Source organism: Nicotiana tabacum, chromosome 15 (genome assembly GCF_000715075.1).
Source record: "Nicotiana tabacum cultivar K326 chromosome 15, ASM71507v2, whole genome shotgun sequence".
Lineage (NCBI taxonomy): Eukaryota > Viridiplantae > Streptophyta > Magnoliopsida > Solanales > Solanaceae > Nicotiana > Nicotiana tabacum.
In genome coordinates this window covers 120,984,099-121,056,187 of record NC_134094.1, presented here as the reverse complement: position 1 = coordinate 121,056,187, position 72,089 = coordinate 120,984,099, and the positions used below count along the sequence as shown (strand labels likewise).

General features: G+C 37.1%; 3 protein-coding genes and 1 non-coding gene across 4 annotated transcripts; 2 read left to right on the top strand and 2 right to left on the bottom strand.

Annotated features, from left to right (window-relative positions):
* Positions 1 to 23,725: 23,725 nt before the first annotated feature.
* On the bottom strand, positions 23,726 to 23,830 carry LOC142170043 (small nucleolar RNA R71). Its single transcript, XR_012699659.1, has one exon. It is a non-coding gene; the product is annotated as a small nucleolar RNA R71 (small nucleolar RNA).
* A 7,247-nt stretch (positions 23,831 to 31,077) lies between these two features.
* Positions 31,078 to 31,455, top strand: LOC107765677 (uncharacterized). Its single transcript, XM_016584347.1, has one exon. The coding sequence runs from the start codon at positions 31,078 to 31,080 to the stop codon at positions 31,453 to 31,455; it is 378 nt and encodes a 125-aa protein (XP_016439833.1).
* Positions 31,456 to 40,098: 8,643 nt separating this feature from the next.
* On the top strand, positions 40,099 to 50,736 carry LOC107765674 (MACPF domain-containing protein At4g24290). The gene is made up of 7 exons (XM_016584344.2): positions 40,099 to 41,745; positions 42,566 to 42,804; positions 43,964 to 44,141; positions 45,737 to 45,805; positions 47,668 to 47,854; positions 48,316 to 48,482; positions 49,828 to 50,736. The coding sequence occupies exons 1-7, from the start codon at positions 41,485 to 41,487 to the stop codon at positions 50,494 to 50,496; spliced, it is 1,770 nt and encodes a 589-aa protein (XP_016439830.2). The 5' UTR covers positions 40,099 to 41,484; the 3' UTR covers positions 50,497 to 50,736.
* A 17,150-nt stretch (positions 50,737 to 67,886) lies between these two features.
* LOC107765675 (glyoxylase I 4-like) lies at positions 67,887 to 70,130 on the bottom strand. Its single transcript, XM_016584345.2, has 3 exons — positions 69,750 to 70,130; positions 69,472 to 69,577; positions 67,887 to 68,358 (listed from the first exon to the last, which is right to left on the bottom strand). The coding sequence occupies exons 1-3, from the start codon at positions 69,902 to 69,904 to the stop codon at positions 68,080 to 68,082; spliced, it is 540 nt and encodes a 179-aa protein (XP_016439831.1). The 5' UTR covers positions 69,905 to 70,130; the 3' UTR covers positions 67,887 to 68,079.
* Between the last annotated feature and the right edge of the window lie 1,959 nt (positions 70,131 to 72,089).

The following is a 72,089-nucleotide window of genomic DNA, read 5'->3' as shown; positions in this document are numbered from 1 at the left end:
ATTATACGGTCATGAATTATGGAATTACTTGTGGAAGAAGTGTATGATTTTAGATATTTGAATAAATAAACCATTATATACCAACACCCTACAATCCAACAATTGAAGCCCAAACTTATTAGGGTCCAAATCTTTCCAACTTTAAAGCAAATTTGAATATCATATTTTCAGAAGCATGATTAAGTATATCACAATTAAGGACTAATTTACATTATAATTTATAAAATTTAAAGGCAAATAAATAATATCACATTAAATAAGATTAAAATAATAGAGGAAAGAATAAAATTTTAATGCAAAATTTCCAATTAAATGAGTTTCCAAGAACAGGTACAGTAACTAAGACGAACGTCGAACAAGCATAAGCGAAGAATAACATCAAAGCTAGTGAACGGAGCTCCAACGGAATCCTCGACCTCGACTATTGACTTCACTTTTTGGCATGTAAAAGGGGATGTTAAGAATTCCCAATTCCCTCACATTCTCTCAATTCCCCCCTCTCTCTTTTTTTCTTCTCCTTCTTCCTCTTTTCTCCTCACATTTCTCTTCTATTTATAGAAAAAAATATTCGAAATATTTTCAGATTTTTATTTTTTATTATTTTATTATATTTTAATTAAAAAGAATTCTCACTTCCCATTTTTCTTCTTTTTAAAAAAACAAAAAAAATTCCCCACTTTCCTTTACTTTTAGTTTTTAATTTCCCATTTTTTTAATTTTATTATATTTAAAATCCCACTTTTTTTTACTTTTCTTATTTTTATTCTCCACTTATTTTACTTTTTTAAAAATAAAATTTCCACTTACTTTTACTTTTTTTTTAAAAACATTCAGCTACCTTTACTTTTATTTTTTAATTCTAACTTTCTTTTACTTTTCATTTTTAAAAATTTTCACATTCTTTTACTTTTATTTTTTAAAATTTTCCACTTTCTTTCACCTTTTATTAAAATATTTTTACCTACTTTTACTTTTACTTTTTAATTCCATAATTTTAATTTTTCTACATTTTTTATTCCCGTCTGAAAAATAAAAATAATATTAATAGTAATAATTGATCCTTTTAAATTATTTTTAATTTTTACCCTAAAAAATGTAACAAAGCTAAAAAAAATATTTTATGTTTTTAAAAATATTTACATAGTAAAAGATGATAAAAATTCAAATATAGTCAAAAATTAGGTGATCACAACTGCTCCTCTTTGCTTGAAAACATGAAAAATTTTCAGGCAAAGACTAGGTGAGCCATGTGACTAATTTTTGACCAAGCCGTTATTCAAAAGGAAAAGAAATACAAGATAAGGTGCAACCGAGTCCTGGTTTTGGAAAGCCTACATATCCCGGGTTATAGGGGAATCAGGTCACGTGTAGTTCAAGGAGAATGGTGGAATGATGAGTCGAGTGAGGTTCCGTCGAGGCTCCGGTCCGCGATCCTGCTATTATAAAAAAGAAACTAAACAAGCCTATCATCTATGAGTTACAAAATTCCTATCTATGAGTCTTCTGAACCTTAATTTTGAGTCTTGACTGGTTCTTCATGCAGACTCTGACCTAAACCTTGATGTGCGCTAGCTTTAGGTGCTAGTTCATTGTTCTATAGCTTCTTCTAACTAAAATGGGACTCCAATGCTCGTGGCTTTAGTCATGTCTTGAGCATTCCATATCTTTTCAACTACTTTTGCATTTTGAATTCACCTATTTTTTTTCTTTTATTCTGAATTGAGACTTCTTCTTTTTGTCATCTCGAATATTGTGCCTCGAGGTAAAACCTACTTAGACACCAAAACAAACAAACGAACGAAATTTTTCTGCCCCAGTTTGCACTAGAAAAATTTCGTGAGTTATTGTAACAAAATTCTAAACTACTTATTTATTGAAAGCAATAAAAGGTCGGGAATGGTGTACCCCGAACATAAATAGAGACTAGGGAATAGAGACCCTATGTCTAAAATAAAAGAAATTAGGGAGTGGAGACCCTATATTGAAAAAACGACTAGGGATTGGTGTACCCTGATACTAGTAAGGAAATGTAACTCGGGGTTGGTACCCTATATTACGGAAAAAGAATGTAATCAGGGGTTGGTACCCTGTATTACTGAAAACAATATAGTCATGGGATGACGTCCTGTATTACTGAAAGGAAATGTAACCAGGGGATGACATCCTGTATTACGGAAAAGAAATGTAACTAGGGGTTGGTGCCCTGTATTACTGAAATAAAAATGGATCCCCTGGGCAAAACGGTTCTACTTGGGTTAAACTGCGAAAAACAAGCCTGGGCAAAGAATACTTCTACCCGAAATATGAGCTAGATCCCGCTAGGCCAAAAGTTTTTACCTGGGTTAAGCTACATAAAATAACATGAGCGAAGAGTACTTCTACTCGGAACTATGAGCTGGATCCCCCTAGGTGAAAAGGTTCTACCTGGGTTAAGCTACGTAAAACAACTTGAGCGAAGAGTACTTCTACTCGGAACTATGATCTGGACCCCCTAGGCGAAAAGGTTTTACCTGGGTTAAGCTACGAAAAATAACCTGAGTGAAGAGTACTTCTACCCGGAAGTATGAGCTGGATCCCCCTTGGCAAAAATATTCTACTTGGGTTAAACTACGTAAAACAACGTGAGCGAAGAGTACTTCTACGCGAAAACTATGAGATAGATCCCCCAGGTGAAAAGGTTCTACCTGGGTTAAGCTACATAAAATAGCATGCGCGAAGAGTACTTCTACCCAGAAATATGAGCTAAATACCCCTAGGCGAAAAAGGTTCTACCTGGGTTAAGCTACGTAAAACAACCTGAGCGAAGAGTACTTCTACTCAGAAATATGAGCTAGATCCCCCTAGGCAAAAAGATTCTACATGGGTTAAGCTACGAAAAATAAGCCTGGGCGAAGACTACTTCTACTCGAAAATATGAGCTAGATTCCCCTAGGTAAAAAATATTCTACCTGGGTTAAGCTACGTAAAACAACCTAAGCGAAGAGTACTTCTACTCATAACTATGAGTTGGATCCCCCTAGGCGAAAAAATTCTACCTGGATTAAGCTACGTAAAACAACATGAGCGAAGAGTACTTCTACTTGAAACTATGAGTTGGATCCCCCAGACGAAAAAGTTATACCTGGGTTAAGCTACGAAAAATAAACCTGGGCTAATAGTACTTCTACCCGAAAATATGAGCTAGATCCCCCTAGGCAAAAAAATGTTACTTCTACCCGGAACTATGAGTTGGATCCCCCTAGGAGAAAAGGCTCTACCTGGGTTATGCTAAGAAAAATAAACCTGGGCGAAGAGTACTTCTACCTGGAAATATGAGCTAGATCCCCCTAGGTGAAAAAGGTTCTTCCTGGGTTAAGCTACGTAAAACAACCTGAGCGAAGAGTACTTCTACTCGTAACTATGAGTTGGATACCCCTAGGCGAAAAGGTTCTACCTGGGTTAAGCTATGAAAAAAAAACTTGTATGAACAATAGTGATGCACGCTTAAAATAAAAGAAAATGGAGATTTTGTGGAAACCTACCTTTGGTGACATTCGTCCTTTAAGAATTTCCATTCTGCAATGCTTTATTCTTGCTTCAAAATAAAGAAATATTGTGAGTTTTATAAGTGGTGGTCGGTGTGTGGCCTTGATGTCTTTGGCAGCATGGCTTGGTGCCTATCTTCTTTTGATGATGATTTCAACTTGCCACTAGATGTTTCATGAATACCACTTGCATCTCTGCCCCCAAAGAGCCTTTGACTTTTCAAATTTTACATGACGGTTGGTCACGTGTGACTTAACCTTTTCAACTTTATTTTGCTTTTGTGGCATTTCACTTTCGATTCTTTCCTCCAAAACTTTCAATTTCAGAGAATTGGGGAACCTTTGTCTTTTCAAACATTGCCAAAACGGTTAGCCACTTGGGACTTAACATATTTAACTTCATTTTACCTTGTAGGCACTTTCAATTTGATTTCCTCCTTTCGAGAGTTTTTTTATTTCAAAGCATCTGCCACCATGGCCAATCGGGGTTGACTTGATGCCCCTGCCAAGGCTGGGTGCCTCTTGAATATTAGCTTGTATCAAACGAAAGCCCTGTAAATCAGTCTTGCTATCCCTTCTTTGCCTTAGTTTTGGAACATAGTTAGACCGAAAGGGACTCAAAGAACAACAAACAATGGAATGGACAATGAATTTAGACAAGAGGTATCCATTTTGGGGAAAGGAAAGAAGGACTTATCTGGAGTATATGCGAACTTCAATGAACATGACATGCCTTTTGGACTGGATGCCTGATCTGTGTAAACCGTCCGACTCCAAAAATGCATCACAATTTTTGCCTCGAAATTGAGAAACCTTGCCCAGGACTGTGTCGATGACAATGGTTGTGAGGATCCTCTTTTTTCGATCAGTGGCGCCCTTTGTGAGTTTTCACCAGTCGACCTCTCTCTTCTCACGATTGCCTAATAGTGCTCCTTGCGAGTTTTCACTAAAAGACTCTCATTTTAGTTTCTTTACTCACCATTGCCCTACGTGCCTATGAGGGTTTTCACCAATAAGACTCTCATTTTATTTCTCTCATTTTGGTTGCCCCAAATCCAAGTAACTGTATCCTCCAATTTTGAACATTCTCGTTGATTGATCAGAAGGACTTGAAAGGATTTGGATAAAAAGGATTTGGATTGAATTACAACTTTGGAACCTCTCAGGCGAGACCATCTCCGAACTATCGTAACATCTGCCCCAATTTTAACTTTTGATGGAATGTGAATTTTTATTTTGGTGTGACTGAACCCCAGAGAGAGGCTGCCTACGTATCCTTTCGGAATCAAGTCGAACATAGTTCAAGAAACTTTGTTTCTGATTTTCTTTTGTTTTTCCTTTTTTCTCTTTTTCTTTTTTTCAATTTTCATTTTCCTTTTTTTTCAACACTTTCAGGTTCCAAAGAGGGTAATCAAAGAAAAAGAACCAACTCAAAGGGTTTGCAAAGGATTGGCAGTTCTTAGATAGTGAGAATAAAAGCCTTCTTCATCCCAATCGGGGAATATTAATGCTATATAGAGGATCAAGCATAGTACCTTATGACTGCACCTGCGTTGACAGTTGTTTTATGGACGTTTCCTTCGATTTTTCCCAGGTACAACGCTCTCTTTTGGCAGTACTCTTGTTATAATGTATGGACCTTTCCGATGTGGAGTCAATTTTCTTTTAGCTGTTCCAAGTCTTTGTTTTATTTCCTTAAACTTATCTTCATTTCATTCTGATTCTTGATTCATTATTTCGAAGTCTGACAGCTTTTTAGGATCTGGGCATGAAGTCCTCAAGCATGTCTTGTCATTAAAATCTGCATTAAGAGAACTGAAAAGAGAATAAGAAAAGTGACAAGATTAAGAAAAGAGACATTCCTGGACAATGAAATATTAATTTCATTTGATTTTTTAATATTTATTTTCAATTTTAAAGATGGAAGGGTTTGCATCAGAAAGTAAGACAATAATGTAAAACATCTGGATCACACCCTGAGATAATCCAGACACAGAAAGAATAGCAAGACTGGCTACCGAGACTCACGTCTTATGGGAAACTTTCAGGCTTGGCGACCGTCTTTTGGATTTTCTTCTGTCTCGGCAATGGCTGCAATGGCCTTCAGTGCCGGATCAAATTCTTCATTTTCACAAATCATTCCGACTACCCCATTGGTGTGAGTAGGCGGAGGATTGTTCATCATATTAGGGGCCTCTTCATCCCTAAGCAGTATTGCCTTGACCTCGATGAGGTCTTCCACTGCTCTCTTAAGAGTCCAACAGCCTTCTGTATCATTTCCTACTGCTCCAAAGTGGTATTCACATCTAGCTTTAGCCCGGTGCGAGGGGGTTTCAGGATTTGGCCGGTTCGGGGCTACTGGCTATAGTAGACCTAGCCTGACTAGCTTTTGGAACAAACTCGAGTATGATTCACCAACAGGGGTGAAGTGATTCCTTCTAGGGAGGCTCTTATTTTTTTTCTTTTTCTTTTTTTGATTTTTTTTCTTGAATTTCTTTTTTGTATCTTGATTTCTTTTTCTTTCTCTTTTTGTTATTTTTCGCTCTTTGTTTTTCTCAGTTATTTTTTGTCACTCTTTTCTTTCTTTTTCACTCAATTTTATTTTCGGTTTATTTTTTAACTCAATTTATTTATGGCTATAATCGAATCCGATGAGGATTGCCTACGTATCATGACGCAACATGAATCAGATCATTACGTAGTTCAGGGATACCAGAAATAAAGTAAATAAGCTAACTATTTTTCTAATTTATTTATCAATCTTTTTTTAAAACATACCACAAAAGCTGGTTAGGAAAATATTTTGGATTTTGAATTTTCTCTATTTTTTTTATTCAAAATTTTCGAAAGAAAGTCTTCTAAACAAGAAAGAAAATATTTTTGGATTTTTTTTTTTTTAATAATTTTCGGAAGAAAGAAAATATATTTTTTGAATTTTGATTTTTTTTGGAGAAAGGATTTTGAAAAAGGAAAAAAATATTTTTGGATTTTTGGATTTGACGTCTAAAAGAAAGACTTCTAAAGAAGGAATTAAAGGAAAATATTTTTGGATTTTTATAAATTGGGGGACGGAACCGATGAGGTTTGCCTACGTATCTCATATACGGTGAGAATCAGACCCGGGTAGTTCGGTAAATATTTCAGGAATGGGATGACACTTTTATTTTTGGGAAAAATTCAATCTTATTTTGTAATAATCGTTTTGGGGTAAAATTTTGACAGGGTTTTTGGATTTTCAAATACAAAGAAGTTTTTTTTTAAAAACGGGTAAATTTTCTCTCTCTTATTTTTCACCTTCTGGTTTTCTCTCAATTCTTATTTTTACGTTTTAGAAGCCGGTCAACATGCACCAACCGAATCAAACATAATGTACATGTAGCACATAAGATGCATCACGATGGTCTTGTAATTATCGAGTACACCTGTCCTAGACGGACCCAACCCATGTGTTGAGTCCCCAAAGTCAAATGCACGTGATGCAAACAAACGTTCCTACTAGGGATCCGGCATGATGCTATGTTATTCTATGTTTAAAATCCTGGGGGAATGTTTTAGACGTGGCTTACCCAAGCGGACAGCTTGAGCAGAGGTGGGGGCAACGTACCGGGAGCACAAAAGTCTACCCATCCTAGTTGTTGATCCAGCCTCGTTCTATTTGGTATGACCTCTAACAGAAAAGTGGGCCACGCGCACGCGTGCAGCATAAATTCAGAAGACTCAGAAGGGAGGCGTAAGAAGACAGTTTATATAGTTCAAATAGTATCAAAGCGATAAATGAGCGGCAATTAGAACATTAGTCCCACAAACACAGTAATATTAACAATCAAGAAATCCAAGTATAGGTCACATTACAAGCTCGAATTCTGAACCCTAAACCAGAAGTTCTGGATTTTTGTCCCTAGTAGAGTCGCCAGAGCTTTCACACCCCTTTTTATCCCACAAAAGATATGTGTATGGATTGTTGTGGGTTAAAGAGTTTTTCCAATTAAAGTAACAAATTTGAGTAGGAATTATTTTATTTACAGAGCCGCCACTTAGAATTGATTTTTTGGGTGTTCCAAGTCACCTTTTATTTGAATCCCTATTCAAAGGAAGATTTGACTCTTTTATTATTGGTCTGCGAAAACAAAGTCCAGGTAAGAATTTTGTTGACCGGGGAGAAGGTGTAAGGCATTCTCCAAGTCTCGTGGTTCCAGCACCGTCACTTTATTGACTACAACCTGACTTGAATTAATTTTGGATAAACTATGATTTATTGGTTTCCATGTTTTATCTATCCGCTTTTAATTATTCAAATATGAAATTATCTTTGAAACAAATCACGTGTATGAATCCGTTTTATTTATTATGCCAAAATCTTGTCAAGCGTACGTGTACACAATTAATAGCATTTTATTATTAAGATTGTTTTGGCCAAAGTTAACATATACTTCGGTTTTATGTTTTTGAAAATCACAATTATGCCACACGAACGTATACATAATCGCGATAAACTAATTAAAGGCGTGGCTAAAGTACTTTATCGGTGTTTTATTATTCTTCCTATATTTTTGAGATTATTGTAAGGTTATGAATTATGGAATTACTTGTGAAAGAAGTGTATGATTTTAGATATTTGAATAAATAAGCCATCATATACCAACACCTTACAATCCAACAATTGAATCCCAAATTTATTAGGGTCCATCTTCCCAACTTTAAAGCAAGTTTGAATACCATATTTCTAGAAACATGATTAAGTATATAGCATTTAAGGGCTAATTTACATTATTATTTATAAAATTTAAAGTCAAATAAATAAAATCACATGAAATAAGATTAAAAGAATAGAGAAAAGAATAAACCTTTAATGCGAAATTTCCAATTAAATGAGTTTCCAAGAACATGTATAGTAACTCAGACGAACGTCGAACAAGCATAAGTGAAGAAGAACATCAAAGCTAGTGAACGGAGCTCCAACGAAATTCTCGATCTCGACTATTGACTTCACTTTTTGGCGTGTAAAAAGGGATGTTATGAAGTATTTTTGTTGGGTTTTGGTTGATGAATAGCTAGATTTTTCGAAAAGAAGAGACGAAAAAAGAATGACACAAATAGAAATTCCCTTAGCATAGAAGAAGAAAACAAAATTCTCTCAATTGCCTCCTCTCATTTTTTCCTTCTCCTTCTCCCTCTTTTCTCCTCACATTTTTCTTCTATTTATAGAAAACAAAATTCGAAATATTTTCAGATTTTTATATATATATTTTTTAATTAAAAAGAATTCTCACTTCCCATTTTTCTTCTTTTTTTTAAAAAATTATTCCCCACTTTCCTTTACTTTTAGTTTTTAATTTCTCTTTTTTTTTACTTTTATTATATTTAAAATCCGACTTTGATGTACTTTTTTTTTATTCTTCACTTATTTTACTTTTTTTTTAATTTCCACTTACTTTTACTTTTTTTTAAAAACAAATTCAGCTATATTTACTTTTATTTTTTAATTCTAACTTTCATTTACTTTTCATTTTTTTAAATTTCCACATTCTTTTACTTTTTTTTAAAAAAAATTCACTTTCTTTTACTTTTTTATTAAACAATTTTCACCTACTTTTACTTTTAATTTTTAATTCCATAATTCTACTTTTCCTATCTTTTTTATTCCTATCCGAAATTTTTTTAATTTTTTCGATTATTTAATTTATTTTATTTTAAAATAAATATAAAAATATTACTAATAGTAATAATTGATCCTTTTAAATTATTTTAAATTTTTACCCTAGAAAAAATGTAACAAAGCTTAAAAAATATATTAAAATTTTAAAAATATTTACATAGTAAAAGATAAAAATTCAAATATAGTAAAAAATTAGGTGTTCACGGGTGGTACAAATTTGTTAGTTGTAGATAGCTTTTCCAGTATTTAGGGAATGTTGCCTTGCATTTTGGGGTAATGTGATGAATGAAAAATCAATTTATCTTTTTTCTGTATTTTCTTTCTTTAATTTTAGTTATTGCTTTCCTTCTCATGGCGAGTCAACGTTGGAATCGCTACATTTTCATAATATGAGCCAATGACAATGTGTTTGTTTTGCAATATTTTGGTTTGGAGTTAAAGCTTATTTGGTTAACTAGTAAAGGATGGCCCATGCTGAGCATGGACCCAATCACTATATTGCAATATTTGAGTTTTTTGTTGTTCATTCAAATTTCTGGTGGTCTAAGTTGTATGATTTTTCACCGAAACTTAAAAAATACAATGTTTGTTCCTACTCATTCTAGTTCTAAAGTGTTTTGAACTCTTGCATTGCTTTTATATCTTTTATTGATGGCATAGTAACAAACCATGGGGTTGTATTTTGGTAATTGAAGAATGTTTTTTAGCTTCCCTTTCGTCACAAATTTTTCCAACCTGGATATTCAGCTTACTCATCGCGTTCACGCGTTGTTAATAATAGAATAAGTCATGGTGTTTATTTAAATTTATTTATCACATATTTTTATAAGTTTGAACAGATTAATTTGTAAGAAAGCAAGTTTGATATGAAATGAATGGATATCAAAGAGATCACGTTGTTAATTTTTAGTTTGTAAAATAGTTTTGAATTAGGTGTTGTATACGGTCAAATCCGACTTTTTCCTTTATGTAATTAGTCGAGATTGGAACATGATGAACTGAGAATCGTCATTGTAACATCAAGATAAGAAGTAAAGCCAGGTTATCGAAGTAGTGTTATCGAGCTCAAGAGCCAGAGACTGATCAATATCGAGTTCGAGTCAATATCGAGCTCGAGATGTGGAGATTGACCAATACCAAGACTGACCAAGATCGAGTTAAGAGACAAAGAGCCGTTGTAGCAGCATTTAGGGAGAGAATCTCGGCGGGAATTAAGGAAAAGTTAATTAACTAATCTATCATGGGATCCCCACTATGTATTTTTTATTATATCCAAAGTAGGATTTTTTCACTATATTAAGAGTGGGTATTATTTCTGTAAGGGAAATATTGAGCATCCAGAGAAGCAAACATTGATATACTCTCATATTCAAAAATTATTGAGATTTACACACATATAGTAAAGATTATCCTTTTTTGGGTTTTGTACATTGGTTCATCTTGTTCATATAAATATCATTCTCCACTCAATTTCGATTTGTTTTAATTCCTTTTTACAGTAAATATTCGATATATCTCTACTTATTTTTCCGGTTTGCACCAAGTTATAGCACGTATATTTAGGATTACGAATAAATTCAACTCTATACGTTTTTCGGGTAAATAGTTTGGCGCCCACCTAGGGGCTAAGTATAATAGTGGTTATTTGGTACGAATCTCTGTAAAACACACTACTTTACACTTACTCTTGGAAGTGTCTTTGATTTCAAGTTGAAAATGACGAATTCTCAATTAATGGCCCTACCTATCGACAACGAAGCTGGCCTTCAAGATGAGAACAATGACTTGACGCCCGGGGTTGAAAGGCCACACGTCGATCATGTTGGAGCTCGGGTCGAAGGGCCAATAGACGTTAATTCACATGTGGCCATCGAGGCAAACCAACGTTCCGACCCTGAAAATAGCATTCATGGTGGAACTCGATCTGCAACTCGAAATACCCAAAACGTTGAAGAAAACAGAATCAGCTTGCGTATGATTTTCAAAATGTTGCAAGATCAACAGTTAGCAATAGCTCAGTTGCATAGCCAAACCCAGGCACCGAGAAGGCCCGAGCCCAATCCACCCCGAGAAGTCACCCACAGAACGGGGCCAGCTGTAGTAAGGTCAAATGAGCAAGAATCGGGGACTAATCCTGAAATTGTTAAGATGCTCGAAGAAATGACAAAACGAATATAGTCAGAAGAAAGGAGGATTGAAGCAAACGACAAAAAAGTGGAAACCTATAACTCCAGGGTTGATCAGATCCCGGGGGCACCACCAATATTGAAAGGCTTGGATTCCAAAAAATTTGTACAAAAGCCTTTCCCCCCGAGCGCAGCTTCAAAAACCGATCCCTAAGAAGTTCTGCATGCCCGAAATTCCTAAATATAATGGAACGACCGATCCCAATGAACATATCACCTCTTTCACATGTGCCATTAAAGGGACCGTTCTAGAAGACGACGAGATCGAATCTGTATTATTGAAAAAATTTGGTGAACCCCTGTCAAAGGGAGAAATAATATGGTATCATAATTTACCGCCTAACTCTATCGATTCTTTTGCTATGCTTGCAGATTCTTTTGTAAAAGCACATACTGGATCCATAAAGGTCGAGACCAGAAAGTCGGACCTTTTCAAGGTAAGACAAAAAGATAACGAGCTGCTAAGAGAATTTGTATCTCATTTCCAAATGGAACGAATGGATCTACCACCAGTCACAGACGATTGGGTTGTTCAAGATTTCACTAAAGGTCTAAATGAACAAAACTCGATGGCTTCACGTCGGTTGAAGTAGAACTTGATCGAGTACCTAGCTGTTACCTGGGCCGATGTACACAATCAGTACCAATCGAAGATTAGAGTCAAAGACGACCAGTTGGGTTTTGGATCCATTATTAAAAGGGACATTAACCGAGAACCAAGGCCGATCGGGGACCGATGCCGGCCATATAGTAGAGATCATAGGGGGTAACGAACCAAGACGTAATCTCGTACAAGGCGATAAAATAAGTGATCAAGGCCAAGGGTCTCGGGGGCTGATGAATAGGAATGGGTTCGACAGGTATACCGGACCTAAGGAAGCACCACGGTTATCATAATATAACTTCAACATCGATGCATCCGCCATTGTGTCGGCTATCGGACGCATCAAAGATACTAAATGGCCTCGAACTCTGCAGACCGATCCAGCCCAGAGAAATCCCAATCAAATGTGTGAATATCATGGCACTCGTGGCCACAAAACGGAAGATTGTAGGCAACTAAGAGAGGAGGTAGCCTGGTTATTCAATAAAGGGCATCTTCGAGAATTTCTAAGTGACTGGGCCAAAATCCATTTCAAAAATAGGAATTTCAATAGACAAAACGAACAAGAAGAGCCACAACACATCATCCACATGATCATCGGTGGGATCAATATCCCCCAGGGGTCGGTGCTTAAACGCACTAAGATGTCGATTGTAAGAGATAAACGATCTTGGACTCAGGATTACACACCTATAGGAACCTTGTCCTTTAATGATGAAAACGCAGGAGGAGTCATGCAACCCCATAACGATGCACTGGTAATATCTGTACTTATGAATAAAACTCAAGTTAAGCGTGTGTTAATTGAACCAGGTGGTTCGGCCAACATTATTAGATCGAAGGTCGTAGAGCAGCTTGGTCTACAGGACCAAGGCGTGCCCGCAACCCTGGTCCTAAACGGATTCAATATGGCATGTGAAACTACCAAGGGCAAGATAATTCTGCCAATAAACATGGTCGGGACCATCCAAGAAACGGAATTTCACGTAATCAAAGGCGACATGAGGTATAATGCCCTTTTTGGAAGACCGTGGATCCACAATATAAGAGTTGTACCCTCGACCCCCCACCAGGTTGTAAAATTTCCAACATCGGAGGGAGTCAAAACATTCTATGGAGAACAACCGGCCGCAAAAAAATGTTTGTCATCGATGAAATAACTCTGATATCTTCACTATCATCGACAAAAGGATCAGATTCGAAGGGGGAACGGGATACCAAATAGCAATCACAAATGTCAGCCTCGACCCAACTAGAGAATCAGAAGACTGACGAAGATGATGAATATGAGGTCCCTCGATCCTTCGTGGTCCCCAATGATTCCGACGCTACTCAATCAACGGTCGAAGAAATGGAGCAAATCATGCTAATCGAATATCTGCCCAAACGAAAGGTATACCTGGGCACGGGGTTAGATCCCGAGCTCAGGAAAAAGCTTATTTAATTTCTTATAGCTAACATGAACTGTTTCGCTTGATCCCATCTTGACATGACAGAGATCCCACCGGAAGTAACCGCTCATAGACTAAGCTTGGAGCCGAAATTCCATCCAGTAAAGCAAAAAAGAAGGCCCTAGTCCGAGGTCAAACATGCCTTCATCAAAGACGAGGTAACCAAACTTCTTAAAATAGGATCCATTCGAGAAGTAAAATACCCCGAATGGCTAGCAAATATGGTGGTAGTCCCTAAAAAGGGGAACAAACTTAGAATATGTATAGATTATAAAGACCTGAATAAAGTATGCCCTAAGGATTCTTTTCCTTTGCCTAATATCGATCATATGATCGATGCCACGGCTGGCCACGAGACTCTCAGTTTTCTCGATGCCTACTCCGGGTACAACCAGATACAGATGAACCCGCAAGACCAAGAAAAGACCTCGTTCATCTCTCAGTACGGTACCTACTATTATAACGTAATGCCATTCGGTCTAAAATATGTTGGTGCAACTTATCAACGCCTAGTAAACCGAATGTTCGAAAAACGAATAGGAAAAACAATGGAAGTTTATATTGATGACATTTAGTTAAGTCCCTATGAGTAGAGGACCATTTAAAGCATTTGCATGAAACATTCAACATACTAAGGGAGTACAATATGAAACTCAACCCCGAAAAATGTGCACTCAGGGTTGGCTCTGGCAAGTTTCTTGGTTTCATGGTATCCAATCGAGGAATCGAGATCAACCCCGATAAAATCAAAGCCATCGAGGACATCACAGTAGTAGATAATGTAAAGGTCGTGTAGAGGCTGACGGGACGGATAGCCGCCCTAGGACGATTCATTTCGATATCCTCAGCTAGGAGCCACCGATCTTTCTCACTACTTAAGAAGAAAAGAAACTTTGCATGGACTCCGGAATGCCAGCAGGCTTTGGAGGAGTTGAAGCGGTATTTATCGCGCCCGCCTCTTCTTCATACCCCAAAAATGGACGAACAAATTTATTTGTACTTAGCTGTCTTGGAGATAGCGGTAAGTGGGGTCCTGGTTTGAGAAGAACGAGGTACGCAATTCCCTATTTATTATGTAAGTTGAACCTTAGGCGAGGCCGAAACTAGGTATCCACACTTGGAGAAATTAGCGCTTGTCTTAATAAGCGCCTCTAGGAAACTAAAACCATATTTCTAATGTCATCAGATACATGTTATAACAACTTATCCTCCTCAAAGTATTTTGCACAAACTCGAGCTTTCAGGTGGATTGGCTAAGTGGGACCTTGCAAACAGAATATCCTAAACTCAGATATCTCCATAGTTGGACTTTGTCATTTATTTGCCTTTGTTTCTCATCATCTTCTTGATAATTTTCATTCATTTTCTTGTGTAAAATGTCTCGGCAATCCAAAGAAGAAGGATTCATAAGTTCGTTACAAATTAGTGGCATACTTCTCAAAGAACTATGAATAAGTGAGACTAGAAAGAGAAGTTATATTAGTCATCCCTACACTTATATTGAATTAATATCAAAATTCATTTGGTAAGGGAGTTATACAGAAAGGCAAAGCCAAGAATGAAGGGGAGAGAATTTGGAAATTCATACGAGACTCCATATTATAATATCAATGAGATTTTGCGATTCTAAGGGAGTACGGTGCAATCCTTCTCAAAAATATCATACGGATTTTTCCCTACTCCAGGTATGTTAAGGTTAAGCCCTTCCTTCCTTTTGGCATGATCTCATAACTACATGCGTTTGATAACGAGGCATAAAGAGAAGTTCATACTCCCGAATTTATATACATTATCCTAGTCTCATAAGTTATAGTATTTTCCCTTATCGGGACTTCATATTCAATTGAGTATTGTCTTCTTCCAGTCAAGAGATCACTCTCTCTCTATATATATATATATATATATATATATATATATATATATATATATATATATATATATATATATATATATATATTCGGTGGGCAGGCCCCAATTGGGCAACCTCTGATCAGATGGTAAATTATATACCGAGTCTACTATGGCCGAGTGCCTATGAGCGAGCCCAGAATGGACGAGAAACAGAGCCTAGTATGGCCGAGTGCCTATGAGCGAGACTACTACAGCAGAGCAGTTACACGTTCCGAGCCTTATAGAGCCAGACACTTATTTTACTTACTATATTGAGAGAGTTGAGTCAGTATCAGTAGGTAAGTATATCTCTAGATCATCTTTGACTCCTAGTTACTTTCAGTTATTATATTATCAGTTCAGTTTTAGCTTTCAGTTATTTTATTGCCTTGCATACTCGGTACATTATTTCGTTCTGACGTCCCTTTTTCTAGGGACGCTGCATTTCATGCGTGCAGGTTCAGACAAACAGGCGGGTAGACCTCCTCAGTAGGTATTGCCCGAGTTCAGCTTTATCGGTAAGCTCCATGTCCTTCGGAGTTGCCAGGTCTAGAAGTTTTGTGTACATATTATGTATATATGTATATAGATTATGGGTATGTCGGGGCCTTGTTCCGATCACGGTACATCCATCAGTAGAGGCTTGTAGACATAACCTGTCAGTTAGTGTAATATGTTGAGCTTGTAGGCCTTGTATGTATATTTTGTTGGTTTGTCAGCTGTAGTATTTATGACGACATTGCTGACCTAACTTTATATTAAGGTTTAGTCAGCGTTGGTTTCCATTTAGTTTTATATTTTGCTTCGCAAATTGTCTTACAATGTGGCCCATGGCCAAAGTATGACATTATATGTTCAGAGTCCCTTAGTCGCAAGTTGGTACACTAGGTGAGACACCGGGTGCCGGTATCGCCCCCAGGTTCGGGGCGTGATAGACCTTTACAGTCTAATCCATCCCAAAGGGACCCCAACCTAATGTGTAGATACCATGGCACTCACGACCACAAAACTGAAGATTGCCGGGATCTGAGAGAGGAAGTAGCATGGTTATTCAGCAATGAACATCTTCGAGAGTTCCTGAGCGATCGAGCCAAAAACCATTTTAGGAATATGGAATCTAATAAGCAGATCGAGTAGGAGGAACCTCAGCACGTCATTAACATGATCATCGGTGGGGTCGACGTTCCCCACGGGCCGATGTTAAAACGCACCAAAGTATCCATCACGAGGGAAAAATAGACTCGAGACTACGTACCAGAAGGAACCTTGTCTTTCAACGACGAGGATGCTGAACGCATCGTGCAGCCCCACAACGATGCACTGGTAATATCTGTACTCATAAATAAATCTCGAGTTAAACGTGTGTTAATTGATCCAGGTAGCTCTGCCAATATCATCATATCGAGAGTCATAGAGCAGCTCGGTCTACAAGACCAAATTGTGCATGTAGTCCAAGTTTTAACAGATTTAACATGGCATATGAGACCACTAAAGGGGTTATAACACTACCGATGAACACCGCCGGAACCATTCAGAAAGCAAAGTTCTACGTGATTGTGACGACCCAAAATGTCATCTTTAAATTTAATGATTAATTATATGATCTAAGCACTATTTATCATTTACTCGACTTAAATGTACAGTCCATAAAACTTTTCCGGAAAGTTTTCAGGTGAAAAATGGATTAAAATGTGAATTAGATGTTTAAAACACAACTGAGTTGACTTTGGTCAACATTTTGAGCAAACAGACTCGGATCAGTATTTTGACAGTTTTGGTAGGTCCGTATCGTGAATTGGGACTTGGGCGTATGCCCGAAATCAATTTTTGAGGTCCCTAGCCCGAGATATGAAATTTTGATAAAAAATTTAAAGTTTAAGTTCAAATAGTGACCGGATGTCGAATTATGTGAAAATCACCCCGGAATAGAATTTTGATGATTCCAACAGCTCCGTATGGTAATTTTGGACTTAGGAGCGTGATCGAAATTTTATTTAGAAGTCCGTAATGGAATTAGGCTTGAAATGCCGAAAGTTGAATTTTTGGGAACTTTGACCGAGGGGTTGACTTTTTGATATCGGGGTCGAAATCCGATTCTGAAAATTTTCATAGATCCGTTATGTCATTTATGACTTGCGTGCAAAATTTGAGGTCAATTGGACTGGATTTGATAGGTTCCGGTGTTGTTTGTAGAAATTGAAAGTTTAAAGTTCATAGATTTTGATTTGAGGTGCGATTAGTCGTTTTGATATTGTTTGATATGGTTTGAAGCCTCGACTAAGTTCGTATTGTATTTTGGGATATGTTGGAATAATTGGTTAAGGTCCCGAAGGTCTCGGATGAAATTCGGAAGGTAAACGGAATGGATTTCGGACAAAGAAGGTTGCTGGAAATTTGTAGAAATTTCGCCAGAAATTTGCAGAAATTTCTGGTGTGGAGCCAATTTTGAAAGATTATATCTCGTAATTCATAAGGAATCGGAAACTTGTCAAAACATGAAAGTTGTAGTCGTTTGTTTTTAGTTTTCAGAAAGTTAAACAATTCATTATTTGGACACTTGTACAGAAAGTTATGATGGATTGAATGAAGACTGGTAGAGCAGTTTTGCCAGAAATTCTGATGCATGGAGCCGACTTTAGAAGCTTATATCTCACAATTCATAAGGAATCCGAAAAGTTGCAAAACATGAAAGTTGTAGTAGGTTGATTCTAGTTTTCAGAAAGTTAAACCATTTATCATTTGGGCATTTGTACGTAAAGTTATGATCAATTGAAGGAAGACTGGTAGAGCAGTTACTGGTGGACTTTTAGTGACGGAAAATGGACTTTTAGTGACGGATTGACAGAAACTTAAGGACCAAAAATGGTCATTTCATTCATTTTGTTTTGAATTTTTGGAGCACGGTTCTTGGGCGATTTTCACGGAAAAATATTGGGGTAAGTGTTCCTTATCCTATATTGATTATATTTCATAATTCCATACTCATTTACATCCTGAAGCCGTGAATTTATGGAAGAAAAATCAAGATTTTTGCAAAATCTTTCAAAAACGAAAATTTAAGATTTGGAGGTCGAGTTGTTATCGGATTTTGGTAAAATTGGTATGGGTGGACTCATAATTGAATGGGTTATCGGATTTTGTAAGTTTCGTCGGATTTCGAGATGTGGGTCCCACGGGTAAATTTTGAGCTAATTTTGGATTTTAATGAAAATATAATATTTTCTTATGAAATTAATTACTATAATTTTTGTTGACTGTATCGAATTAATTATTACTAGATACGAGTCGATTGGAGTCGGAAAATCGAGGAAAAAACATAATACTTGGTTAAATTGGAGCAAGTCGAGGTAAGTGACTTGTCTAACCTTATGTGGGAGAAATTTTCCCTAGAATTGATATTAATGTGATTATTGAAATGTATTGAAAGTCGTGTACACGAGGTGACGAGTGTGTACATGGGCTAAATGTGAAAGATTATATTTTTAAATTGTGTAGATCATTGTTGCGCATTTATTAAATTATTTTATCTTGTTATATTCTTCATCATTGATCTGTGATATATATTTTAAATTTGTTTGCCTTTTTCCTGCTAATTATTTTACCTGTTTAATTGAAACTTGGTTTCTTTCATACTGTGCATTATTTGAAGGTTGATTTTCTTTAAATTAAATATTATTAATATAAAGTATTTGACATTTTTAATTTTGATACTGAAGCAACGTATTAAAATTTTGGAATATTATTTTCCTGAATTATTTATTCTTGAATATTTTTGTGAGATTGTTTTTCGCGGAAAATTGAAATATTGGGCACTTGAGGTGCAAATTGTGATATATTCTGATATTGATACGCATGCGGTGGTATAAGGTCTGGGTGTTGAAATGCATGCGGTGAGATAAGGGTGGCTTGATACGCGTGGTTAGTAGGGGTGACTACTAGAAGTCATGTGGTGTGATAAGGGTGGCTAAAACGCGGGATGCTATTTCGGAAAAAAAATATTTTCTTTAAATAAATTGTGAAGACTCCCGCGGTGATATAAGGAAATGAGATATTGTGAAATTATTTATAATTTGGGACTACGAGGCGGTACCTTTGTAGTGCCCTTGTTAATATTGATTTATGGCCATAGTTGCCTTCGATTAATTGTTGTGATTTTCATAAAGTTGAAGGAAATTATGTTTTGATTCCACGAGATATTATTTGCAATTATTTGGTGTCATTAAATGTGACATACTATTTGATTCATTTTTAGTGTCATTTTATTTTACTATATTGTTAAACATTTTACCATTCCATTATTACATTCCAGTAGGGCCTCGCCTGACCTTGTCACTACTCTACCGAGGTTAGGCTTGGCACTTACTGGGTACCGCTGTGGTGTCTTCATACTACGCTTCTGCACATCTTTTTGTGCAGATCCAGGTACATCTTACCAGCCTAGACGTCAGTGAGTTACCTGCGTACGGAGACTTCGAGGTATATCTGCCAGCGTCCGCAGACTCCGGAGTCCCCTTCTATCATTTTATGTTACTTCCTTATATTTTATTTAGACCTTGATATATAGAGACATTGAGAATAAATTCTTATAAGCTTGTGATTTATTTCTATCGGGTTTTGGGAGTTGAAATTGTTTGAATTGTAGTTTATTTATTTCAGATATTTATTATTATTCCGCATTGTTAGGCTTACCTAGTTTTAGAGACTAGGTGCCATCACGACATCCTACAGAAGGAATTTGGGGTCGTGACAGTGATCGAAGGAGATATGAGATATAATGCTCTATTCGGGTGGCCGTGGATTCACAACATGAGGGCAGTGCCCTCGACACCGCACCGGGTGTTGAAATTCCCAATGCCAGGAGGGATTAAAACAATTTACGGAGAACAACCGGCCGCAAAGGAGATGTTCACGGTAGACGAGGTGGTCCCAATATCCGCACTTTCAATACCAAAGGGTTCGAGTTCGGTCACCAAGGAAGAGACCAAATAGCACTCACCGACGCTGGCCCCGACCGAACTAGAAAGACGGGGGACGGGTGAGGATGACGACTACGGAGTTCCCAGGTCTTTCATAGCCCCCAACGATTCCGACGCCACTAAGTCAACAGTCGAGAAACTGGAGCAAGTCATATTGATCGAGCACCTGCCCGATCTCAAGGTATACCTGGGCATGGGGTTAATCCCCGAGCTTAGGAAAAAACTCATTAAGTTCCTTATAGCTAACATAGATTGTTTCGCTTGGTTCCACCTTTACATGATAGGGATCCCGCCGGAAATAACTACTCACAAGTTGAGCCTGGATCCGAAGTTCCACCCGGTCAAATAGAAAATGAGGCCTTAGTCCGAAGTCAAGCATGAATTCATCACAGACGAGGTATCGAAACTCCTTAAAATAGGATCTATTCTGGAGGTTAAATACACATATTGGTTAGCAAACGTAGTGGTAGTACCTAAAAAGGGGAATAAATTAATTATGACAACCAAATTCGGATGGACCCGAGCGAACAGGAAAAAATCCTTCATCACTAAGTATGACACCTACTGTTATAACGTAATGCCATTCAGACTAAAAAATATTGGTGCCACTTACCAACGCCTAGTAAATAGGATGTTCAAAGAGCAAATAGGAAAATCAATGGAGGTTTTCATTGACGATATGTTAGTTAAGTCCCTGCGAGCAGAGGACCATTTGAAACATTTGCAGGAAACCTTCAACATATTGAAGAAATACAATATGAAACAGAACCCAGAGAAATGTGCATTCAGGGTCGGGTTCGAGAGATTTCTCGGATTTATGGTGTCAAACCGGGGAATCGATATCAATCCTGATAAAATCAAAGCCATAAAGGACATTACCATGGTGGACAATGTCAAGGTCGTTCAAAGGTTAACCGGGTGCATAGCCGTTTTGGGCCGATTCATTTCAAGGTCCTCCGACAAGAGCCATCGGTTCTTCTCGTTATTGAAGAAGAAGAAGAAGAATTTTTCATGGACCCCGAAGTGTCAACAAGCCTTGGAAGAACTCAAACGGTAACTTTCAAGCCAATCTTTGCTTCATACTCTGAAGGCAGATGAACAGTTGTACTTGTACCTAGTGGTATCCAAGATAGCGGTAAGTGGAGTCCTAGTCTGGGAAGAGGAAGGTACGCAATTTCCTATCTACTATGTTAGCAGGACTCTAGGCGAGGCCGAAACTAGGTATCCTCACCTGGAAAAATTAGCGCCCGCCTTGCTAAGCGCCTCTAGAAAATTAAAACCTTATTTTCAATGCCATCCCATATGTGTCATGACTACTTACCCATTTAGGAACATAACATAAGCCCGATCTCTCGAGACAATTGGCCAAATGGGCCATGGAAATCAGCGGGTACGATATTGAATAGCGACCCCCAAACCGCCATCAGATCTCAATTTTTGGCGGACTTCATGCTGACCCTAATACCCGAGGCTGAGAAGGAATTGTTGTTGAACTCGGTGACTTACTCTGGAATCTGAACCCTCTTTACGGACGGTGCCTCAAATGCAAAGGGGTCCGGACTTGGCATCGTGTTGAATCAGCCAACGGTTAATGTAGTTAGGAAATATATTAGAACTGTAAAATTGACTAACAACGAGGCCGAGTATGAGGCCATAATTGCAGGTCTCGGACTAGCTAAAAGCCTGGGGGCGAGGTGATTGAAGCTAAGTGCAATTCCCTCATTGTGGCAAACTAAGTCAATGGAACGTTCGAAGTCAAAGAATAACGAATGCGAATGTACCTGGATAAAATACAGGTGATGTTACATCGGTTCAAGGAATGGACTTTGCAACATGTATCTTGGGATCAAAACAGCGAAGTCGATGCTCTTACTAACTTAGGATCGCCGGTTGATGACGATGAATTCAACTTGGGAATGTCGTACAACTCATAAAATTGGTAGTGGAAGAAGGCTACGCTGAGATAAACTCGACAAGCTTAACCTGGGACTGGAGAAACACGTATATAGATTACCTGAAGACTGGAAAACTATCCTATCAGGTGGTATTACTGGGTTATATATATGTATGTCGCCTCATGTTTTATTCGTGTTTCATGGATTTCAGATGTAAAATATATTGATTTATATTAATTCTGAGTGTTTTTATGTGTAGGAATCATCCGGAAGCAATTGGGGGCGAAAGGTGCGAGATTAGAGCCAAAACAGAGGAAAAATGGGCAATGTAGAATTTTAGCGCCACAAGAAGCGCTCCACGCCACCTGTGGCACCATTGGTAGAAGCTTCAACAAGCTAGCGCCAGGGCCAGCGCCCGACGCTGCCTCGGGAGCTGGTGACGGGAAAGTGATCCAAATTTGCCCGGAACAAGGTTATTTCGACCCTAGACCTACCCAACGCGTATAAAAGCAAGATTAAGCCTATTTTGAGGAGAGAGACGCCACTTTGAAGAGAAAATACACACGAGAAACATTCGGGACCAAGGAGATCTCAGTTTTCTTCATCTTTTCTTAGTATTCTCAATTATCCAACACTTATGAATTTGTTTGATCTCGTCATGAGTGGCTAAAACCCATAGTTTTGGGGTTGTGATTTAGCCACGAATATTGTTGTTTAACGTTGACTTAACCTTTATTACAATTCACCAATATATGGTTATTTCTTCAATTCTGTGATTAATTGCTTAATTGTCTAGCCAGCAGTTAGGTTCTATTTACTATCTATGCTATGCTTGGTAAAACCATGATTAGATTAAAGAAGAATTGAAGGTAGCACGATCTTAACTCTCGGGAGGAGGGGGGAGATTTGTGGTTAGGATAGGAATATACCTAGTCACCGTGCTTAATTAAATATCATAATCGTAATGCGTTCTTAATAGATTGATTTCATAGGATTATAGGCGTTAATCTATTTTGAATATGCGAGTAGTACTTCGGGAGAAGGCTACGAGAGCATTGTTGGATTAATTAGCAACCATGAGTGAATTGTATGAAAGGGAGAGTTAACTAGAACACAATAGGATTGGTGAATCGATCACAACCCTGGAATATTTGTCTCTACTGAATACATAATATCATTTTGTTGCTTGATAATTTTGTTACTAGTTAAAATTATTATTTAGTACAATCACACTCTTGAACTCGAATTGGCTCGACTGAATAACAATATTGGTGAATTTAGTGGGTAGTTAATACAAGTCTATGTGGGTTCGACACTCGACTTATCATTTTATTACATGTACGATCACGTATACTTATGTGTGCATTTGGAAGCAACAATTTTTTGGCGTCGTTGCCGGGGACTTGAATAATGACTACTTTCTAGTTTTTGCTTTAATTGTTTATTTCATCAAGTCTAACGTTACTTGATTGTTTCTATTACATCAAGGAATGATCTTGCAAGGAAATTTTTGGCAAGGTTCTTCCCTTCAGGCAAAACTGCAAAGATCAGAAGTGAGATAGTCGCCTTCAAATAGAAAGCGGGGGAGTCTTTATACTCAGCTTGGGAGAGGTTCAAGGGGCTGCTCAGAGACTCTCCTCATCATAATCAGATAAACAAAGTGTTAGCTCACACTTTCATAGAAGTGCTACATCCTGAGACAAAGATTGTGGTAGATGCTTGTCACGACCCAAAATCTTACATGTCGTGATGGTGCCTATATCAATAGTAGGCAAGCTGACAATCTCAATAAATCACCACATATTTTAAGTTTAAAAACAAAATATTTAAATTCAACGGAAGAAATCTCACAATACAGTTATAATCACTCCCAAAACCCGGTGTCACTGAGTACATGAGCATCTAAATGAATACAAAGTCTGACTGATAAAATCACTGTCTGAAAATATATAACATTACAATAACTAAATAGGAAGGGAATCAAGTCTTCGGACGTCAAGCAGATACCTTGATAGTCTCCAACAGAAATAACTCCGAAATATAGCAGCCGCCATATCCGGGAGCACCTGGATCTACACACAAGGTGCATAGTATCGTGTGAGTACAACCAATTCAATAAGTAACAAGACTAACCTCTGGGATAAAAGTAGTGACGAGCTCCACAGGTACAGTCTAGTATAAATAGTGGTACAAAAATGTAGGCATACTTTCAAGTTCAACAGTTAAACTCAGTACAAGTGAAATAGATTAATACTGCATGATATGAGGAATATGACATCTCGGTAGAAAGACCTCATGTAAATACTAGTCACAAATCATTTGGTCACTCGGTACTGTTTATGGCCAATTCAGCCCAGGGTTATTCCATCCCGTATATATATACACATCGACTAACAGTCAGTCATTCAGTACCGTATAAGGCCAATCCAACCTTGGGGTAATTTATCCTCAAATGTAAATGTTATGGACAAGATTCATATCCAGGGAAAATGCATCACAATATAAATAAGTAAGGTAAGTCCATGCCCTGGGAAGTCCATCCCGAATATATAATCATCTATGCTCACTGGGGGTGTGTACTGACTCCGGAGGGGCTCATTCAGCCCAAGCGCTATATAAAGCCGATATGGCCTACTGCGGCGTGCAGTATGATCTTATAATAATAATAAAGCCTATAAAGCCTGCTGCGGCACACAGCTCGATCCATATAATAATAATATATATAAAGCCAATATGGCCTGCTGCGGCGCGCAACTCGATCCCATAAATATCCTCACAATGGATGAATATGACTGAGTGTGAAATGTACATATGTAAAACAATTAATTTAACAGCAACATGACCCCATGGGTCCCGAAATATCGGCACGAAGCCTCAACTCAATTTCTCTAACATGTGGAAAATGTTCAGATAATAACATGATTCTTTATTTTTTACGACTTCATAAAATCTATTCAAGTCACAATTTCAATGGTGCACGTCCACACGCTCGTCACTATCGTGTGTGTCACCTCCAAATAATTTATATAACATCAATTCGGGGATTCATACCCTCAGAACCAAGTTTAGAAATGTTACTTACCTCAAACCGCGCAATTTCTTACTCCGCTATGCCCTTGCCTCATGAATTGGTCTCTGAAAGCCTCGTATCTAGCCACAATTAATTCGATTCAGTCAATACAAATTATTGGAATTAATTCCATAAGAAAATATTAATTTTCCAATAAAATTTGAATTTTAACTCAAAAATCACCTGTGGGCCCCACATCTTGGAACCCGACAAAAGTTACAAAATCCGAAAGCCCATTCAACAACGAGTCCAACCATACCAATTTTACTAAATTTTGACATCAACTCGACCTCCAAATCCTCCAATCTTATTTTCAAATCCCTTGGTTCAAATCCCCGATTTACACCTCAAAAACACGTAATCTAGTCGGATTATTCGATGATAATTCAATATTATGAAGTAGAAATGATCATAAGTGACTTACCTCAAGTTTCCCTTGAATTCTCTCTGAACATCGCCCCAAAAACCATGCTTGAAGGTTCAAAAATGGCAAAACTCGAAACCCTTTCGAAATGTATATTGTCCATGGGTTCCGCACTTGCGACTCACTTAGCCGATTCTGCGGTCTCGCAGGTGCGAGAAATCAACCGCCTCTGTGGTTTTCCAAAGCCTCCACTGGAGCCGCTTCTGTGGGCTCGCATTTGCGAAGCTCGCTCCACTTCTGCGGAGAACTCGCTTCTGCGATCACACAGGTGCGGAAATTCCCTCGCACATGTGACCACTACCTCACATCCCCCTGTCCGCATCTGCGCTTGCCATGCTCACTTTTGCGAACTCGCACTTGTGAGCCAATTTCCGCAGGTGCGATTGCATCAGATGGCAGAAACTTTCAGATTTTTCTTCTAAGTCCGAATTCGATTCGTTAACCATCTGAAACTCACTCGAGGCCACCGGGACCTCAACCAAAAATACCAACAAGTACTAAAACATCATACGAACTTAGTCGAGCCTTCAAATTACATCAAACAACGCTAAAACCACGAATTGTACGCCAATTCAAGCCTAATGAACTTTGAAACTTCCAATTTCTACAAACGACACCGGAACCTATCAATTCACGTCCGATTGACCTCAAATTTTGCACACAAGTCATAAATGACATAACAGACCTATTCAAATTTCCAGAATAGGATTCCAACTTCGATATCAAAAAGTCAACCCCCGTCAAACTTTCCAAAAATTCAACTTTTGCCATTTCAAGCCTAGTTCCACTACGGACCTCCAAATAATTTTTCGGACACGTTCCTAAATCCAAAATCACCATACGGATCTATTGGAATCATCAGAATTTAAATCCGAGGTCGTTTACACATAAGTCAACATCTGGTCAACTTTTTCAACTTAAGTTTTCAATTATGAGACTAAGTGTCTCATTTCACTCTGCAATCCTTCCGGATCCGAACCAACTAACCCGGTAAGTCATATAATAACTGTAAAGCATAACTTGAGCAGTAAATAGGGGGACGTGGTTATATACTCAAAACAACCGGCCGGGTCATTACAATGATGCAGCTGGAGGTCAAGTGTTGGAGAAAAGCTTTGATGAGATATATGCGTTATTGAACAAATTCTTCATAAGCAATCGTGATTGGCAAGGAGAGATAGGCAGACACACAGTGCAAAAATATGCAGGGGTTCTCGAGTTAGATGTCGTCTCAGTATTATCAGCGCAGATTTCCACATTGACCAACCAAGTCAATTAGATGACCTTGGTTATTAACAAACAACAAGCCAAGCTAGTGCAACATGTTCAATTGTTTTGTGAAGTATGTGGAGAGGATCATACGAGCGGCTTATGCCCGATTAATCCAGAGTCTGTCTGTTTTGTGGGTAATGCAAATAGGGGCAAGATAAGCCATTATGGGAATACTTACAATCCCAACTGAAGGAACCACCCAAACTTCTCTTGGGGTGGAAACCAAAGTGCTCAAAATCAATACAAGCCACAAGCACCTCAACAACAATATAGACCACCTCAGGCTGAACAACATGCAAACTCGACGAGTCACCTTGAGGAAATGATAAAGAAATTTATAGCTGACTAGCAGGCCCAAACAACAGAGATAATGAAGAAAGTAATGGCTAACCAGTAGGCCCAAGCAACAACAATGAGAAATTTGGAGCGACAAATAGGACAACTTGCCAGTGCCTAAAATACTCGACCAGTTAGAGCTCTTCCAAGCGACACTGAGGCTAATCCTAAGGCATCTATTAATGATGTGTCATTAAGGAATGGGATACAGTTAGAAGAAGTTCATTCGAAAAAGATAAAATAAGTGACCTTTAATGAGAAACCGGCTACTATAGAGTCAGAATCAGAAAAATCAAAGGAGTCAGAGAAGCCAACTGAAGAGGCAGTGACTAAGCAACCCCCACCTTTAGTTGCGAGGCCACCACCTCCGTTCCCTCAAAGATTGCAGAAAGTGAATGATACCCCGTATAAAATGTTTCTTGATATTTTGAAGCATGTGCAAATCAATATTCCACTGGTAGACATCCTGCAAGAAGTGCCCAAATATGCAAAATACATCAAGGACATAGTGGCAAATAAAAGAAGGTTGACTGAATTCGAGACTGTGGCACTCACTGAAGAATGTAGCTCAGGAATCCAAAGCAAGCTACCTCAGAAATAGAAGGATCCAGGTAGTTTCACTATCCAAATATCGATTGGTAAGCACGCAGTCGGGCGAGCTTTGTGTGATCTTGGAGCAAGCATCAATTTGATGCCACTATCTGTATTCAGACAGTTAGGTTTGCGTGAGCCACGCCCAACAACGGTAATCTTACAGTTGACTGATCGCTCTCTTGATCATCCTGAAGAAGTGATTGAAGATGTGTTAGTTCAAGTGGGTTCTTTCATATTCCTTGTTGATTTCATTATCTTGGACTACGAGCCTGATCAGGAAGTCCTACTTATTTTGGGAGTCTATTCTTAGCCACGGGCCGAGCTATTATTCATGTATGCAAAGGAAAGATAACGATAAGAGTAGGTGATCGAGTGAAAGTATTCAATGTGTATAAAGCACTCATATTGCCAATCCACTATGAAGAGATATCTATGATATTTGTGGTGGAAGGCGATGCTATGTCATTGGTGCCTTATATGAGCCACATAGATCCTCTTAAATGAGCTTTGATTGGGGATGAAGAAGATAGTAAAGATGAGATGATGGGAGAAATTGAGCAAGTACTTAACATGTCTTGCAGTTATGTCCATGGGTTTGGGAGATTTAAGGAGTTAGGCAGGCATGTCACTTTGACCCCTCCTAAGCTATCTATTGAAGAAGCTCCAAAGCTAGAACTTAAGCCACTTCCAGCGCATCCGCCCTATGCTTATTTGGGGAACTCTGAGACATTGCCGGTGATTATCTCACCCAGCTTGACTAATGTACAAGAAGAAAAATTGCTCAGAGTACTTCGCGAGCATAAAAAGGCTTTAGGGTGGATAGTTGCTGACATCAAGGGAATCAGTCCATCGTCTTGCATGCATAAAATCTTTCTGGAAGATGGACACCGCCCCAATGTTGAGAAGCAAAGGATATTAAATCCCATTATGAAAGAAGTCGTGAAGAAGAAAGTAATTAAGTGGCTCGATGCAGGTATTATCTTTCCTATCTCTAACAGCAACTGGGTAAGCCCTGTGCAATGTGTGCCTAAAAAGGGTGGGATGATTGTGGTTGAGAGTGAGAAAAATGAGCTAATTCCTACTTGCACCATGACGGGATGGAGAGTTTGCATTGATTACAAAGGCTCAACAAAGCAACCTGCAAGGACCACTTCCCACTTCCATTCATTGACCAAATATTAGACAGATTAGTGGGGCATAAATATTATTGCTTCCTTGATGGTTATTCAGGGTACAACCAGATTGTCATATGCCTAGAGGATCAGGAGAAGACCACTTTTACTTGTCCTTATGGCATTTTCTCCTTCAAGCGTATGCCGTTTGGTCTTTGTAATGCACCAGCCACTTTCCAGAGATGCATGATGGCTATTTTCACCGATATGGTGGAAATATTTGTGGAAGTCTTTATGGATGATTTTTCAATCTTTGGACCTTCTTATGATGACTGTTTGAAGAATCTGAGCAAGGTGTTAGCCCATTGTGAAGAAACAAATCTAGTATTAAATTGGAAAAAATGTCATTTTATGGTGCAGGAAGGCATCGTGTTGGGTCACAGAGTGTCTAGGAGTGGCATTGAAGTTTATAAGGCGAATGTGAAGGCGGTTGAAAAATTACCTCTACCCATTTCTATGAAGGGTGTCCAGAGTTTTTTGGGACACGCAGGATTCTATCAGCGCTTTATTAAGGATTTTTCAAAAACTGCTACCCCTTTGTGCAGGTTGCTTGAAAATGATGTATTTTTTAATTTTGATGACGCGTGCCTGAAGGCATTTGAAGAGCTCAAAAAGCAGTTGGTGGCTGCCCCTATTATTGCAGCACCAGATTGGTCCTTACCATTTGAACTTACGTGTGATGCCAGTGACCACGCTATTAGGGCAGTGCTAGGCTAGAGGAAGGACAAGATATTTTATTCAATCTACTATGCGAGTAAGACTCCTGATGATGCACAACTGAATTAAACCACCACTGAAAAGGAGTTATTGGCCGTTGTATGGGCCTTTGAGAAATTTCGGGCATACATGGTGGGAACAAAAGTCATAGTCCATACCGATCATGCAACAATCAGGTATCTATTTACAAAAAAAAAAAAAAAAGAATCCAAGGCTAGATTGATGCTTTAGGTTTTGTTGTTGCAGGAATTTGATGTAGAAATACGAGATTGAAAGGGCACAGAGAACCAAGTAGCTGACCATCTATCAAGGCTGGAAAATCACGACCACGTGGAGGGGGGTGGACAAATTAAAGAAGCATTTCCTGATGAGCAACTTTTTGCTATCACCCAAGACCCTCCCCCGTGGTACGCGGACTATGTGAATTATCTTGTGAGTTGGGTACTTCCTCCTGAAATTGAATCTGAAGCTAGAAAGAGGATTCTACATAATGTGAAATTCTACTACTGGGATGAGCCATACTTGTACAAGCAGTGTGTTGATCAGTTGATGAGGAGATGCATTCTAGAAAAGGATGTGGAATTAATGTTGTATGATTGTCATGCATCACCCTATGGGGGCCATCATGGAGGCGATAGAACAACTGCAAAGGTATTACAATATGGTTTCTTTTGTCCAACATTATTCAAGGATGCCCATGCATTTTTTAAGAAGTGTGACCAGTGTCAAAGAACAGGAACAATCACAGAGAGGCATGAGATGCCTTTGAATAACATCCTGGAGGTCGATATTTTTTATGTGTGGGGGATAGATTTTATGGGACCATTCTCATTGTCCAGAGGAAACAAATACATCTTGCTAGCAGTTGACTACGTGTCAAAATGGGTAGAGGCAATTGCATTGCCAACAAATAATGCCATGGTGGTAGCTATGTTTGTGAAAAAGAACATATTTTAGAGGTTTGGAACTCCACGTGCCTTGATTAGTGATGAAGGGACACATTTTTGTAATTGGTTGTTGAATAACCTTCTGGCTAAATATGGAGTCCACCATAGATTTGCTACATCATATAATCCTCAAACAAGTGACAAGCTGAGGTGTCTAATAGAGAAATAAAGCAAATCTTAGAGAAGACGGTGAGTGTGAATAAGAAGGATTGGGCTGCAAAGTTAGATGATGCCTTGTGGGCATATAGAACTGCATACTAAACGCCAATTGGAGCATCGCCGTATAAGCTTGTTTATGGGAAGGCATGTTACTTGCATGTTGAACTTGAACACAAAGCGTACTGGGCCATTAAAAAGTTGAATATGGACCTTGAAGCCGCTGTTGAGAAGAGACTCTTGCAGTTGAATAAGTTAGATGAGTTCAGGCTGCACTCTTATGAAAATTCTAAGCTTTACAAAGAGAAAACGAAAAGATGGAATGACAAGCGTATCAAGCCATGTCACTTCAAGCCAGGCCAACATGTATTATTGTTCAATTATAGGCTCAAACTGTTTCCTGGGAAATTAAAATCGAGATGGTCAGGCCCGTTTGGGGTGGTGAGAGTCACTCCTTATGGTGCAATTGAGTTGCGTGCTTTAAATGGTGAAAGTAATTTTTTAGTGAATGGACACAAAGTCAAGCACTATTGGGGAGGAATAATTGATCATGAGAAGACCAAAGTTGTACTCGTTGATGAGTAAGCGAGGCCCTACGTAAATCAGGCATTTGTTGGGGGGCAACCCAATTTTTATTGCTTTCATAGCTTAGTTTTTTTTGATTTTTTAGTTAGAGTAGACTAGAGTTACGCATTTTCTTTGTAGGCATAGAAATTATAGGTAGAATGGTGTGGGGCATGTAAATTGGATATATAAAGGGCTCAGGGGATCGAGATGTTATAAAAACAATAAAATAAAATCGCAAAATTCAGCGCCCCACGCTGCCTGGGGCGCCCAATACAGTATGTCGAAACCCCCCAGCGCCAGGAATAGCGTGGGGCGTTGGGCTAGGGGGTGCAGGTAAGCTTTGAATTTAATTTTTTTTTGTTTTTTTTTTGTGTGTGTTATTTTTACCCAACCCATTTACCCAACCCATATACCCAACATTACAACCCACGTTATAACCCATACCCACACCCCACTCAAATTAAAACACAACTCACATATCGCATTCCCCTCCCACACCCGTATCTCTCTCTCATTCTGCCGCGTTTCCTCTCCGCTCTCTCTCTCAATTTTCTCAAGCTCCTCTCTTGCTCTCATCCAAGATCCTATAGGTGTTTTTTTTTTCTTCTTCTTCTTTTTCTTCTTCTTTTTGTTGTTATTTTAATAGGTAGATGATAATGAACATCCCACCTCCCAAATACCCTAATCCCCAAATTTTGCACCTAAGTTGCTTCTTAAGAATTGCTCTATGGTGGGTGGTCCGATTGTGGGACGAAATTAGTTGTGGTTGTATTGTATATGAGGTAGTAAACTAGAATTCCCTCTACTTCATTGAAATTTGGGAGGGCCACCATGTTCCACCATTGTTAAACTAAAGTACACACACTTCATGCCCACAAGGTGTTTGTTAAATTGTTTGAATGAATATTCTGTGCACCGGTGAAGTCTGAGTAACCGAGTATAGTTGTATATGATATTGGGCTAAGTGTGGGGTGTGTGGGATGATTTTACATGCTTAGAAGCTTGGTTTTAAATGCACACATATCGCCCACACCATATATCCTATATTATGTATGTTGTAGAACTTTGTAGGATTAACTAATTTAGTGTAGTAGTTGTAAAAAAAATTAAGTACCATATGCCACTTGCTTGCATTGAGGTTAATTCACTTCGCCATGATCAATCACTTATTTGTGTGGGATCGTTAGTGCCCTTTTTGCTATTGTGTGGGATGGGGAAATCTTGAGTACCCAATGCCTTGTGGTGCAACACTTGTGCATTTTAGACCACGATTGTGAGTATTATACATTGAGCCTTCGGTTTTAAGTGTGGGTCATTTTTGACTCGCGCGACAACATTAAGCGGATTTCTTGATTCGTTCTCACATTCATGCTTATTTGTGTTGTAGGCTGCTATGGCTCGTGATAATGCAAGCAAAGGGGAATAGGAAAGTCCTCAACCACTTCCCCCGCGCCCAAAAAGCGCAAGCAAGGAGAAGGATCCTCGAGGCAAGCTAAGGGGAAACAAGTGGCCGAGGGATCACGACACACACCATTGCAACCGAGGCCTAGTTTGAAACTAACCAGTGATGTTGCTATTGCATGGCATAGGTACTTCGTGCCATATGGACAGTACATTTTCGAAATGGGGATTAATGTGAAAGCTCTAGAAAGGAACTTCCCGGATGTGCTTGGCCGATTGCGAGCATTGAACATGGACAAACTCATAGAATGCCCCGGCCATGCAAATTTGAGCATGGTACGGGAACTGTACGCCAACTGGAATGCAAACTTGTTCCAGTCACATGTCCGTGGAATAGACGTGCAATTGGATAGGCGGTCCTTATGTGCATTTTTGGGGGTTGAGAATGCTAACCCGAGGAGGCTAAAGAAATTTGTCACAAGCCCAAGCTACACGGCGATACATCACACTTTTGTGGCTTCAATTCAAATGCGAAGTGGACCAAAAATCAAGGTGATATCCACCTTCAGATGGTTCTCTTTGATTTCAACAAGACTGCCAAAGTGTGGCAGAATTTCGTACAAGCCAGACTCATGCCAGTTGAACACAACAGTGAATGCACTATAGCTCGAGTATGTGTGATATTCTTTTTTATGACTGAGAGAACCATTAATGTGGGGGAGATGGATTGCACACGATTTGGGCGGCAGATTAAGAGGTTTTTCTTCGGCAACTTGCTCACGCAATATATGCTTTCCCGGGTTGTGCCGGAGTATCCAGGGTATGATGAGGTGGTGGAGGCTCCTAAAGGGTTGTTGGACATCACATCCTTGTTGGAGACTATGTCTAAGTTCACGCAGGAAGCATGGAACGAAAGAGACAAGAATATCAATAGGTATCTTTATAACTCCTTGAATGTCAACATTTGCATGATGGGTGTCTTAAACGAGGAGCGTATGCATTTACGTAATGATTTGTCTAGTTCCTTCAAAGAGATGTTAGGGAATTCACCTGGAAGCCCCGTTCACTCATCGGAGGACGCAAACACATGCAAGGGCTCTGACACGGAAGATAACATTGGTGATGATGTCATTGGGCCGATGGCTTTGGTGCCTTTAGGACCTGATGATGATGTGCCCGGAACTATGGATATAGGGCATGCTGAGGAGGAGGACTCCGACTAACATGGCGTTTTCTTTTCACCCTACTTTATTTTACATTTTTACATGCATCGGGGACTATGCATATGCTAAGTGTAGGGTGGGAGAACTACTACTTGTGATGTACTTTGTATAAATTGTATCAAATTGTTTCTTTTATTAGTTTTACTTAGTCTAGTTTTTAGTCTAGTTTGTTTTAGAAAGAAAAGAAGAAAAAAAATACAAAAATGCAAAAAGAAAAGAAAAAACAATATCAGAAAAAAGTTTGAACTTTTCCCGACGATGGATCTGTTGGACAATTTTCTTGAGGGATAAAGTCTGATTAAAAACACCAAAAAGATTTTTTTTAGGTTAGTTAGGTAGTATCCCTTGGTTTTTCTTTGGGCGCCGGTTCTTTTCTAAGGGTGTAGCTCGAACCGGGTACTTTATTTTATTTTTTATTTTAGGAGGAGGTTAGGAAGAAACTGGGTTGCTATGAGATACCTAGTGACATGTTTGGTGCTGGCACATTAGGCTATGACATGCATTCTATCTTTTCGTACATTTGATTTGAATTGTGATGTCTGAGTAAAATAAATAGCTTATTTTGTGACACCTTTTCTCAATTGTTCAACTTGTATGCCACATAGTGCATTATTGGTTGAACTTCTCAATTATATGTACTTGCTTGACTTGAGAGTTGAACAGAACCGTCTTGATTGAGTCATGTGCAATGTGTGTATGAGGAATTGTGATTCTCTGTGCTATCCTGTATAGTCTAGAACTTGCTGCATGTGTTAATCGGACCGAAATTGTTAAGTTGTGATAATCTAGGAGATGACATAGGCATTTCTTGCTTGACCATAGATGTGCTTGTCACATAAAAATAAAATTTTATGTTGCTAGCCCCTTTGAGCCTATAGACCTTTCCTTTGGCACCCACATTACAAGTCGTACCCTTATTTTATTCTTAATTTGAGATTGTTGAACTTTTACCTCCTAAGGCACTTAGTCGCTAAAGAAGTAAGGTGAGAGATTGGGGAGTAGCTTTCGAGTGAAACCATGGAAGGGCCCTTTGGTGCACTAAAGTTGAAAAAAAAAGTCACTAGCCGATGAACTTTAGTGTATGGAGTGTGTGTAGGAAAAAAAGAGAAAGAAAGAAAATTAAAAAAGAAAAAAGAAAAAAGAAAAATAAATAATAGTCAAATAATGTAGAAAAATACACACCTCCTAATCTTACTAATTTGTGCTAGTGGGGGTATAGAAGTGCTTAATGAAAATAAGGGCTATGTTGTATATGGTTTGTGGCGAGTGAATTGGTTGAGAAAAATATGTGCTCGATTTGTGAGTGTAGTATAGTAAAATGCTTAGGAGGGTTAGTCACTATTCCTAAATGTATCCTACCCGTCCCTTAGCCTACATTACAACCTTAAAATCCCAATTGATCCTAGATTTGGCTAGCTTAGATTAGTAGAGATGTACACTACGGGCAAGCTTATGGTACAACCACGGGATGCATATAAATTCTTTGTGAGAGTGAACAAATTTTGTTCATTGTGTGATGTCCTTAATTTATATTCAAAAGCATATTTGAATGTGTGGACTATTATATATTCACTATTTTGTTTGTTGGTGAGGACACATGATCTCATGAAGGATTGGTAATGTTGTAAATGTATCTTGTTGGGTAAGTGCGCGAGTTGAGAGTGCTTAGTGATCACGAGTCAGATTTTGAGGTTGGGTGGTTACAGATAGGTTGTTTGAATTGATTAAATTGAAATTGGTATATTTGGGCATATTTAAAACGGGAAGAATGTGAATTTTGTATGTTCATGTTTGATTGCCGGTATCGATCATAGTCAAGGAGAGAGTGTATGGTAATTTTTTTTTTGAAGTGCTCCTCTCTAGTGAGATTTGTATGTAGTTGGGATAAAGTTGTTAGTCTCATTGCTCGAGGACGAGCAAGAGTCTAAGTGTGGGGTGTTGATATTTAGCTTAAAGCATATATATTTATATGTATATCGCCTCATGTTTTACTCGTGTTTTGTGGATTTCGGATGTAAAATGTATTGATTTATATTAATTCGGGATGTTTTTATGTGTAGGAATCATCCGGAAGCAACTGGGGGCGAAAGGTACAAGATTAGAGCCAAAACGGAGGAAAATTGGGCAATGTGGAATTTCAGCGCCACAGGCAGCGCTCCACGCCACCTGTGGCGCTATTGGCAGAAACTTCAACAAGCCAGCGCCAACGCCAGCACCCCACACTGCCCTGGACGCTGGTGACGGGAAAGTGATCCAAGTTTGTCCGGGACAAGGTTATTTCGGCCCTATACCTACCCAACGCGTATAAAAGCAAGACTAAGCCTATTTTGAGGGGAGAGACGCCACTTTGAAGAGAAAATACACACGAGAAACATCCGGGAGCGAGGAGATCTCAGTTTTCTTCATCTTTTCTTAGTATTCTCAATTATCCAACACTTATGAATTTGTTTGATCTTATCATGAGTGGATAAAACTCATAGTTCTGGGGTTGTGATTTAGCCATGAATATTGTTGTTTAACATTTACTTAACCTTGATTACAATTCACCAATATATGATTGTTTCTTCAATTCTGTGATTAATTTCTTAATTGTCTGGTCAGCAATTAGGTTCTATTTACTATCTATGCTATGCTTGGTAAAGCCATGTTTAGATTAGAGAAGAATTAAAGAGAGCACGATCTTAACTCTGATGGGGCAAATTTGTGGTTAGGATAGGAATATACCTAGTCGCCGTGCTTAATTAAATATCGTAATCTTAATGCGTTCTTAATAGATTGATTTCATAGGAATATATGTGTTAATCTATTTTGAATAGGCGAGTAGTACTTCGGGAGAAGGCTACGAGAGCAATTGTTCGATTAATTAGCAACCATGAGTGAATTGTATGAAAGGGAGAGTTAACTAGAACACAATAGGATTGGTGAATCGATCACGACCCTGGAATATTTGTCTCTACTGAATACACAACAAATATTTTGATGCTTGATAATTTCGTTACTAGTTAGAATTATTGTTTATTATAATCACACTCTTGAACTCGAATTGGATCGACTGAATAACAAACTTGGTAAATTTAGTGGGTAGTTAATACAAGTCTATGTGGGTTCGACACTCGACTTATTATTTTATTATTTGTACGACCATGTATACTTGTGTGTGCATTTGGGAGTAACACTGGGTGTCAATCACGTGTAGTTTGGGACATGACACTCGTTTTCAATGCCTTTAGAACTCACTCAACACCAATAACATGCTTGTATTCGGTGCCAACAATTTGTTGACTCATATCTTACTTGTCTTCAATCCCACATGTCATCTCGTCATTCGTCCAACTGTCGCTAACCAACTTTTCCTCGTAAAGTAAAGTGACAACACTATAAAGGTAATATGAGTAATTAGTTAAGCATTTTGAAGATAATTCGAATGTAGTTCATACCATAGACAGTACATATTGGATAAAAAGTGAATCCCCGGCAGAACTACGATTTCAAGTTTATGAGTTCGGAATTCTAATACTTTTAAGTTATTTGGTTCTAAATTAATATTTATATATAATTAATAAATTTTTAAATGATAAATATAAAGTTTGAACCAAAACTATTGAATTTGGCCGAACCCGTAGCCCGCACTGTGATTCTGCCCCTGCCCGAACTCCCACTTAAACTAAGGAAACTGATAAACTTTATTCATAGAAGACAACAACACCCCAAAGGATGAAGTATATAGTAAGTAGGCCGAATTTTAGGCCAATTACTGATCATATTCCTATAAAGTTGAAAGTTTAAAGGACACCCGCCCTAAAAATACAGAACTTTAATTTGCTTTCACCTTGCTTTTGGATATGGAAACAAGTCGTGTGTCACATACCTCGCCTAACAAAGCTATAATTGGCATTCACTTAGGTACGAGTACAACCTGAGTGGGTATCGGTTCAATAAATATACATAACATTAACAACTCAACCACTTATACGTAAATTCCAAATTAGTTAAAGTCATCCATACGAATTTTCTATTTTTGTTCGACTTTATTCTCTCTCTCTCTTAACACTCTAACATGACGTATAACAAATTCAATATTCAAAAGATCCATTTTATGCTAATAGTCCCTCTTTCTTTAAAATTGGTGTTTCACTTATTGTCATAAAAGGCAGTAGATATAATATTAATACTATGTTGGGTCGTTTGGTTGAGAAATAAGTTATTTTATGATTAATTATTCCGAAATAATTAATTTCGAAATTAGTTATATCACGATTTTACCCCAATTAAATATAGATAAACACATCTCAAATTTAATCCTGAAATTAATTATTCCATATTTCTCGTACCAAACGAGCCCTGTATGTACATATTGTTGCCATCTTGATATTTACTGTACGCCAACTGCTCAACTATTTCATCTTAATTTTTGGCTGCCCTCGTCCCATTTTGAGCCAATTTGTAAAACTCTGTGAATTGTCATCAGAGCTGTTGCCTGTTATTTTGATAAGCATTTTTTAAGATGAGTTTCAAAATATTTTAAAGATGAGTTTCAGGTATCATTTTTTTTAAGTAACAATATTTTTTCAAATAAAATGTATGTCCAAGCACATCATATTTTTTAACTTAACTTCAAAAATTATGATTTTTTCTTCAAATCTTATGTTTTTATTTCCAAAGGTCTAGACACAAATCTTATGGCATAATTTAAATCACGAGTATTAAAAGTATTTTTTTCTTAAATTTTGTGGGGAGTCAAAGTAGATACCTATAATAAAAGAAGGAAAACTACCAGCTATGTTCATTTATAAGTAGCTTATTATAAAAATTGGTCAATTTATAAAATATTACTAATATTAGTCAGTTAGCTATTTGTAGCCAAAAAAGATCAAATATTTGCTTTCTTTTGAGCGAGTGTTATTAGAATAGATTGGGTACATCTTAAGAAGCTTGAATCTCAGTTTTGGGATAATTTGGTGGAGTTTTGAGGTGATTTGAATTGAAAAGTGGAAGTAGAAGATGAACATGAAAAAAATGATATGTGTATCACACTATGTATCATTTATGTATCACATATGTATCATATTTGTATCAAATGTGTATCACATGTATATCTATGTATACCTGTGTGCGGGATACATGTTTGATACATGTGTCGAACAAGAATTGTTTGAATTCGATTTTAACTACGAATTTTGATACCAAATCAGTCCAAATCACCTCCAATTTTCCTCAAATTTCGTATTGGCTCATCTATATGTGTTCAATAAATTTCAACCATATCCATTGGAAAAACTCCTTTTTTCCTTAGAGTTTTGGAATCTTATAAATATATATTTTCTTGTATTTTATCACCTTATTTGCTACATCATCTATGTAATTTTCTTTCCGTCTTGCATCTAATGTTTTTGATTACGTGTAAAAATATAGAGAAGATCTTTGCGTGTAATTCTTGAAGAGAAATAACTTTATTTATTTGAGTTTTTAATTTTTATATATGCTTGACTAATTTTAATAAGTTTATGATTAATGACTAGAGGTTACTAAGTTGGAACTTATTAAAATAGGTAATTGGGAATCGTATGCACAAAGCTCCAACTCAATAATCCTATTTCTTTCGCGTTCTCTGCTACTATGAGTGACAAACGGTCGGGTCAGGTCAGATATGGTTCGGGTCGAAAACGTGTAATAAAAAAATAGATAATTTATCCGATCCGACTTATATTTAGTACGGATAAAAAATGGGTTAACCGGCGGATAATATGGGTAACCATATTATACATGACTTCTTGAATATGATCACTTTTGGGAGAATTACTAATCTCTCAAACTTGAGGAACCCCCGTTTGAGGCTTTACAAATGTAAAAGTTAAACTCATTGGTTATCCATTGGTTACCCGTTGGTTATCTTTTTTTTAAATATATAATATGGTTCTTATCTATATTTGACCCGTTTTTAAAAAACTAATTATGCAACACATTTTTTTTTATGAATAATATGATTGTTTTCTTTTAACCAATTTCTATAAATATAGATACGAACCATAAGCTCCGAAGACACAGCTACTTATTGACAACACAAAAGAAAGTTCAAAATGAATAGCGCCGTCAAGGTCGAAGAAGAAGATGAAACATCAGAAATGTCCATGGCTTTTCAGCTTAGAAAAAGGCACGAATCGTCCTCTGTAACATTCAGGAATGCGGCAGAGACAGTAGTGCTACCAAAGAAGGTGGAAAGCAAGCCCAGATCTGAAGACATTAACGAGAGTGCAGAGGCTTTCATAAGGAAATTCAGGCAGCAGCTGCTTCTTCAAAGAGTTGAGTCCATAGAATGAGCAAATGCTTAATAGGGGGAACATAGTTATGAGTAACTATTTCTTCTTTTTCCACTTTTCATGTCTTTCACAATTATTGTAATGTAAATTAACTAGTATTTGAACCTTATGATTTCAGTATTATAATATTGGATTCTGAATTAATAATTTATACAAATTTATTGAATTTCTTATATACATAAAGGGTTTGAATAAAAGCTATGTCCTCGGCCAAAGTGTGGCTCCGCCCCCTGATTGTGTTACTATGTGTCCAAGTGTAAATGGTATGATGAACGAAATGCAAAATTCTTCTTTTCGAATCTCATCCCAAAACTAACTCAATAGCTGGTTTTGGGTCAAAATATCACTATTATATTTTTTAAAAATTGTCTCAAAATTTTGTATTTATTATTTTGTACCGATGTTGCTTCGTCTTCTCGGTCATCTGATAGTGTATCACGTAGTTCATTATAAAAATGATAATTTTGTATCAAATTTATTTATGTTCATGACTATGATTTGCGATAATATAATGAATATTATTGTTAATGATACTGTTGGGTATTTGTGATAATTTTTAAAACTTGTGGGTATAAGTCATGTTTCATATTTTTACAAACCAAACTTTACCCAAAACACATGTCCAAACACATTTTCATCTTCAAAACAAACTTACTCCAAATCAAATTTTTCAGAATAAATTTAAAAATCTACTTAGTTTATATTTTCTTTGTATGTCAAAGGTTAATTTGTTACCTTGGGTTGGGGTTACTGTTTCTAGTTTCCTTTTATTGGAGCGTTGCTTTGACCTAAATTCTGCAAATGAATTATGTCGTTTTCATAAAATGAATAAAATTGCACCTTGTGATACAAGCAGTAATTTTGATATAGGGCTGAAAATGGGTGGAAATGCAAACAAACGGCAGGTAATGGCTTTTGACTTTCCCTTCCAAATAAAAAAGCTGCCAAGGACACTATATTTGACTGGTCAGTCATTATCCCAACCAACTCCACCTAATCAAAATGAAAATTCCAAAGACTTGTTCTTCGTCTTCTTCAGTCAAAAAGACAAAATTTAGAATCATGACAACAACTATTAGCTTGTGAGGGGTGAAAGGATTATATTGATGTCGAACAAAGAGAGGGCGTTGAAACTAAGAGCGGCGGCGGAAGCGGCTGTGAAAGCAATAGGGTTAGGGTATGATATAGTGGATGACTTGAGGTTGAAGTATTGCAAGGAGGAGTGTAGGTTGATCGCCATTGAGGATGATCAGGTGCGAGACATAGCTATTCCTGGGGGAATTTTGGTTCAGAATGTTCCCAAGTCCATCCATTGCGATAAAGGCGACCGCATCAGATTTACTTCTGATCTTCTCTCTTTCCAGCAGGTGATTTTACATACAACTCTGAATTCTTTTTGGTGAATCACTCACTTGTTAATTCTTTGTATATGATATATGCATCAAGTGCCTTTCCAATAGTGAGTATCTTGTGTAAGTTAAATGATAAAATTTGTAAGTGCTCATGGCACTAGAGGCATTAGGCATTTGGTCTGTGACTATCTTCTCACTTGTTTTAAGTGGTATCTGGTGCAATTTTATGAAGGTTGATTACCATATGCAATAAAACAACAATTTAATGCATGAGATAAAAGAGTATGCTTCGCAGCCTTAGTTTTGTGTGGAGGTTTTCTTTAACTTGTAATCAGTCCATTTTACGGTTTGTATAGTCATTTTTAGTTTTTTGCGATGCATAGAGTTGTCAATATATTCTGGGGTACCCGGCCATGAAGATTCAGGGTAAAGGGGGTAGGGCAGAGGCGGACCTAGGATTTGATAGTGGCGGGGGCACCACTATCGAATAAAAATTTGAGCAAATGCTGGAGTGAGAATCGAACCCAAACACTACACTAAAAGTCAAGTTTGTGCCGCATCAAATCGACCAATGCCGCCTAAGCTTTGAGTTTTAGGGTGCCAATTAAAATATATACCTATTATTTAAGATATATACACATATGTACATATAATTTTTTTGAAATTACCGGGGGCCGGTGACCCCCCTACTCTAAGGGTAGGTCTGCTTCTCCCTACATGTTGTTATTAATCCTTTTCCATTTCCTACTGAAAAGATAATATAATTATGATTAACACTTTTTGATTTTCAGTTCGATTTGAAATTTCCAGTGACATATTATCTTTATCCTACTAGATGTCCGAACAATTTAACCAGGAACTGTCTCTTTCTGGTAAAATTCCAAGTGGCCATTTCAATGCTGCTTTTGAGTATACCACTTGTTGGCAAAAAGACGCCGCCTACACAAAAGCTCTTGCTTTTGATGGGGTCTTCATCACCCTCTACAACATTGCATTAGAGAAGGCACAAGTTGCACTTCATGATCATGTTAAACAAGCTGTTCCTTCATCTTGGGATCCAGCAGCATTGACAAGGTGAGAAAGCAGTTCGCCTTTAAATATTTTGCTTCCTTGAGGTATAATTGACCTCTCTTGTCCAATCACTGCTCAAGGTTTTTCTACTTAGCTTTTTAGTGTGTGTAAGCCTTTTTGCTTCTTTTTTTTCTGGTTGGGGAACTGGACTGCACTGATGAAAGAACAAGATAGAGCTTGCTTGAAGAAGTTATGTTGGAATTTGTTTATTTCTGACATTTGTGATACTCAACTTCTTAACTACCTTTAATCTTATATTAACATCGTTCTGGAGGTTTTTGTTGGGTTCTTTAGAAGGGTATCGAATATGGCAAGTTGAAAATGCCCCAAGGTATTTATGGAAGTTTTTGTTGGGTTCTCTGCATGATGTGTGGTAGGCACACGCCAATAGTTCGAATCCTGTTGGTGGACCAAGTCTGGTATCTAAGCGGAGAAGGGTAGAAGGATGGACCTATATTATTCACCGTGTTTCGAAGTTGGAAGCGTATATTTCTCGGTTTTATGCACACGTGTATACACACACACACACACTCACGTACATACGTATGTGTGTATGACTAGACAAACTATGCTCATTCATGAGTGTTTTAAAATTGACATAGGAAATCTTCTAAATAATAAATGCATCATAGAAAAGTTTTCTGTATAAGAATGGAAGATGAGCTGGGTAGGGTGATGTCTTTAACAGCTAGCTCAGAGGGCCTCTAGACGAAGAGTCTGTAAATCAAAGTCAAGAAGTCAAAGTTGCTTTGCATATATGCTGTAACTATTGATTTGTTGCATTTTAGATGTTGTACGTATGAAAAAAAGAAAGTTGTGCTTGTGTTGCATAATATAGAGGATTTGTATAACTGAGCAGACTAGTTTTGAAATGACCCATAGTTGATGAAGGTGATTTGATTCTCTCTATCTTGCATGCAACATTTTATTGTCTACCTACCTGCAAAGAATGTTTCTGCCCCAGTAATTATCTTGTCAATCAACTGATGAGATGCCAAAGGGCCATGGAATTGGAGAGTGCCAAAATTTTACCATTAATTTTTTAGAGCCTTAGCTATGATACTGTAGCCTGCAAATTGATGCTAAATAATGTTACTCAGGGACATACTCAACATTAATTCTTAGTCTTATATCAAAAGTTGGACACAATTGTAACTTTCAGGTTTATTGAGAAATATGGTACCCATGTTATTGTTGGTGTGAAGATGGGCGGAAAGGATGTTGTATATGTGAAGCAGCAACATTCATCAACACTTCAGCCTGCTGATGTACGGAAAAGGTTGATAGAAATGGCAGACCAACGATTTAGTGATGCAAATGAACAATCCAGCACTATACCGGTATGCACAAATAGGGTGAAATGATTTGTGATGTTAACTTTCACATCCACACACACAGAGGTCCAATGTTTTGGATCTCATTTCCTTGCAATGCTTTGAACTCCAACCTTTGTATTTTATGTCAAATCTTTTCTTCCTTGATAAGATAAATCTTATGTCAAATCTTTAGTCTGTCTTCTCTAGAGATGGCAAGCAGGGTGGGGCAGCACGTGGTGGATGAAGCGTTACCCTGCAAATGTATCAACCCGCCCCGCCCCACCTAAGTTTATATTATTTTATTTCTTTTTTCTATTTTGTTAATTAGCTGAAACAGACAAATTTAACATTTTCACATTCTTTAAAATTGTGTCTGTGTAGAGGTGCTCATACATACAATTTATGTTATGATTTCATTCTACTTCTGTACATGCACTGCTGGGTTATATTGTGTGTTTAAAGATTTCAGAGACAATAAGCACATAAGCATGTGCCCTTCTTCGTAAATCAACTCTCAATACATTTTACTATTGAAAGAAAATCAGTCCATATTGTTCATTCCAAGAACAACTCCTTAGATTAATAATTCTGAAGACTGAATCATAGGGATTTATTAGAAGTTCCCAGAAATTGTATCTACTTTCATCATCAATGAAATTATAACAAGTTCTATAATTGAATTTCTCCCTCTTTTTTTTGTGGTTGATTATTTGGTAAGGTTCCTTTGATTGAACATATACTCTTGGTGCATAATTTTTCAATCTATACGGTTTGTGATTTCTACTTCCATAATGGTTCATCTCCTATTACGATGCAAATACAAGCGAATAGTGTTTCTAGTGAATAATGGAGAGTCATGTAAATAGTCCTCAAGGGACTTGTCAAAAAGAAAATGTAAATGATGCTGAGGGAAGAAAAAAAATGTAAATGGTCCTCTAGAGATCGCCCATGGTTAATTAACACAAACGATCAGCATCCTAATAGTAATTAAACCCTTGCTTGCTTGTCTGACTGCTTCACGAATATAATCCTGGCGACCTATAACTTTTGCCTCCAATTTTTCCTCCTGCTGAAATTTTGATGCTCCTACTGAATTCTTGTGCAAACATTATCCCAAATTATTCCTTTGTCACCTGATATCATTTGCTTACAAATGTCATTTCTATATGATTTAATTATGCATTTGAATGGCGATTTTGAACTTGGAGTGTGGATATCTCTGATGCTGCCAATTCTTATAAACGAAAGGACTGTAAGTACAGTTCTTTTCAAAACTTCGGATGAGCACAATCTTTTTCGCACTTTAACGTTATTGGATTACAAGTAATGAACTTAAAATTCCTTCAAGAAACTTGACTGTGCAGAAGTGCCTTAACCTCTATACTGTTTGGCTTTCTTTTCTTAATATTAATTTTCTCACTTTAAATGTTGTCTCTTTTTATCCATGCTTTTAGGTTGGTAGAGTTCTATCAGATGGACCATTATTTTTAAATTGCTGGTACTTGTCCAAAAAAGGATTCCTGTGCTACTCTTGCAAAAATGTCTTAACCTAGCAATTGATTAAACTGAACTCATGTTGCAAGATTTTAATATTAACTTCTTAGTTTCATCTCTTTTAGCTTGCTAACAGTGACCAAGCAGTGCCTTTTGTGGATTCCACTACATCAACTGTTCATTTTCACAAAGAGGTAACAAGTCTTGTGAATGGTAGTAAACATAATTTTCCTTATCCTTGAAGTTTCTGTTTCTTTGCAGTTTCTGTTTGAAGATGTTTTATAATAAGCTTCACACAGTCAAGGTTTTTTTCTGATTTCAAAAACATAAACTTGACTGTGACTTGTTTTGGATATAATCCCAGGTCAATCCCGTAAAACACCACTAGTACTTAGAAGTTCGATAAGAGGATTGTGCAATAACCTTTTTGAGTGCCACGCATACTACCCTGACTGTTGAGAGATTAGATTTTGGAATGCTCTAGATGGGAGGGGAATCAAATGAAAGTGGAATAAGCATACGTCATTTGGAACTGTGGTTGAAATAAATGATCTAGGACAGACAGAATAAATTGCGTTTGTATCAAAATGACTAAAAATCTCTTCGATTTTTTCGTTAGTATAGTCCTATCCATAAGGTGAGGCCAGTACAGTTCGTGAGTAGTGAGTATGGCTGGAACAATAGATAAATGAAGTTTTGAACATTGTGCTTACAAAAGAAGCTCTCACGTGTACTATGTTATTTTTTTGTAGTGAGCAATATCTGGGTAAAACATTACATGAAAATCGCACTATTAGGTATCAGGACTGGCAATTCTAAGCTTGATGTGTTTTTCCTTTTCCCTTAAATACAAAATTCGGCACAGACAATGATTCCAATTTAAAAGCTTAAATGGAGTCATATAGTCATGAACATTGATGAAGTGTTGGCTAAAACAATATGGTATGCAAATAATATTTCATTCAGATGATGGGTTTTAAGGGAAAGAGTGGTGACTGCAAGCTTGAGATCTTAGGTTGTAATTTTAAAATGGTCAGCTCATAGCCATGTGCTTGAAATTTGTAGTTTTGACTTGGTTGTGGGTAGTAAGTGGCGGGATACACCCTGGTATTGGGTGGTATATATCGGAGTTGGTGGTGCTAGAGTTGCCTATTAATGATTAGAGTGGTTAAATACCGTGTGGTAAAGATTCGGGGTAGTGGCTTTCCTTCTCTTTAGAGATTAATAGGGAGGTGAGCATGTGAAAGTTGGCATTGCTCCAGAATTTTGTGATGTGGAAGTTTTGCTGACTCCCTGTATGTTTCAAACAGCTATTTAGAAGGTAGAAGTTTGAATTGAAGTTTTTCCTCCCATGGGATGTGAAAAAAAAAACAAGTGATAGAACCACAAGAAATTTATTCCATATCTTTTATCAAACAAAAACTAAAGAAAAAAGGTTAAATATTCGTAAAAGTAGAACGAATGTGATAATGCTATATGGTTCAAATTTCAAAATGCTGTTGCAAGTTTGCCACACAAGCAGCTGATTTACTTCTGTCATGATGGTGTGAGATTTTTCCAGCATGTAGCTTTAGTTTTGGGAGTCGAGGTTTTTATCTTCTTCATTTGTATCACATTTGTTTATTGACATTCTAATGATGCTTCATTATTGCATATGCATTTTATTTGATCTTTTTTTTTTTTTACTTTTAAAATTTTATATACTTTTTCTTCTGTATATGAATAACATCTAATGAACTACTATTTTTTGTACATGTAAAAATGAACTTACTGGTCTTGTTGGGCTGCTTTTGCTGAAAATTTATGTTTTAGCTATTATTTAAGTATTTTGATTGCTCAGAAGTTCACCTTGGTGCCCTCAGTGAAACCCAAAACTGCCTTTTCAAACCCTCATTGGGCGGATGCTTCATTTCTTTCTTCCACTTTCAGTTTGATATTCACGTTTTTATTTACTTTCCTTCAAACATTTCGTGTTGTGCTCATTATTTGGTTATCTATAACCTTCATGTTTCCTTTTCCATTCCAACTTTTTTATACCCCTTTTCTTTGACATCAGGATATTACATTCCTCTGGAAGAGGAGAGGTGGAAGCAGTATCAGAAATCTGCCACATAAAAGGTGGTATCAAACTGTTCCAATGGAACCTGATGTGATTTCAATGTCATTCATTCCAATATCATCATTATTGAGCGGGATTGATGGCAGTGGTTTTTTGACCCATGCAATTAACTTGTACATACGTTGTAAGTCTTAATATATATTTTTACATGATATCGGGTGGTATTTCTTGATTCATCTTAACAAAAGAATATCCTGTTTGCCTCTTAGGAGTGTAGCTACCTCTTTTTTTGGCTTTAAACTATAGAAAGACCTGTCTAAAGAAATAAAAATATTGTAAAATAAAGCTTGCAGCAAAACCCTGCATCGGTTAAAAAGTGTGGATAATATTTGGATTCACGTTCATAGGTAGAATTTTATGGAGGATACTGAAATCCAAAATCCACTCAATGCATAAATTCTGTAATCCACAACTCCTGAATTTATGGCTGTAGATTTTTTAAGATAATAAATCTAAGCTCATCACTTAATAGGAAGGCAAATATCATGTTTTATGTGATTTTGCACAGGCACCAATTTTAGGTAGCTATTTGTGCAAAACTCAAAAAGTAACTTTCAGACAATCCATTTAATTTCTGAAATGCAGATAAACCACCAATTGAAGAGCTTTATCAGTTTTTGGAGTTTCAGCTTCCAAGGCAATGGGGACCTGTGTTTGGTGAACTTCCTCTTGGTCCAGAGAGGAAGCAGCAAAGTGGTGCAACTCTGAAGTTCAGTTTAATGGGCCCCAAGTTATATGTTAATACAAATCCGGTAACAACTTCTTCACCTTTTACACACCTATTATTTGTGCGGCTATGTTAACTTGATGAATTATTTGGAGGAACTTGCAGTTTGAAAATGTTATATATCAAATCCAATGTATGATCTCTGTGTTAAATGTTAACAATTTTTTTGAATGATTCATCTCTCATGGGACTGGTTCTTAAAAATGCTAGAATGTATGCTTAGACAACTGGGTAGCTATTCCTGCTCTCATAAAGTTTGTAGTGAATCATGTGTTCATTTATTTTGATATGGGGCTATATTATGCAATGCTAAACTATGTTCATAAAGGTTGATGAGAAGCCCAATGTAAAGTGGAAGAAGTTAAACATAGTAAATGGACAACAGAGGAAATCTTCGCTCCATAGACCGGATTGGATTATGGAACAACAAATAATAATGATAAATATAGACACCTACTTGAACAGGCATGGAAGAGCCCAGTTCTTTGATTATTCATGGTCTTGTTGTATGTTTTGTTATTCGACGAGCTTATAAATTTTACAAACGAACTGTGATATATCAAGAGTACAAGAAAAGGAAACCAAAATAATGAAGTTCCATTTCAACAAAATCAGTCCAATCATCATTGCATGTTGGTACTATCAATAGAGGTTGGTGTAATTAAGTGAAGGTGTGATTTTGAACTTTGCATATATAGAAAGGAGTGCCACGTATAATACATGAAAAATGTAACAGTAAAGAAATATGATCACTTGGATGTGAAATATTGGCCTCTCTCACTCTCAAAAGCTCTGTGTTCCTTACTCCATGTAAGCGTTATCATAATTTAATGTCTTGCTGATGTAGCCCTTCTTTGATTCCATCTCCCTAATAATTCTGTAATAGAATCATCATTTAGCAGATATAAAAAATATTTTGCATCAAGCTCCCCAATTTTGCCACAAATCAGCGACCTTTTTTATTTAAGAAGAAGAATAAGGATGCTTCCTGTTAATTAACACACATCGCACCAACTCTCATGCGTTCTTTCTATCCTTAGATTGTTAGCCATTAAGATAGCTCTCAGTTCTATGAACTAAAACCTTAGTGGAGCACTGCTGTTTCATTGCCTTCATTGTTATTCGGTGATCCCGAAGACTTGTGTCCCATTCTGAATGGTGTTTCTGCTACCTATATGATTAACCAATATAGTACTGGTCAAATTACTTGCCTGGCCTTCTATCTTAGAACGTAAGTTATTTTAAAGAAGAAATGATACTAAAATAACGAAATTCGAAGAAGTGGTAAGCAGTTACAAGTTTATAGCAGCCTATTGTTCAACCAATCAACACTTTGTATGTTGATATTTTCCTTGATGAAATTTTCATAGGTGGATGTGGGTAATAAGCCAGTCGTCGGCCTTCGATTGTATTTGGAAGGTAAAAGAAGCAATTGCTTAGCAATCCATTTGCATCACCTTTCTTCCTTGCCAAATAGTCTTCAGCTTCAGAATGAATCATATGGAGATGCCAGCAGCTCCTCTGACCGGAGGTATTATGAGAAGGTCCAATGGAAGAGTTTTTCACATGTATGCACTGCCCCCGTAGAATCCGATGATGATTCCTCAATCGTCACAGGGGCCCAATTTGAAGTTGGAGAATCTGGTATGAGAAATGTTCTTCTTTTACGCCTTAAATTTTCCAAAGTGTTTGGTGCCACAGTCATAAAGAGACCTGAGTGGGATGGTTCCCCTGCTCACACTGAAAAATCTGGAATCATCTCAACTATAATAAGTTCCCATTTTTCGTCCGCTCAAAAGCCATCACCACGACCATCTGAAGTTCACATAAACTCTGCACTTTATCCGGATGGACCTCCAATGCCAGCACAAACCCGTAGACTCTTAAAGTTCATTGACACGACAGAGATGATGAGAGGACCTCAGGATCAACCTGGCTACTGGATGGTGTCGGGGGCTAGGCTTGTAGTCGACAAGGGTAAGATTTCTCTTCGTGTTAAGTTCTCTTTATTAGCTGTTGTCTTGGCAGATGAAGAGTAGCCATTGCAAGGCTAATATATGAGGGCGTAGAAAGAAAAAAATTGGCTGGAGATTACCTTGGCATATTTGTTATTTTGTTACTGCAATGTGAAATAGTAGGAATTTGTTAGGTATAAATTTTCTCGTATGAATGGCTTTCGATAATGTACAATCTGCATGATGTTCTTGTGATTGTAATATAATTAAATTCTTTCATTTTTTTTTTGAAAGTTGAAAATGAAAAAAACGGAAACTTCTGTACATCATTGCAATTAAATAGTTTGTGTCTCTATTTTGTATTATAATTGTTTATTATGGACTTTTAGTTTCTCGGATTAAAGTCTAACTTCAATACCTTTAACTAAAATGAAGTTGTGTGTCAAACATTTAATCAAAATTATATGGACTTAAATGAAGATTAAAGTTCAACTTAACGGTGGTTATAAGCAATCTAGCGGGTTAAAGGAATGAACACATTTTATTGGGTTCAAATGGTTGAATGATTAGTTGCATATCTCCTTGATGGCATCTTGACAATTCAAAGCTACATCAAATATATATTGAGATAAAGGAAATTTGCACAAATATACAGCCCAAGATCTAAATGACAAATCAGCTCGACTCAATTGGAAAATGTTTCCACTTTCCACTGCTTTTCAGATAGCCAACTGTTACAAGGAATTAGAGGAAATTACAAAACTTAAACTAAGAACTTTGCTTCAATACTCCAACAGCATGCACTCAGCCTATTTTGATCTGTCCAATTAAGTCCATCAAAAAGTAAAGTTGATTTGGACTAAAAAAAAAAACTTTCTTTTCTTTGATATTTTTTTTTAAAAAAACTTTCTTTTCTTTGATATTTTTAATATGGCCATAATAAAGAGAAAAATAAGCTGTATTAGTTTTGTTTGGTAATTTGACAGACTATAACAAACCAAAACAAAAAAAAAATTAAAAGCTTGTAGGAGTCGAGGGGATAGGATTATGACCCATTATTTAGCTCAGCTTGATCAAAGTAATATTTTGGCAGGTTAATGACTGATCGCGCCCAACTCTAGTCTTAAAAGGAAAAACGGTTGCTGCAAATATAATTCGGTCTAAAAGTACGGAGTCGAATCCCACAGAGAACTAAGACTTAGCTACAATGGTTCAATATTGCTAAGAAATACAAGTTCAAATAATTTTCTAGTTATAAAGATTGTAATTTTTATTTTAAACTAAGTAATTAATGAATACAAAAAGTAGTAAAATTATCAACTAACAAGACTAAGGAGGTCTAGAGTTATGATTTCTCCAATTGTCGAAATTCTCCCAGCTATGTTTTCTATAATTTCGCCTAAGTATTCTCTACCGATCGTGAGTACTTCGGATGTCGTAATTCTCTTCCGAGCAACTATAACAATTTACTAGACATATTCTTCCGAACTACGCTAGCTGGCACAAATTCACCTCTCACTAAGATGGCACCATGGTTTTGCTATTCCTAATCCCACCTTTAAACCCTCTGTATTGATTACTCACATACGTTAGGAGTGGTGTTGTTCAACAACTACCTAAATATGTATCCTTTTCCAAGCAATACACACTAAATAGGCACAATCAATTGATGGCCATTCAATCGACAACAATAAACACGTAGTTGAACAAGTAGAGAAATCCAACAGCTCAATTATATAAACACGTAATAAGAATTCATCCTACAAAAGGTTCCATCAAAACCCTAGATAACAAATTAGTTCTTCATAATAGTATGCAAAACTACAATACTAGTATTGATAACCAATAATCAAAATAGGAAGAAGGAAGTGAAAAACTCGTAGAAGAATTCTCCGCCTTGCTCCTAGTGTGTTCTTGCCTCCTTCAGTCGATAATCCTCTCTAAAAACGTTCAATCTCCCTTCAAAAGTGAGTTTAAGGACTATTTATATGTGATAGGGTTTGCATGGGGAGAAATAATACAAGCCCACTTCAGAACAACATTTTTAGGTTAGCTTGTTCACTCTCTCGTGCGCACGTGAGAGTGAACAAGCGAAGTGCTTCTCTTTTTATTTTCCTTCTAGGTCTCTTGTGCACTTTCATGCCTTTTGCCATAATCTGTTGTTTGTTTTCTCAAGCTTTTCCTCATTTATCTCGTTCACTCTCTCGTGTGCATGCGATAATAAACGAGCAAAGTTCTTCTTTTGTCTTTTGGTCCCGAATCAACTTCTTTTGCTCACTTTTTGTCCAACTTGCTCCTACACATAAGAATGCACGTAATGAGCATAATTCACTACAAAAAACTCATGTAACCTACCGTAACCACACAAGTTATTAGATGAAAGTACACCAAAAAATATGCATTTTTGGTCGTTTATCAATACTCTAATCTTAAACTCTTGCTCGTCCTCGAGCAACTTTCAAAATTAAGCACAATGGCAGGAAACACATTTTTGAAATATACTCAAGAATCATACCAATGACAATGGCTTATACCAATACTTAGAACTCAACATAAGAACTATTGACATCTTTCTTCAAAAGTAGACCCAAGCCAAGACTATTTAAAATATTTTTGCGACTTCTTCTAAAATCCTAACCTTAAGAGATGACTCAAATACATTCCTTACTATGACTCACTTGTTGTGTCAACTCAAAATGCCTGGACTTTACCAATCCTTTGTAAATCATGTGCCCTCACCATAAACCAAAGAGAGAAATTAGTCCACACACTCAAATATACCTTCAAGTATAATTTAAGGACTTACAATCGAAAGAATTCACTCACTCTCTCAAAGAACTTCATGTTCATCCCGAGGCCGTTACATAGGCTTGCCCGTAGTGTATGTCTCTACTAATTTAAGCATGCGAAGTCTAGGATCAATTATTTCTTTCCAGGTTATAATGTAGGCTAAGGGATGTGTATGATATATTTGGGTATAGTGACTAACCTTCTAAGCACTTTAATACACTACACTTAACTTTCAAATACATACTCTTCATGACCAATTCAAGCAATGCCACGAAATCATATACAATTTGGCCCTTCTTCTTTAAGCACAACTATGCATTCACTAGCTCGGATTAAGAGGAACAAGAGATGTATTTTCTATTTTATTTTTTATATTTTCTCCTTTTCTTTTTGTATTTTCTTTGATATTTTTTCCCAACACTCTCCATACACTTAGGTTGCCCGGCTAATGATCTTTCAAAACATACGTACACTTTTTGGCCTTTCTATGGTTCCACTCAAAAGCTACCCCTACTCTCACCTTACTCTTCTAGCAACTTATGTGCTTTGGGAGGTAAAGGTTCAAAAAGATCTAATTAAGAACAAAAAGGGAATCGACTTGTAATGTGGGTACCAAAGAAAAGGTTTATAGGCTCAAATGGTCTATCTAAGGATAATTTTATTTATCTTGGCATACTAGCTCAATGGACAATCAAAGAAACACCTACATCATCTCCAAGACTCACAAAACTTATTTATTTCATTTTGAATTACACACGGGGAAAGTTCTAGACTAACACAGGATAACACAGAATATAATCAAGACCTCACATCACACAATGCACATGATTCACTCCGGACGGCTCAAACCCGACACTCTAGTCAAACAACTAAGCACAACCATCCTATTAATTCAATACATGGAAAGTAATCATAGGAGTCAACAAATGAACTTAAGCGTAAAAAGAAAGTCACATATATTCTCAAGGCATATGACCACATAGAACACGAAAAAAGATAATCAGCTCAAATGTTACAACTCTAAGTCCCGGCATAAAACATGTCAAAAAGCGTAGATACTCAAGTTCTTCCATTCCATTATCAGTTCTACAAAAGAAAGAAAAAGAAAAATCTTTTTGCATTTTTTTCTTTAGACTTTACCCCCTCAAGAAAACTGTCTAAGAAATCCATCGTCGGGAAAAGTTCAAAACTTTTATGAAAATTCTACCTACAAAAAAAAAACTACTACCCGGTTCAAAGAGTCATCCCTTGGAAAAGAACTGTGGCCATAAGAAAAACCAAGAGGGATTATTACTACCTAATTATTTTTTTATTTTTTTTTCAACACGCATACAATAACACAACTAAAATAGCACAGGAATACCCAAATAGTCTCTTCACCCCACACTCAAAATTATGCATTGTCCCCAATTCACACCCATAAATACAAGAGGATAAAAATAATTTCCTGGTAGGCCAAAGGCCGATGCATTAGCAGCTCATGGGATACTCAGACTTCTCCCAGACTTGGTTCTTTATGCGGGCACCCCATACTTAGTTCTGGCCATCTCCCTTGATTTTTCTTTCTTCCAATAACCTTACTTCTCATGCTCCTAGAGAAATATAAAACAACACTACAATAATAAAAAATAAAAATAAAAATAAAAATAAAAGTAACAGAATTTAACGTCGCGGTACAACGCATATCACTTTTTGTCTCCACCTCGAGCTTATGAATTGAACCCCAAGTTTAGCTTCAAGTTTATGATTATACTCATGGGGCAGTACAAATTCTTTCGAGCAAAAGTTTAAATAATTTTTCATGCACTTTTTGGTTCCGACCGAGGAGTGTCACCTTGACTAGATGGCCTTGAAAATTTCAAAATATAAGGTTCATCGATCGCTGCCCTTGACTCCTTTTATGCTCATAAGGATCAATTTTCATTTCACCATCTGAACATAATATAGAGAAGTGTTTGGAATGAGGTCCAACACGCTCAAATACATGAACTTTAAGATTTTTGGCCTCCTCTACACCAATCACACTAGAGTCAACTAAATTTGTATCTTCAACATCCTTGGTTGACTCTAGTATTACTTCTTTAATATCGACATCCTCAAATTCTAGTTGGGTAGATAGTTGGTGTTATTCTCTCACCTCCTCCATTAGCACCTCAATTTCTTCATCTAAATCATGCTCCTTTTGGCTACTATCCATAATTTCAGCTTGTTGAGCCTTAAATGCTTCAACTAATTGACTCACTTATGCCTACAGGTTGCGAATAGTAGCATTTTGCCTTTGTATGTATCGTTGTTATTCATTATTTTGTTCCACAAGGTACCTCAACATATCCTTAATCTATTTCAGGTTATCATACATGGGTTCTTTATTACTATTAACTTTACAGAAAAAGAAGAACCATCAAAGAAAGGGGTTGGGGGAAGATAAGACATATAAGCAGAACCATGAAAGTGACCATCTTGACCACCACACATATCATATACATTACACACGTAAGATTGAGTTGGTACACATAAATCACTCTCAGAAATATTTTGATAATTTTTCCACAGGTCGTTGCCTCCATAATACACACAAGGAAGATCAACAGTAGAATTACCAACATCAATACTCCCATATTCCACGATGCCACATGTTATACCATGTGCGTCCCAAGGTGACGTATAATGAATATAATACTTGTTAATCATGATTTAAATGAGTTTAAAGTCATAATATGATTATATATGATGTTTGAATAGAAAATATAAAGTTTGGAAAAAATCGAATTTAAGTTGCGGAAAAATCGACTAAGGATTTGCCTTGTACCAGAGCTTTTTGAGAAATACATTTCGTGTGCTATATGAGTTCTTTTTGGGACATATTATATACCAAATTGAAGGTCTTGGAATTTAGTTTCCAACTCTCTTAACCGTTCATTCATACGACATCCGAATATAAAGATATAAGCGTCGGAAGATGGGCCAATGAGAGGGTGCCAAGCCAGCACCTCTTTGACTTTTCAAAAGTTGATATATAGGTCTTAACTCGTCTCTCTCTTCATGTTTATATGGAACCCGACCAGAGAACACCATAAAACTTATCCCTGAGCTCTCTAATAGGGTTTCAAAGAATACTAACATCCCGGGTACGAAATCGAGAAGCGATAACATCAGAACGATCCCTACGACGTAAGTATCATTAGACTGTCTCTCTTTTTTCTTTGTAGTTCGAGTTTTGTAAGGTACTTCATAGTTAAGAAACATATAATTTCTTTATTTAAGTGTTTCAATATCAAGTAAGGTTGATAAATTGGTTTCCTAATATTTAGAACTTACGGGACGGTGATCGGAAGTCGTGAGTTCGATTTATTTCACTTTTAGTGGACTGATTTGTAGTCCACTCGTGTTGGCCGATTGTGCTGATGATTTATGGAGTTTTGAAGGATTAAGGGCATGGAGAAATTCCACATGTGGTAGGGTAGTAGGCTGGTCGCTCGTTGTTGCAATTTCAGACTAATTGATAACTTATTGATTGGGTATGTTATGGTATATCTGGGGATTTTGTTGTATTGAAGGTCCCGAATTGTAGTTGGGTTGTGTTTGAGTTGCTGATTGTATGTTTGTATATCGCCTATAGTAGGCTTGAGGGAGCAGTGAAATAAGGGGAAATGCTGCCCGTTTTATTTTAGAATCGTGTTATCATTTGAGATACGTGATATACCACCGACATCTAAGTTGTACATGTATTTCTTTATTACAGGGTTGGCGCGCTAGTTGTCATAAGCTTGTTGTTGAGTTGCATTGACGACTTGAGGTATGTTAATACTATCCATTCTTTCCTTCTAGCATGATCCATATGATACAATCGAAACGTGCAAACGTTGAACTTTCATAAATGACTATATTCATAGAAGTACTAGGGGTTCCTATGTTCTGGATTCCCCGTATGTCCTACTTTCATATTGTTTGTTCATGGGTCTCATGACATTCCGAGAGATATTATTGACTTACTTTATTATGAATTGCATCCATTTATACATGTATACTAACCCATGACCAGATGTCGTTATATATACGTATAGTATATGCATATGGGGTATGAGGAAATGTTATGGCGTTATATATGCACCACCACCTGATCAACTTGTATACATTTATGATTTCACCTACAGAGGCTGAGATGATATGATGGGATGCCCTCAGAGTCTTGATGATGTTATGTACGCATATACCTATGCATGATATCAAATTTATACGCATATGCATGGCATTATAAATGTTTCAAGATTCACAGATCTATTCAGACTCACAAGTTGTGTCCTTTACTCCATGTTTCTTTCATGTCTGTTATATACTAATTTTTATGCCTTACATACTCGGTACATTATTCGTACTGATGCTCTTATTGCATGAGGGCCTACTTTTCATGCCCGCTGGTAGACAGGCTGACGGTCCCCCATCTTAGGATCCTTGCTCAACGAGAGTTGGTGTGCTCCATTTGATCTGGAGCTGCTATTGAGTTTTGGTACGATACTTTTGTATACATATGGGTGTTACAGGGAGCAGTCCCTTCCTCTTGTGCAATTGTACATTCTGTTAGAGGTCTGTAGACAATTATGTATAGTTGGATAGTATGTGGCCTTGTCGGCTCGCCCTACGTAATCCGCATGTATATGTATATATGTCTATATATATATATGTATGTATGTTCGTCAAAACTGCATATTTTCCAACGTATGTTATTTATATGAATCAATAGTTTATTTTCAGACGTTAGGCATGGCATACACTTATTTTATGTTTATAGCTTAGACCTATGCTTAGGGGTGTTCGATAGGTAGCACTCGGGCACTCATCACAGCCCATTGGTTTGGATCGTGAAAAAGTGGTATCAGAGCAGTTGCATCCCAGGGTTGTCTACAGACCGTGTTTAGTAGTGTCTTGTTTATGAGTGTGTTGTGAACCACACTTATAAACAGTAGATTGCAGGACATATAGGATGTTACCCTCTCTTCTTATCTTAAATCGTGCGATATAATAATTCATTTTCCTAACGATTTATTATGTTTTCAGTGATGCCCAAGAAGGCTACAACTGCCCAGAAGGGCAAATCCATGGATGATGAGACTACAAATCAAGCGCCCCGAGTTACCAGGGCTCAGGGAGAGTCACATAGTGAGACTCCATCTCAGACTTTGCATACCCTACCCTCTCCGAAGGAGATCCGATTGGCACCAGCTTCAGCTCCCTCTCCAGTACCCCCAACTCCTTAGCTAGATGCACCAGGTTAGAAAATGAGAGATGCTATTCAGCTATTGACTCAATTGGTACGAGTCTTGGGAGTTGTCCAGAGGTGAGGATGCCCTTCCAGAAATATGGCAGGAGTTTACATAGGCTTTTTTCATCATTATCTGCCACCAGAGCTTAGACGGGCCAGAGTTGATAGGTTCTTGACCCTTCGATAGGGTAATATAAGTGTTCGGGAGTACAACCTTCAGTTTAATTCTTTGGCTAGGTATGCTCCCACTATTGTAGCTAAGATGGAGGATCGGGTTCATCAATTCGTGATGGGGTTGGAACCACACCTGCTTAATGATTGTATGTCGGTCTTACTTCATCCAAGCATTGATATTTCTCATATTCAGGCATACGCTCAAGGTGTAGAGGAGCGTAAGCAGAAGCAGAGGGCCAATCGTGAGCATGATAGGGGCCAGAGTAAGAGAGCGAGATTTTCAGGTCCTTCTGGTGAGTTTCGAGGTGATTAGAGACATCAGTACCCGAGGTATCCAGCCCTACCATCAGTTAGTGCAGCCCCTCAGTTTTCCGGTAGGAGATTTGATCGTTCCACCTATCCAGGGCCCAATCAGAGTTCCAGTGCCTCTAGTTTTCAGTATAGGGGTGAGTCAAGTCAGATGAGGCCACCCTTGCCACGATGTGCTTAGTGTGGTAAGCAGCATGCCGGGCAGTGCCTCGTGGGGTTGAGTGTTTGTTATACTTGTGGTTATCCAGGCCACGTTATGAGAGATTGTCCGACGAGAGGTAGTGTAGGTATAGTTCAGCTAGCGGGATATGTAGCTGGTTCTTCATCATCAGTGCGACCCCCAGGGTAAGGTTCACAAGCACCAGCCGGTCGTGGTAGAGGCAGAAGTGGAGCATCTAGCTCGAGCAATCCTCAGAATCGCGTTTATACATTAGTGGGTTGACAAGATCAGGAGTCTTCACCTGATGTTGTTACAGGTATACTATTAGTATTCTCATATGATGTATATGCATTGATTGATCCAGGTTCCAACTTATCGTATGTCACTCCGTTGGTTGCTAGCAAGTTTGGGATAGAACCTGAGATGATTAAACCTTTGGAGGTGTCTACACCTGTTGGGGATCAGTGATAGCTAGATAGGTATATAGAGATTGTATAGTAGTAGTTCTTAGTCGTTCTATAGTAGCAGACATGATTGAGCTAGATATGGTAGAATTTTTTGTTATAATGGGTATGGATTGGTTGGCTTCTTGTTATTCTAACGTTGATTGTAGATCAAAGATAGTTCGGTTCCAGTTTCCATGGGAGCCAGTTCTAGAGTGGAAAGGTAATACTGCATCGCCGAGAGGTAGGTTTATTTCCTATCTCAAGGCAAGGAAGATGATCAAAAAGGGCTATATTTATCACTTAGTTCGGGTACTGGATGTGAAAGCAGAGTCACCGACCCTTCAATCTGTCCCGGTGGTTAATGAGTTTCCCGATGAGCTTCCAGGCCTTCCACCAGAGAGGGAGATTGAATTTGCTATTGACACATTACCAGATACTCAACCGATATCTATTCCTCCTTATAGAATAGCACCTGCAGAGCTGAGAGAGTTGAAAGAACAACTAAGGGATTTGCTTGGTAAAGGATTTATCAAACCCAGTACATCACCGTGGGGAGCACTTGTGTTATTTGTGAGAAAGAAAGATGGTTCCTTGCGGATGTGTATTGATTACAGCTAATTGAATAAGGCGACAATCAAGAATAAGTATTCGCTCTCGAGGATTGATAATTTATTTGATCAGTTGCAGGGTGCCAGGTGTTTCTCGAAGATAGACTTGAGGTCAGGGTACCATCAAGTAAGGGTTAGAGAGAAAGATATTCTAAAGACAACATTCAGGACCAGATATAGGCACTTTGAGTTTCGTGTTATGTCGTTCGGTTTGACCAATGCACCAGCAATATTTATGGACTTGATGAACCGTGTGTTCAGACCCTTTCTAGATCTATTCGTGAATGTATTTATAGATGATATTTTGGTTTATTCTCGTTCAGAGACTGAGCATGCAAATCATTTGCGTACTATGCTCACAATTCTAGAAGAAAGGAAGTTGTACGCAAAATTCTCCAAATGTGAATTCTGGTTGAATTTTGTAGCTTTTCTTGGATATATTATTTCAGGTGAGGGTATCCGGGTTGATACACAGAAGATTGAGGCAGTGAAGACTTGTCCTAGACCCACGACACCGACGGAGGTTCGTAGCTTCCTGGGTTTAGCAGGTTATTACAGGAGATTTGTAGAGGGATTTTCTTCTCTTTCAGCACTATTGACAAAGTTGACACAGAAGGAAACTAAGTTTCAGTGGACTGATGCTTATGAGCGGAGTTTCCAGGCATTGAAGGACAGATTGACTTCATCACCGGTTCTGACACTCCCAGAGGGTACCAATGGTTATGCTATCTATTGTGACGCTTCAGGCATTAGATTGGGTTGTGTACTGATGCATAATGGTAAGGTTGTAACTTATGCTTCTAGACAACTAAGAAATCACGAGAAGAATTACCCGACCCACGATTTAGAGTTAGCACGATGATTCATGCACTAAAGATGTGGATGCACTATTTGTATGGCATTCATGTTGATATCTATACGGATCATAAGAGCCTTCAATATATCTTCAAGCAAAAGGAATTGAATTTACGCTAAAGGAGATGGTTGGAGCTACTGAAAGACTATGACGTTGATATTTTATACCATCTGGGGAAGGCGAATGTAGTAGCTGATGCTCTCAGCCGTAGATCTATGGGTAGCCTGTCATATTTATAGCCAGAGAAGTATGGGTTAGCCCATGAGATTCATCAGCTAGCTAGTCTTGGAGTTCGATTACTGGACTCAAGTGATACTGGAGTTACTATTCAGGACACGATAACATCCTCTTTAGTAACTGAAGTGAAGGAACGCCAGTATGAGGATACTATGCTAGCTCATTACACAGATACATCCCCTCAAAAGGAGAATACACCATTTGAGATTACAGGAGATGGAGTCCTAAGATATCGAGGTCAATTATGTGTTCCTAATGTGGCAGGGTTGCACCAGCAGGTTATGGGAGAAGCTCACTATTCTCGTTATTCTATTCATACAAGAGTGACAAAGATGTATCATGATATCTGGGGTATATACTGGTGGGACAGAATGAAGAAGGATATAGCAGCGTTTGTTGCTCAGTGCCCTAATTGTCAGCAGGTTAAGATTGAGCATCAGAAACCCGGTGGATTATTGCAGGCTATAGAGATTCCTACTTGGAAATGGAAAGTGATTAATATGGATTTCATCATAGGCTTACCTCGTACCCAACGTAAGTTTGATTCTATTTGGGTTATTGTTGATAGACTTACAAAATCAGCCCATTTTTTGCCTGTCAGGACTACGTATTCAATAGAGGATTATGCAAGGCTTACATTAAGGAGATAATACGACTTCATGGTGTCCCTATAGCTATTATCTCAGATAGAGGTGCTCAGTTTACAGCTAATTTCTGGAGGTCCTTCCAAAAAGGATTGGGGACTCAAGTAAGTCTTAGTACAACATTTCATCCTAGAAAGAAGGTCAGGCGGAGCGTACTATTTAGACACTGGAAGATATGCTACATGCTTGTGTGATGGACTTCAGGGGTAGCTGGGATGATCATCTTCCACTTATTGAGTTCGCATATAATAATAGCTATCATTCAAGCATCCGGATGGCTCCATATGAAGCACTTTATGGACAGAAGTGTAGGTCACCTATCAGATGGTTCGAGGTTGGGGAAACTAAGTTAGTAGGACCAGAGTTGGTACAATAGGCATTTGAGAAGATTAATCTTATACGGTAAAGGCTATTAGCATCTCAGAGTCGTCAGAAGTCCTATGTAGATAATCGATGACGAGACTTGGAGTTTCAGGTAGATGACTGGGTATTCCTAAAGGTATCACCGATGAAAGGCGTTATGAGATTAGGTAAGAAATGAAAGTGTAGCCCTCGGTACATTGGACCTTATGAGATCCTACGCAGAGTAGGCCAGGTGGCATATGAGTTAGACTTTCCTTCCAACTTGGAGTCAATACATCCAGTTTTTCACGTGTCTATGCTCCGCAAGTGTATTGGAGATCCGTCTAGAGTCGTTCCGGTTTATGATGTTTAGGTCACAGAGCAGCTATCATATAAGGAATCTCCCATTGCTATACTAGATAGACAAGTTCGAAGATTGAGAACTAAAGACGTAACTTCAGTTAAAGTACTTTAGAGGAACAAGAATGTAGAGAAGATGACTTGGGAAGCTGAAGAAGAACATGAAGTCTAGGTATCCTCACTTTTTTTTGCTTCTGTATGAGGATCGGACTAAGACATCATAACTTTTAGGTACGTATATGGTACTTGATTCTTATGTTAGTTATTGTCATTGGTCATGTGAGGCCATTGGTGTTATTGATGATTGTGGCACTGTGTGGCTTTGTGTTTTTGGATTTTCTGTCTGACAGGTTGGTAGTAGAACCGTTATAGAGGAGACTCTGCCAAAAATTTCTATAGATCTCTAGGAGTTAAACATTCGAGGACGAATGTTTCTAAAGGGGGAAGATTGTTACACCCTGTGCGTCCCAAGGTGACGTATAATGAATATGAGACTTGTTAATCATGATTTAAATATTTTTAAAGTCATAATATGACTATATATGATGTTTGGATAGAAAATATAAAGTTTGAGAAAAATCGGATTTAAGTTGCGGAAAAACCGACTAAGAATTTGCCTTGTAACAGAGCTTTTTGAGAAATAAATTTCGTATTCTATATGAGGTATTTTTGGAACATATTATATACAAAATGGAAGGTCTTGGAATTTAGTTTCCAACTCACTTAACCGTTCGTTCATACGACATCCAAATAAAAAGATATAAGCGTCGGAAGATGGGCCAATGAGAGGGTGCCAAACAAGCACCTCTTTGACTTTTCAAAAGTTGATATATAGGTCTTAACTCATCTCTCTCTTCATGTTTACATGGAACCCGTCCAGAGAACAACATGGAACCCGACCAGAGAATACCATAAAACCTATCCCTAAGCTCTCTAATAGTTTTTCAAAGAATACTAATATCCCGGGTACGAAATCGAGAAGCGATAACATCAGAACGATCCCTACGACGTAAGTATCATTAGACTGTCTCTCTTTTTTCTTTGTAGTTCGAGTTTTGTAAGGTACTTCATAGTTAAGAAACATATAATTTCTTTATTTAAGTGTTTAAATATCAAGTAAGGTTGATAAATTGGTTTCCTAATATTTAGAACTTACGGGACGGTGATCGGAAGCCATGAGTTCGATTTATTTCACTTTTAGTGGACTGATTTGTAGTCCACTCATGTTGGCCGATTGTGCTGATGATTTATGGAGTTTTGAAGGATTAAGGGCATGGAGAAATTCCACATGTGGTAGGGTAGTAGGCTGGTCGCTCGTCGTTGCAATTTCAAACTAATTGATAACTTATTGATTGGGTATGTTATGGTATATTTGGGGATTTTGTTGTATTGAAGGTCCCGAATTGTAGTTGGGTTGTTTTTGAGTTGCTGATTGTATTGTGTTTGTATATCGCCTATAGTAGGCTTGAGGGAGCAGTGAAATAAGGGGAAATGCTGCCCGTTTTATTTTAGAATCGTATTATCATTTGAGATACGTGATATACCACCGACATCTAAGTTGTACACGTATTTCTTTATTATAGGGTTGGCGCGCTAGTTGTCATAAGCTTGTTGTTGAGTTGCATTGACGACTTGAGGTATGTTAATTCTATCCATTCTTTCCTTCTAGCATGATCCATATGATACAATCGAAACGTGCAAATGCTGAACTTTCATAAATGACTCTATTCATAGAAGTACTAGGGGTTCCTATGTTCTGGATTCCCCGTATGTCCTACTTTCATATTGTCTGTTCATGGGTATCATGACATTCCGAGAGATATTATTGACTTACTTTATTATGAATTGCATCCATTTATACATGTATACTGACCCATGACCAGATGACGTTATATATACGTATAGTATATGCATATGGGGTATGAGGAAATGTTATGGCGTTATATATGCACCACCACCTGATCAACTGGTATACATTTATGATTTCACCCACAGAGGCTGAGATGATATGATAGGATGCCCTCAGAGTCTTGATGATGTTATGTACGCATATACCTATGCATGATATCACATTTATACGCATATGCATGACATTATAAATGTTTCAAGATTCACAGATCTATTCAGACTCACAAGTTGTGTCATTTACTCCATGTTTCTTTCATGTCTGTTATATACTAATTTTTATGCCTTACATACTCGGTACATTATTCGTACTGACGCTCCTATTGCCCGAGGGCCTACTTTTCATGCCCGCAGGTAGACAGGTTGACGGTCTCCCATTTTAGGATCCTTGCTTAGCGACAGTTGGTGTGCTCCATTTGATCCGGAGCTACTATTGAGTTTTGGTACGATACCTTTGTATACCTATGGGTATGACGGGGCCTAGTCCCGTCCTTTATATAGTTGTACACTCTGTTAGAGGTCTGTAGAAAGTCATGTTTTGGTACGATACGTTTATATACATATGGTTATGACGGGACCCAGTATATATATGTATGTATGTATGTATGTATGTATGTATGTATGTCTTTTGGGAATATTTTCCCACGTATGTTGTTCATATGAATCAGTAGTTTATTTCCAGACGTTAGGCATGACCTACACTTATTTTATGTTTGTATCTTAGACATATGCTTATGAGTATTCGATAGGTAGCACTCGGGCACTCGTCACAGCCCATCGGTTTGGGTCATGACACCACATTTCTCACATTAACAAGTGAAACAAAATTTTAAAAAAATCAAATACAAGAAAATAAAAAAAAAAGTTCAAACTTTAAACCATAGCAATATGTACACAATCAGCTACACCGTTAGTTCCCCGACAACAACACCAAAATTTGATCGCGCCCAACTCTAGTCCAAAAAGGATAAACGGTCGCTGCAATATAATCCGATCTAAAATTCCGGTGTCGAATCCCACAGAGAACTAAGGCTTAGCTACAATAGTTCAGCATTGCTAAGAAATACAAGTTAAAAAAAATTTCTAGTTATAAAGATTGTAATTTTTATTTCAAACCAAGTAATTAACGAATACAAAAAGTAGTAAAATTATCAATTAACAAGACTAAGGAGGTCTGGAGTTATGATTTCCCCAATTGTCGGAATTTTTCCCGCTATGTTTTCTATAATTTCGCCTAAGTATTCTCTACTAATCGTCAGTATTTCGGATGTCATAATTCTCTTACGTGCAACTATAATAATTTACTAGATATATGCTTCTGAACTACACTAGCTGGCACTAATTCACCGCTCACTAAGATGGCACCAAGGTTTTGTTATTCCAATCCCACCTTTAAACCCTCCGTATTGATTTCTCACATACATTAGGTGTGATATTGTTCAACAACTACCTAAATATGTACCCTTTTCCAAGCAATACACACTAAATAGGCACAGTTAATTGATGGTCATTCAATCAACAACAATAAACACTTAGTTGAACAAGTAGAGAAATCCAACGACTCAATTGTATAAACACGTAATGAGAATTCATCCTACAAAAGGTTCCATCAAAACCTAGATAACAAATTAGTTATTCGTAATAGTATACAAAACTACAATACTAGAATTGATAACCAATAATGAAAATAGGAAGAAGAAAGCGAAAAACTCGTAGAAATATTCTCCGCCTTGCTCCTAGTGTGTTTTTGCCTCCTTCAGTCGATAATCCTCTCTAAAAACGTTCAATACCCCTTCAAAAGTGAGTTTAAGGACTATTTATATGTGATAGGGTTTGCATGGGGCGAAATAATACAAGCCCACTTCGGAACAACCTTTTTAGGTTAGCTTGTTCACTCTCTCGTGCTCACGCGAGAGTGAACGAGCGAAGTGCTTCTCTTTTTCTTTTCTTTCTAGGTCTCTCGTGCACTTCCATGCCTTTTTGCCATAATCCGCTGTTGTTTTCTCAAGATTTTCCTCAGCTAGCTCGTTCACTTTCTCGTGTGCATGCGATAATAAACGAGCAAAGTTCTTCTTTTGTCTTTTGGCCCCTAATGAACTTCTTTTGCTCACTTTTCGCCCAACTTGCTCCTACACAAAACAATGCACGTAATGAGCATAATTCACTATAAAAACTCATGTAACCTACCATAACCATACAAGTTATGAGATGAAAGTACACCGGAAAATATGCATTTTTGGCCGTTTATCTGTGACTCATCCATTTATTAACTCAACTCCTCTATCCCGTTCAAATTAAGCCACACCCGGCTCAGGTTCATTTCATGTATTGTTAGGTACTACGGTCAAACCTCTCTATAACACTACTAAAAATTCGGCAAAAATCGACCGCGGTCGACCGACTGATTTTGATTGGCCAAAAAACAGGCCAAAAAACAGACCGAAGTCGATCGGTTTTTCCAAATATTTTATTTTTTAATTTTTGTTTTACGAAACTGACCAACTTTGGTCGGTTTTTTATTTAAAATAAATTAAAATTAATATTAAAAAAATGATTGAAATCGGTCAGTTAATTCGGCAGGTCATTTTAAAAAACCAACCGAATTCGGTCGGTAATTTTATTTTTTAATAAAACCGACCGACATGGGTTAGTTATTTTCGTGCGAAAATATAATTAAAGAGTATAAATAAAATAAAAGACAGTCTTAAAACAAAATGCACCAATGGTCTAGTGATAGAATAGTATCTTGCCACAGTACAGACCCCGGTTCGATTGCCAGATGATTTATTTTTTAATTACATAATTAAAATACCGACCGACGTTGGTCGGAAAAAACAGACCATCTGTTTTTTCGGCAATTTTGTTTTTTTGAATTTAATTGACCGACCGAAATCGGTCTGAAAATACCGACCAAAGTCGGTCAATTAGCTCTACCGACGTTCCGACTACCGACCGTCACGAATCGGTCGGTTTTCGGTCGATTTTTTCCAATTACCGACCAACATCGGTCGGTTTTGGCGATCGATTTTCCCCATTTGTTTTAGTAGTGTAACAAACTCGTTTGTTCCGAATATTTTTGGATATTATAGCGAAGTGCTGTTATAGAGAATATATATTATAACATAACATGAAAATTAGTTTCGGGAAAGCTTGACTTTTATAGTGAAGTGTTGTTATATTGAGATGTTATAGAGAAGTCTGACTGTGTATGGAAGTTTGAAGATCTGTAACTTCTTGCCATTTATGGCTTTCCTTCTTTGGAACATAATAAGACTATAAGTAAGTTGTATGGAATTTGGAATTTTTCACGTAACATGAGGTGGCACATTGATACAATTTCGAATTAGTCGGACATTAAATTTCACATATTATTAATAAATAAATAAAAAAAGAGTTATCGAATTGAGTTATCATCCATTTGACCATTCGGGTACAATTGCCAAATTGACTTTATTACAAGCTAGTACCAATTAACCAAAAACATAAATTCTAACAAACATTCTAAGTAGCCAACTAATTCTTAAACTGGGAGAAATACATAATCAAGACTCTTAACTAAGATTCTAGAAACATTAATTAATCTAGTTTAAGTAAAGGTTGGACTTGGACATGTACTATGGGTTGTTGCTGTGTTGGCTGAGGTTGATGAAGATTAACTCTGGAGCAAGATCTAGCCATTTCCCCAACCAATGGAATCACAGGCAATTTGTCACAGTTGCAAATTTCAACCATAAAATCATCTGGATCGTGGAAAAAGAGTTGATCTACGTATATTCCACCTTCTTCCACTAGCTGTCTAACGTACTCTATCCCCATTTCTGTCAGCTTCTTTTCCACTGCATCTATACTCTCACACTGCTTATCAATCAACCAAACTTTAATTAAAACATGAGCTTAGAGTTATGTATGTACTGACAATATAAATAATTTTAATGCAGTTGGTTAGTAGTACTCCCTTCGTCTAAGTTTACTTGTCCACTATTGACTTGACACCCTTTATGAAACAATAAATAGCATGATAATTTTACTATATCTCCCTATTTATTATATGTTGAAAAATAAATTAAAAATAAGTAGTGAGCACTTAATAAGAAGGGTAAAAAAGGTATATTATCCATTGATTTTCTAAACTGGACTGTAAACTTGGACAGAAGGAAGGAGTATGTAATTACTCTACTCTCACATTTATCAAACTTGCTATAAAAAGTTACTTTTTCTTATTGTATGTCTAGTTAGCTATGATCCACTATTTAGCTGATATTAATCTAATCTATCTCGGTCCAAGTAATCTTTTGGCGGATTAATGATCTGCTCATTTATTGATTCAATTCATTTTAACCCGTCCAAATTAAGTCTTACCCGCCCATCTGTCATCCCTAACCAAATAACAGTACTAATAATATCTAAATCCAACTTGCTATAATAAGTTCCTTTTTGTTATTGCATGTCTAGTTAGTTACGATCCATCATTTAGGTCATAGTAATCTAATCTATCTCAATCCAAGTAATTTTTTGGCGGATTAATGACCTGCTCGTTTATTGATTCAGCTCAAATTAAGCCTTACTCGCCCATTTGTCATCCTTCGCCAAATAAGGGTACAAATAATATCTAAATCAATACGTATTCATCACACATTTTCTCTTTTCTCTGTTCTATCCTCTTTATGATTTCAATTTTATTATGAATGGAGATGAGAATTCAATTTATAATTTTCTTTTTTCCCTGTGGAAGTTCCGTTTGAACGAAAACTATATACTCCTCTGTAGAGAATTAGAGGCGTGTACAACAAGTAAATGTACAATTTGTGTTAGAATAAATCACAAGTCTTGTAATTAACAGCACACGGCATTATCAACAGAGTGGTTGAATTTTTAACATTATACAAATAACATGATCATGCATCATCATTGTCAAACTATTTAAAATTACAGAAGGAATATACCACGGAATTAAAGAAAGAAAAGAACCTGGAAAGATATATGATTGTCCTTGGGATTAATTTCAGTTTTCTTTGGCAATTTTTCTGGATCTTCCGATTGAAGGAGATGAATTCCAATCCCATGACCAAACAACCTATCAAAATTTTGACAAAAATCTGTGGTTAATTATTTATAATTGAAATGGATCATATATCATATCATATAAATCATGCTATTTTTCTTTTTTACTTTTTTCAAGCTGCATGTCCTTGAATTAATTAATTCTATGAAAAAAAGAAAGAAAGAGGAATTTGGCGTAAAATTACCAAGCGCCATTAAAATTGAATGAACCAGGCCTCCTAACGGGAACAAATCCAAGAACATATTTGTAGAAATCAATGGATTCTTCAACTGATCTGCAAACAAGGGATATGTGGTTCAGAGATGTCAAAGCTAGTGGATTTCCTGTATTCCCCTTCATCTCTTTTTTCCTCCCCAATAAATAATATCGGATGAAGAGACTAATAAAATTAAAGAATTGGATTTAAAAAGAACAGATTTAGAACAATTTTAAGAGGAAAAAGATATAAACGGAGAGAGGGAGAGATATTGAGGGGTATGTATATATTTGAATGTTTTGTGAAAATAAGAGAGAACGAGAGAATTCACTTAAATTTAGAAGTAAGCCAAAAGTTAGAGAGGTTTAGTAGCAAATATATAGAGGCGATGAGTAGGTATATGTTCATGTTTGCCAACTTGGAATTTCTGAGCCACGTGTCGGATAAAATAATTAATGACACGTAGATCGCACGTTGGTTGCTGAGTTGGACCACTGCTGTAAGATATTAACTGTTGGATATATGACACGTAGATCGCACGGTGGTTGCTGAGTTGGACCACTGCTGTAAGATATTAACTGTTGGATCTCAAAAATAAGCTTTGTCTAAGCTATATATATGTTGTTGAATTCTTCTCCGTCATACTTTCCCCTTTCGTACGGAGAAATTTTATTTTGTGTCTTACATTCCATATCATATTTATGTGAGACCATTAATTACTTGACAAGTAGATTCATGGGTCCCATTTGTTTAGAAGTGATCTTTGCCCTTATTTTTACTTGCATAATTAACGGGATAGAAAAGAGAAGTCTAATTGTATAATAAAGACAAGCATCTAGAGAGATTAAGCAAAAGGACTACAAATTTAGAGTGGTGCAACTAAATACTGCATAAGAGCAAGAAACTTTTTTCGAAAAATTAAAGAGAAAAGAAACAACAAATTAGAAGGTTAGAAACAAAGTGTTCCAATAATTGAAGGAAGTATATCAACAACTGGGATTTGGAAAGAAGTGCTCCGACACAACAATAAAAACAATTGAAAAATTAGAGAAATATGCTCTAAAACAATAAAAGTTAGACGTATACAACTTTGAATTAGGGGAGAATATTGGATACTAATTCAAAATTGTAATAAGAAACATAAATTATTTAGAATTTGATATTTGATAATTTAATTAATTTATGTCTAAATAGGATTTACATTAAATCCGTATATGAATAGATTTTCCTGTTTTAAATTAGAGTAGGTTTCGTACTATTACAAATATTCATTCCCCGCCGTTTCAAGAGGTATCCATCACAGTGCCTCTACGAATTTTTAATTCTTATTTTAAAAAATAAAAATATAAAGTAAATTAAAGTTTAAAAAATATTGAAAATGCAATAATTATATTTTATAAAATGCAAAGAAAAAATATATACTAACAAAAATTGACATAACTTTATCTGAAGAAAATAATAATAACAATAATAATATAATAATTTTTTGATAATAATAATAATAATAATAATATTATTATATTATAGGTTACAAAATTATTTATTATAACACATCATATTATTTAAGTTATATTATTATTATTATTATTATTATTATTATTATTATTATTATTATTATTATTATTATTATTATTATTATTATTTTATTATAAGTTAAAAAATTATTTATTATAACACATCATTCTTTAAGTATTATTATTATTTTTATTATTTCATTATTATAAGTTACAAAATTATTTATTATAACACATCATATTATTAAAGTATAACTTAAATAATTATAAAAAGTTTTTCAAATTAAATATTATTGGCCATGTATTACTTAGAATCCATTGTACACTCATTACCAAAGAGTTCTTGAAAAACAACAACAACAACAACAACAACCCAGTAAAATCCCACTAATGGGGTATGGGGAGGGTAGTGTGTACGCAGATCTTACCCATATCCTGAAGGAGTAGAGAGGCTATTTTCGAAAAACCCTCGGCTCAAAAAAAATAAAAAGACAAAAGGGCAGAAAGGAAGACAATATTAGTATCACAACAACAACCATAGGATAAATAGGAACACCATGAAATCCAGAAGAAAGATGCAAAGTAAAGGGAGACAATAGTAGTAAATATTAGTATCACCACAACAGTCATAAGAAAAATAGGAACACCATGAAATCTAGAAGAAAGATGTAAAGCAAAAGCGATAGCTAGTAAATAGGACCTGCACTGAAAAGCGAAATAGTAAGTCACAACATTTCCACTAGTTATCTTAGACAAAAATCCTACATGGCTAGTCCCACCATGTTACGAAGTAAGGCACGACTCAACTACCTCC

Bases quoted from the DNA above. Each gene is read 5' to 3' on its own strand.
- LOC107765677 (XM_016584347.1), top strand. From the start codon at position 31,078: ATGGACCTTGAAGCCGCTGTTGAGAAGAGACTCTTGCAGTTGAATAAG.
- LOC107765674 (XM_016584344.2), top strand. From the start codon at position 41,485: ATGTCGAACAAAGAGAGGGCGTTGAAACTAAGAGCGGCGGCGGAAGCG. The intron at 41,746-42,565 runs GTGATTTTACAT...TTATCCTACTAG, and splicing joins ATCTTCTCTCTTTCCAGCAG to ATGTCCGAACAATTTAACCA. The intron at 47,855-48,315 runs GTAAGTCTTAAT...TCTGAAATGCAG, and splicing joins AATTAACTTGTACATACGTT to ATAAACCACCAATTGAAGAG.
- LOC107765675 (XM_016584345.2), bottom strand. From the start codon at position 69,904: ATGAAGGGGAATACAGGAAATCCACTAGCTTTGACATCTCTGAACCAC. The intron at 69,578-69,749 runs GTAATTTTACGC...AAATTTTGATAG, and splicing joins TTCAATTTTAATGGCGCTTG to GTTGTTTGGTCATGGGATTG. The intron at 68,359-69,471 runs GTTCTTTTCTTT...ATTGATAAGCAG, and splicing joins ACAATCATATATCTTTCCAG to TGTGAGAGTATAGATGCAGT.